The sequence below is a fragment of the Phalacrocorax aristotelis genome, chromosome 2 (genome assembly GCF_949628215.1).
Source record: "Phalacrocorax aristotelis chromosome 2, bGulAri2.1, whole genome shotgun sequence".
NCBI classification, from domain to species: Eukaryota; Metazoa; Chordata; class Aves; order Suliformes; family Phalacrocoracidae; genus Phalacrocorax; species Phalacrocorax aristotelis.
The window spans coordinates 71597823-71669911 of record NC_134277.1 but is presented as its reverse complement, the minus strand read 5'-3'; the positions used below and the strand labels follow the sequence as shown (position 1 = coordinate 71669911).

Sequence of the window (72089 nt, the reverse complement as noted above, 5' to 3'; positions counted from 1 at the left end):
GTACAAACCTTGAATAATGACAGCAATAAAGAAAAATGAACTAGAGCAAGTAAGAAACACAAATTACACTTCATGAGTGTCTGCATTTGCATTAGTGTGCATCAGTGAGCTCCTGGGGACAGCTTCCTTTGGTTTTCCTGAAAATCTTTTGTTTCAGACAGATCTGTGTTTCAGTGGTTTGGGTCTGACCCCACCAAACACTCCAAAAAGCCCTTTCCGTTTTCATCTGAACAAAAATCTACATTACAAGAGTCCCAAATGTAGAAATATTGAAAGCAGGTACAAACTCTCTGCCTTGAGTCTCCCTCTCACTTCCATGCACTGAGCTCATTTCTGTGCTGAGGGAATGAAGCAGTCTTGAAACATCAGCAGATACCAAAAAGTAAAGCCAGCTGCTGAGTTTCAACTGGGCTCCTGTCAAAATGATGTGAAATGGTAAGTCTCACCGGGCTTCCAAGCTAAGCTATAATAATTACTTCAAATTGTGTCAGGGCATTAGAGGTTTGCTGGAAGATTCATGGCCCAGAAGGAGCCTTTTACAGTAAATCTGGTCCCACATCTGGTTTGACATTGCAGTCTGAAAATGGGTGTGATTTAAAGAGTTTCGCATCGTGCCAGGAAGGCTGTAGCACAAAGCACTTCATACGTTTTTTCACCCCATGGAAACAGAATAGCTCAGACTTCTGTCGGTTTGGATGCTGACTAAAGTGGTAGCTCTGAGAGGAAAGACGACAGTGGCTTCTGGGTGTTTTTTACAATACTGAAAATACATGTCCAAGGGGCGTGTTCTGGGCATGGTCTAAGCAGTTGAATGACACGCTGCTGGGTTATAGAAGGTAAGCAGAGTCCTTCGTGATGCATATTGGTGCCAGGGTGAATTAAACACAGGAGCAGTTTGCATGAAACAGTGCAAAAAGTGCAGAGCAGTCTTAGCTTGATGGGGCTGCTGCTGTGCTTAGCAAACGACGCAGGACTGGGACCAGTAGGGAGGGAAGGTATAGCGCAAGCCAAGCAGTTGCAACTGGCCTGATAGATCCATTTCAGTTGTGCTCAGAGTTCTGATTCACCTCCCTGCCTTTGGGATGCTTGCAGTCAAAAGAAATGAGAGAAATAAGTTACTGTAAAATGGAGACTGGGATCAGTTTCATAATTTATAGTCGGCTGCGCTTTAAATTCCTTTTTTACTGCTTTCTAACTGAAAGCTTCTGAGGCACAACTTTCTCTCAGGACAGATAGATTATTGCCCTAAAATTTCTCAGGGATACTTTGTTTATCTGTGCTAAGGTTAGATTGCTCAACATGCACTTAAGTAAATACCATAAAACCCAAGGACTATCTTTAGCTACAGCAAAATGTTCTCCCTAAAATAATGAAGTGCATAACTGGCATTGCTTCTGCAAGAGTTTATTATATTGTTTCAGTATTTTTTAGTGTAGTAGGGAGAGGCAGAACAGTAGAGAATATCTGGGAGTAAAGCACTTGTCCTTTCTCTTGGTACTAGGAAAAGCAGTCAAGGCTGCTCCTGAGGCAGTAGCAAACCTGCCTCCACAGATGACGGAGCGCAGAGGCCAACATGTGTACGTTGTTCTGACAAGACAGGGGTGAGCACGGTGGGTGGGAGGCATCAGATGGTAGTGTGTGTGGAAGAGAAAATGGGAAAGATGTAGATGTGGCACGTGTTAAGGTCTGTGGGGTTTTGACAAATGGGAGGTGCTCGTAGGCAAAGATTTGTTTTGGGTGGAATATCCTACCTCCCTCCAGAGCTGCATTTCTGGGCTAAGGCTGGCGTAGTGGGTAAGGGGAGCTTTAGGGGAAGGAATTGGTGGGGCAGCCTGAACATGACTTGTGCGGTCTCTGTGCTTGGTTTGTTTTTTTTTCTTTACACAGGGAAAGGAAAGATGTGAGTATACTAGCTGCGTACCAGTTGATCACAAAATCACCCTGAGTCACCAGCATGATCTGCCCTTAAATAAAGGGAAATGTGATCTCAGCATGAATTGCTGGGGGGGAGCACAGAAATATCAGTGCTGTTTTTTAAAGAACAAAGAAGTCATCCAGAATGTAGTCACCTACTTCCAAGAAAAATTGATTCCTACTGGGATAGATGCAGAGACAGGTCATTAGATTCATTAATTAAATGATTAGGGATTGTTTTTTTGTTAGGGAAATGTATTAAAAAGCCCGCTGGTTTGTTTATCTTGGCAAAACAAAAGCTTCAAGGGGATACAATTGCTGCATATAGATACTTCAGCAAATACTAACCAGAAAAAAGAAGAGAGCTGTCAAGCTAAAGGAGAGCTCTTACACAAGAACAAATGAACCTCAAGTGCTCACACCAGCCCTAAAAGAAGACCTCTACCCTTGGGAGAAGCAAGAAGGGAGTATTAGTGTGATAAAAACAAACCTTATTTGAAGGTGCAGATGGAAAGGCATTTTACGACCGAGGACAGTGAAGTCCTTTCCAATCCTATGTCCCCATTTGCAGCAGGGTTTACAATATGTGGTGGTGAGGACAGAAACATTTTAGCTGGTGGACAGTGTAGTGTGGGGAGTATTTGAGATTGTCCCTCACATTTCTAGTGTCTTGTGCTTGCACGATTGGGGTTCCTGTGCAAAGAGCTGAGCGACATTGTTCTGACTTACCTTTGCTTTGGGTTTATTTGGACAAGGGTGAAAGTCTGCATCGAGACTGAGTTATTGGTTCATATGGAGACCAGCTGTGAAGAAATGGAGAGCTTTTGTGGAGGGCTGAAGTGTGTGCGAGAGCACTTGCAGCAGTTCTGTGGGTTGCGTGTCTTGTTAGTCTTTGCTGTTTATTACCCCTTTGTTTAAAATTAATGGGAGTTATATGTATCTTGTAAATGAATATATAGGGTCATTCCCAAAGTCTCTATCCATTTATTTCTCTTCTAAGTAGAAACTAATGAGATCTGCAGAAATTGTTCATTGACAAATATTTGAATGTTTTTGTTTAATAAGTTAGTTGTAAATACTTTTTTGTAGTTCAATTGTTACCAGAAATAACGCAGTCCTGGAATTCACTCCCTATAATATGTTACATCTTCCTGGAATAACTACATTCCAGAGGTCACATTCTGCGAATAGCTTTCCTAACTTAAATTACTAGCCAAATAGTCTGAAGGGTCCTATATGACTGCTGTTGTGAAACCCAGCTTCCCTGGTAGCCATCTGCATTTAATCACTTTCAGAGAAGTTACATGCAGTGCTTTTGGACCCGTGCTTTTTTTTTGAGAGTGCATACCTGCAAGTATCTTCATCCTTCACATTTTATGTTCATGTGAAGGATGTTCATACCTCCTGTTCCCAAAAAACACAGTGGGGTACCGCTAATAATGACCATTCTTCAGTGTCAAGTAATACTTTGGCAATAGCTTCAATATTATCACTGTGGTGCTATAAAGAAATGAGGAATATGTGATTGGGCTTTGTTTAGAACAGAGCACTGCAGTTTTCATATATGTTCTCATTTCTGTAATTTAAGAACTTCCAGGCTAGGCAAAAGTTAGAAATCAACTGAGAGTCTGGAAACAGCATGGCTAACAAACGGAACAGTTATTCCTTAAAACAACCTGAAGTTATTACTATCCTTGGGGCAGGACTCAGTGATAGGGAGAAGGATGGGGGGGAGAAAGAGATGGATGGGGAGCACAGATGGAGCGGTGTTCTTCAGGAGACATCATCTGAATTTAAGAGAACCATTTCACCTTAGCATTCCAGCATGAAAGATATTAAACTCACTAATAGAAACCTTTACAGGACTAAGGGCCAAACCCCCTTTCCCAGTTATGCCAGCTAATTCCTGCAGCTCTGCGAACTTATTGAGGAAGCTGGAAGGTAGGGCTTTGGCACAGGGGTGAATGGGGCATCAAGGAAAAGCATTGAGCAGAGTGGGGCATCTGTAGTGGAAAAATAGAGGAAATTCTTCCTGCACTCTCCAGGGAAAAAGGTTTATTTCGAGATCAGAAGAAAGCAATTATCTCTATTTTCTTCCAGGTAAAAATGCCCTAATTCCACAACTGTATATCTTCTTCCTTCTTCAAAGTATAATTTATCATGAATGTACAAGCAGAAGAAAGGCTGGTTCTGAATAGACTACATAACTTCCCCCCCCACCCCCCCAACAGTAAAGCTGTGATAAGATCCTGACCATCTGATGAGAAAATAGGAGGGTGGAGGGTCCCACTAGAACAGACACTACCTTTTTTTTTTAAACATTTTTTTCATGGAAAACACTGAGTTTGGCGGTGTATCAAAACCTGCACTGTTCTGGCTGACCTTTTTTGAGTTTGGGAGCATTTGGGTTGGGTTGATTTTTTTTGGCCCAAATGGTAGTATTTTACTCTCTATTAGGTGTACATGATGGATAATTTCATTTAACCAAAATGCTGATTTTTTCCATAAGAAACCATTTGCAGTGGAAAAAGGTTTTGTTTCAGCTCAAAGAGCAGGCGACAGGCCGCGCAGCAGGAGAACCAGGTACTTAACATAGCCTCAGTCCCAGCGGCAGGGCTTATGGGGGGGATATGTTTTCCTCGTAAGCTTTTATAACCTCGGTAGTGTTTCTAACAGCAAGCAAGTAGCTACCAGGACTCAAGCAGCTCTCTGGTGACCATCATGTTCCTGAGGCTCCGCTTGGCTGCAGGATGGCTTTATATAGCAATTTATTCCTTAATAGCTACAGGGGTTGACCACATGGAACAGCATCCTCGGAGCCAGCATTGCTCTGGCTCTGAGCCTGTGAGGCTCCCTAATTTCTCCTGTTACATCCTGAGGTTTCTCTCTTTGGAAAGCCCAGACCTGCCCCGCCGAGCTCGGTGGGATCAGTAACAGGGCAGCCGCTGCCAAACACCTTCGTGGGGCTGCTCAGGAAGTAGTCTCTGAACCGGCGAGGCGAGGCTTTTCTAGCAGAGGAGTGGTGAGGGGCTGGTGCTGGACTGTGCCCCTGGGAAGGCACGAGGGACTAAGACATAAGGAGGGGCTTCTTGGTTGTAAGCTGAGGTTTTGCATCGAGCACCAGTATTGCAGGGCAATACATGTCAGGAGCTCAGTACACCCTGCGGGGCTGTTGGGATTTAAACCTTCAAGTGGTGAGTGTCCTCAGGATCCCATTTACAGGGGTCTCCACCTGATGGGGGGCAGCTGGCTGAAACATCAAGCCATGGTTTGGTCTGAGGAAGGGTTTTCTGCTCGGTGGGCCAGCAAGCATCTGATGAGCGGGCATCACGCTTTCCCCTCCCATAACCCCTGTGCAGAGGTGCAGCATGCCATGGTGGACAGCACAGCTAAACCTGCTGAGGTCCTGGACTGCCCAACACCATGGTTTGTTGTTGCAAGACTATGTGGAGCGGTCACTCCTCAGTACGCACTTGACACCCACCAGGGAAGGACACATAGTGACATTTGGATGTGATGGGCGGGCCAGGCCCTGCTAAGTCAGCCAGAACCTGCAGTACAGGGTTTTCCTGATTTCATGCTTTTATGGTGGCTTTATACTGATGGCAGTCTGCTCTGGCATGAATCTTGCCAATTCAAGAGTAACCATAAATGCTTTTTAACCAACTTGAGCCAGCAGAATGAATTTATATCAGATCAGCTTTTGCATCACATGGTCGCGTGGTTTCACATGTGGGACTAGCAGTATCTGAATGCACTGTTTCTCCTAAACTATGCCCTGCCTGAAAAAAAAGCAGCTCTGCTGATCATCTCCACTTGCAGAAAGGGTGAGGAGGAGGATGGAGAGAACGAGAGGATGAGTGTGCCTGCTGGGGAGTGAGAACTCACACGCAGTGGTCCTAGGAGAGAGTTAACCTGGAGCTCAGCACTCTGTCCCTACAGGGCTCTGCTTTGCTTGCAGAGGGGCTAGTAACCCCTGGATGGAAGTGTCTCTGTAAAGGATGGGGGAGGGCAGGGAGAGCTTTTCTTTAATGAACCTTTCCAGAAGAAGCTGCCTGTGAGATTATTCTTTCACTGTTCAATAAAATACGTTGCAAGAGAGAGGGAGTATGATATTCTCCAGATTAGGGAAGAGGACTTTCTGTGTTTTCAACTGTTTCAGAGAGGCCCCTCACAAAGACTTCAGAACAAAACTAAAAATAGCTTACTCCACTAATACCAAGGAAACACTTTTTTTTTGCCAAGAAACTGCAATCCTATTTTTTATGCCCACTGATTTTAGAAAACAGATTTATAAGTCCCTTTGTGTTGGGCCCCTTTCTGAGTAAAGAGCATTAGGAAGATCAAGGTTGCTTTGTACTTTGTTTGAAGAGCTATCACATAGCAGCAGTATAATGTGGATTATCATCTTATAGCTCTCTACAGTTTTGTGCATTTTAATTACTTGTACAGAAGGAGTTCTGCAGGGCATCAGAGGCTTAGAAACAGGCACTAATTAAAGCGTGCTGAGGTCTGTTTTCCTGAACCGCAACAATAACAAAATTCTCTAACAGGTCAACACAAACTTCCTCCTCCCCCTCTGTGTAACAGCAGAACTCAAAACGCAGAAGTAAATTGGGCCAGGAAATCCACAGTGGCCATTCCAGTAGCTTTCCAGAATCCCTGACAAACCTCACATCAAATCCCCAGCTGCAGCTTTACATGAAGAAAGCCCATTTTTCCTTGTGGATCAACATCATTACAAAAAAAGTTATTAAATCAGGTAGAAAGGGTGATCTGTTCAGGGCAGTGTAGAAACATATCCAAGATCAGGCTGGTCCCACTTTGTCTTCCTTCCAGTAGGTAGGTGCTGGGAAGGAGCATTAGTGCAAGCTCAGCACACCTTAGAGACTTGAAGATCGACTACTTGCCTAAAATCTTCAGGAAGCCTCACAGCTGACCATGGAAGAGTAGAAAAGATACACTAAAACATGATCACGAATATGCCAAGATTACAGGAACATGGGTGAAGGGTTGGCAGTTTCTTCCAGCAACCTTGTTCTTTTGTCAAAATTATATTTTAGCTCCTGTCTGGACTGATGGCTCTGGGCTGGGGAACAGGGTTGTATTTATTGGCCATTTTCAGTTGAATTGTTAGCTGTACACTGATTGTAGAAACCCAGGTGCTAAACACAGTTGCTGAACCCTCTGAACCCTCAGCATCCCTTGTCTTATTCATTCCCTTCCTTAACAGAGCTGAGTCCTTGGGGTTGGTTGCATGCTATTGCAATGGGTATTTAACAACACTTGACATGACACAGAATACTGCAATATTTCCAGGAAGGACGTTCTGTTGGTTTCCAATGTGCATGTATATGCCTGTATTTGTGTGCGTGCTGGCTATACTGTTCTCCCAAGCAGGGAGATAAGAACAGGATTATCCCATATCTGCCAGCTACGGGCTTTTCAGACCTTTCTCTGAAGCATCTGGTGCTGGCTAGCATCAGAGACAGGATATTGACCCTTATGTCTAAGCAAGTCTGGCAATTCCCATATTTCCAGGCACTGGACAGAAGCAGACTGTTTTCTAGTAGAGGGTGGCTCATATTTCTTGCCAATGCTGACAATCAAATGAGGCTTTCACATTCTCTCTTACTCCTAACACACAACCTCAGGCTGAAGGTCAAAGGGTAGATGCTGGATGTTCCCCCTGCAAGGAGAATCAATTTAGATTCACAAAAGACAAAGCAGTCAGTGCAGAAGGTCACTGCATGGTCTCAGTTGCTCTTTGCGTTTAGAAATTTGAACAAGGAGGACAGAGGGGGATGAACAAGGATGTTTGATGGAGCAGGATTGCTTGTGGGCTGGCAGAACAAGAGCAGGAGAAAAGGCATAAGCATAAGGGCCATCTGCAGAAAAGGTTGGCCCATCCCACTGTATCAGGACCTGGACTATCCCAAAAATCTCACCTGTAGCTGTACTTTGGCCTCAGTTCATCCTGTTGTGAAGCAGGATGTTCACCAAGTTTGGATTTCAGATCCAACTGGAGACTTCTTACTTTATTTTACGGAGAAGTTTGATACTAGATAGTTTGCTTTGAATCAGTCAAAGGACCTGGACAAACAGTGAATGACTTGATTCTTTGCACAAGGATGAATAGAGATGCTTTTGAACTTAAAACACTGCTCTCCTGGTGTAGCAGGAAAACCTACTTGGCCTGTAACAGGCAATTTGACCCCATAGGAAATTAGAGCTGAGAAACACTGTCCAAGGGGGTTTGGGGAGACTCTTTGCCTTATGAAGACACTTCTTTTCCCCAAAATGATATTAGCAAGAGTCAGTGCTTTTTGGACAGGCCAAGGCAAAAGACTTGGAATGAAAGGCAATGGGGAAAGCAGTTCTCAGGGGAAGAAGGCAGTGCCCCCCAGCACACAGTGTGTGGAGGAGGTATTGGTCCTCTCCACCTCCACCCTCAGCTTGCCTTTCTGCTTTCAGGCTGGTGAGTGCATCAAATGGAGCAGCACTCCATAGGTCTCACCAGGAAGTGCTTAGAGCTTGTATTGGGGACATAGGCAAACTCGCGCTACTTGTTATTGCATCATGTTTAAACTAAGTTTCACAAAGGGAGGCAGACTATTGCTTCTCTGAGAAGCTGTCGTCATTTGGTAAAAAAACACCCAATGAGTGAATTCCCCCTTCTGCCTCGTTACAGTTTTAAGCGCTGCTCAGTAATAACACCATGCATGGCTTCAAATTTAAGCACCAAGATCCCTACAGACATAGACTGTTTTGCAGCTTTCATGTATACAACAGAGCACAACAGCTCCCCAGGGGCCAGACCGGTGCTGCTGTTCTCATCTGGAGACAAGATTCCTGCTGCAGAGTCCAATGCCCCATTGAATTCAGCAGGGTTACATCAGAAGTAGAATAGGAGTCAAGATCTTCATTTGTCATTTGGTGTTTAGTTCATATTTGGTGTTACTATAAATAGGTCATTTGGCTGCAATTCTTATTTCCAGATGTATTTATTTTTTAACCCCAGCTACGCCTGTTTAGGCTAAGAGTGGGTGATGGGTCTCAAAATGTTGGACTTGGAATTGGAAAGGGCAGGTAAATGAGGCGTGGCTCGCTCCTGTCCCAGGCTGCTCGCTGCCTTCCCACCGTGGGCAGAAAAGGGCTAAATGATCTGTCTTGGCGCAGTCACTGAGGGTTGTTTTGCGTTCCTAGGATTTTAACCCTATGACTTTGACCTTTGACAAGAACACCTAATTATTTCCAGCTCTCCAGCCAGGTCATAAACTGGCCCTTTAGAAAAGTTTCCTGCTTTCTGTAAAAAAGAGCTTTTGGATCCTGTCACAGCAGAGTTTACATTCTTTGAATGGAGGGGCTTCTTGAATCAGCGGGATACTATAGTTGGGTTAGAGAGTTCAGCATTTGCTTTCATTTTCAACAGTAGATGAATCTGTGTTCCAAAATGTCATCATGTTTCCAGATTTTGTATCCCCCAAAATTTTCCTTTTGTTTTTTGTTTCCCTAGATTCTGGAATCTGAGATTGTTCCATTACAAAAACCAGACTTTGTCTACAGAATCAGAAAAAACAAACCTATTCCATCTTTTTCTTATTTTCAGGGTCACACTTGGATAACTATCAATATTTTATTTATCCAAATACCCAGCAGTGACTGCCTTGTGCTTCTGATCCTTTAAGTTTTTGTGACAGCTTATGAGTGTATCTCTTCCATTGGCTGAGATATCAAGCTGCATACGGCACACTTTCTGTACGAGGCAAGAGAAACTTTTCTTTTTACCTTTTTTTCTAATGTGCTTGATGCATTCCAGTTTGTCGGGGGGCATTTCTCCTTCAGTCAAAAAATAATAAATGCAAAATGTTAGTTATGCCAGACCATCCGATATATTGGAAGGCAAGACCCCAGCTGCAGCACATCATGTCTTAATGAAGAAGCATTTCATCCCATGCTTTCTCTGATTTAGGTAAACACACAGACCCAAACAACTACTACACACCAGGGGGTAAAGAGACTGTGCCTGGCAGCCTTGCAAGGCTCCTGCTTTTTAGCAGCCCAAAGATGGGTGGGTGGGATTCGTGCTGACCCCTGTGCACGCATCACTCCTGGCAAGGAACTACTGAAACCATCGAAGCCTCACTTAAATGTCAGTAAGGTTTAAGGGAGAGTGTAATTCCGCCTTCCCACTGAACAGCTTTACCAGTAAGTTGCTGCTTTTTCCTTACATGGGGATGTGGTTGGTGGGGACATTCTTTTAAAATGAAAAGGCAGCTCTCGGTACCAAAAACCACTTGCCCACATTTCTAGCGTGATGTGCTGTAAGGCAGCAAAACAGAGCTGAAAAACAAACTTGTACTGAAACACCTATTTTTAGACTGATTTCCTAGCTTTTGCAGCCCCAGGCTCTGCCTGTCGGATCTGAGGCATAGCCCAGTTCCCCGCCAAGGGCACCGTAGCTAAAGCTGCCCTGAAGCAGGCAGCTCAGGTCCAAATCTGCATTCGCATCAGCCCAGGTGTGCAGCCTGGGGTCGGACGGGGGTGAGGAATCGCTTGGAACAGCTGCACCCCATGAAGCTTTGGCCAAGCCTGAGCTGCATCCAGAAACCTCCCTGGTGCCTCCACACCTTTGCCTCTGGGTTTGGGGTCACTGAGATGCCATAACCAGCTGCAGGACCATCATGCTGGTGAAGCCTGTGAGATGTCCGTGAGGAAAGAAAGGAAGAGCACCCCTTCCTTGCCTTGTTGGGAGGGGGATGGAACCGCATGCATTAAAGATCACCTGTGGTAGCAGTGATTGCATTTCTTGGTCTGCAGAGAATGTATTAATTTAGGCGGTGATGTCATTAAACTTGTCTCTGAGAGCAGAAAGCAGCTGTAAGCATCTTTCCGGCTCAGAGGTAGTGTCCTATGCCTTGCAGAAGTCTGGATTCCTGAGCGTGACCTGGGAAATTCCAGCCCTTCCCCTGCCTCTGGGGCCTGCCAGCTTCCACCTTCCTTACGTGTGGGAATGCAGCCATTGCCAGGCAAAGGGAAAAATAAATAAATAAATAAGGCGGAAAGCTTCACAGGCCACAAGCCCTCAGGAAAAGGGCTGCATTTCAAGATAAATCCATTTAGGTCTAAACACAAATAGCATGTTTGTAAAAGGGTGCAGAATCCCAGTTGCTGAAAACAAAACAGCGATTAGCGGCGACGCTGAAGTCTGTGTCTTGAAGATTCGTCTTTTTTTATACCCTTGTCCCTTCATGGTCTCCTGCCTATACACATTGTCCTGAAAATACCTTCTGCCTCTTTACCCGCACCAAGAGTATTTTGCAGCAGATGAATTGCATTTTTGTGTGTACTTTTGTATCGGTCTTTTCTTCAGTTCAAGCCTGCAAATGATTGACTTTTTAAATTGCAACTTCGTGCTGCCTGAATTGAATTCTCACTCAGAGGCTGCTTTATACCATTCCAGCAATGCCAAACTACTGGACTGCCAGCATGGTAAAAATGAGACCTGGACATGAAAAAAAAAAGTCCTTTTAGCTCTCTAGAATATTTTCCGTATTCTACAGAAGTACCAAGTACTTCTGTTTTCTCAAAAAAAAAGCAAGCAAACAAGAAAGCAGCAAAACTCACCCATTTAATGTTCCTACCCTCCGTATATACCATATGGTATTTTAAATACTATCTTTCCGGGCCCTTCTCTTTTCAAAGTTAAGAAGTGTTATGGCATATTTTCCCTGTGAGGTTAGGAAACCAATGTGTCGGACACTATATTTTTTAACAGTTATGGTATATTAGATCATGGTCTTTTGTGGTTAGGTATGACATCAGGCCACCGCAAAGCCATACCAGGAGAATCACATGGAGAACAACATGTCAACTTAATAGCTTTCAAGATTCAGGGGAATTCGGAAAAGCCAAAACCTGGGTATGTGGAATGATCTGTTGTTATTCTGACAAAGCTAACCTGAGGTGACTTGCAAGCATGCGTACTTCTAAGAAGTTTAGCGGAAGAGGTAAGGTGAAAAGAATTACTATTTGGATACTGCAACTTCAGCAACAAAATCTGCGAGGCGGGCAGGCCAGCCACTGCCCCCACTTGCCCTCAAGTAAATCTCTGCTAATTCACCTGCAGATCTGAAGCTCTTGGTACCAGCTTTCCTAAATGAGAAAAGCAGCCCAAACTGCTGACAGACCCAGCTCGTGATCTGGTGCACATGGCCTGCCCCTTTGGTAATATTTTCATTTATCCATTCCACTTGCCTAGTTTTTTTTTTTTTCTTAATATAGCACTGGCAATCCTTAGACCTTTTGGCCATCATCATGAGGAAACACACAAGAAAAATAACTTTTCCTGGAAGACAGATCTGCGAGAGCAAGTGCCAAAATGCTGAGCACAGCGATCCCTCAGGCTGGCTGAAGGTGATTTAGGAGGGGAGAGAGCTCAGGACCCAGCCCCAGGTGGAGATAACCTGCCTTGTGGGGTCTTCTATTTTTGGTCTGGGTGGTGGAGCTGTCCTGACTTGTCACCGGTGCAGAGGGATTAGTTCCTGCCTTATGCTGCCCCCATCCTCCTGTGGCTCACGCCATAACTGTTCTCTTACCCAGAGCAGCTGGGGAGCCTGGTTTTGCTCCCCTGCTACCTCTGCAGCTGCAGTCAGTGATTGCCACCGAGCAGGGGACTCTCTGAGACATGTAGCATAGCTCAGCGGGCAAAGTAGGTCTCAGCAAGGTCTGCCCCCACAGCAGGCGAGCAACCATCTACAGGGATTTACACCAGCTGCTGAAGAGTTGTTGCCTCCATGGTGCTCAGATCCCAGGGTTGTAGAGGGCTTTTTTTGTTTGGGTTTTGTTTGTTTGGTTGGTTGTTTTTTGGGTTTTTTGTTTGTTTGTTTGTTTGGTGATTTTTTTTCAGAGCAAATGCCTACAACTTTATTTGGGAATTTGCTATTTCTGTTTCTCACCCATAAAAGGACTTGTCTGCCTGGAAGGTTTTCTTCCTTTTCTAAATATAGTAATTGGGCTAATGAAAAACGTTTCTTCTACCTGTAAGCTTTATCTTGGCTAGGACTTACTCCATCTGTTTCCCAGCAGATACCAAAGTGTGTTTCTTACTGCTGGCCTTGAATGTTGGAAGATAGAGGCAACATGTGAGATATCCTGTATCTCCAATAAACCTTGGAGAACTTGAGTTACAAACAGTCTCATACTGATGTGTGTACATGCCTGCATACATAAGAGGAGCTATCACAGATTGCAAAGGTAGTCTTCCTATTGGCATTTCTTAACTTTAAGTCCTCAGATTTGTAAGTTAATAATGGCCTATTGGCATAGATTTACATTTAGACGTGCAATAAAATGCCTTGAAGTGCTGACACCACCAGTTATTTTTATATCATTCAGATTACAGATTTATTGATACAATGGGTGTGGAAAGGGTAAGAGGGACTTCAGATTCAGATGTACGTTGATGTTTTGAACCTCTGCTATTCCTGGTCCGTGGTCTGCTCTCACCACTGCTCCTGTCCCTGCCACAGCAGAGAAGCAACGTCAGACACAGTGGCAGAAGCTGTTTCACCCCCGGCAGCAGAGGCTGCAGTTGGTACCAAGTTTCTCTAATTTTGTTTTCTGGCGAGGGACACGTCTTCTACATCAGTGTGTCTTAGGCACTGGAAAATACCTTAGTTGCTGGAACTGGTGATGAGTGCAGGACTCTCCTGGGAGATAATCCATAGATACAGAATTCCATTATAGCATATATTGATTTCATATCTATAATCAGTCAAGTCAGCAGTATTTTTTAACTGAAAAAGTGTGCTATAACTATTTTATTATTTTTTTGCCCTTGTAATTTTCATCTAGCTATTATGACCTTCTATTCTTAATGGGGCTTTCCTTTGCCATATGCAGATGAGATGTGTAAGCAAAAATTATTCAGAAACAATTTCATGTGATCCATCAGACCATTCAGATTTAACCAGTCTGCCTCGTACGTTCAATACTGACTATTCATAGCAATGTGATTACAAAGGTTAACACAGCTCAAGCATTCCTGTTAGAAATTTTTAGGGAAATCATTCTGGATAAAGAAGTCACATTTTATTATTTTTTCAGCTGTTTACAGACAATCTACAAGCTCAGTGAGAGAATAAGTTTGTAGACTGTATTGCATGAAATTGTAGCAATTATTACATCAAATCCAAGCAAAGTGGACTGGATTTTGACTTCCTCCTCCTGTCATTGTCCTTGCTAAATGATTTGTACAAAAGCAGCAATAGCAAATTTCCCACAAAATGTTTCTTATCAGCCCTTACACAGGGAGATGAAGAGAAGATATTTCTGATAACATTTAAAGTTATTCTTTTTTTAGATTCCAACATGTTCATAGCAGCGTAGAAAGGGAAATCAATTCTGACTCTGCACGTGGGCCAAACCCCCAAAAGCCAATTCCTTCAGTTTGCTTACAGCAAGCCACTGCTCTCCACTTTTGATTTCATAGCAGCTTGACACTAACTTAGTTGTTATCCTTTTCAATTTGCTTTAATGTGTGCAGAGATTTTTTTGTTGTTGTTGTTACCTAGTTTTGTTTTGGATGGGGGTTTGGAGGACTTTTGTGGTCAAAGGCTTGGACACAGGTCTAAAACTGTGCATTGCTCCCTGTCCTTGCAGCCTGGGGGAGATCAGCTGAACCTCACCTGCCCTGCTGCTCTCCTGAGTGAATAGTCAGAGAGGGGAACTGGGGCTGTAGCAGGTGTGAGGCTTGAAAAAACAGAGAGATCCATTTCCTTTGCAAAATGAGAGAGAAATACAGCAGGCCGAGCTCCTAGGTATGTCCTTGGGTGCTGCACCAAACACTGGACTCCCATAGCTTGCCTCTAGATTTTTAAGGCACTTTCCTGAGTGGGGCTGGGGAGGGGGCTTCATAAACACCTCAAAGCCATGTCATGCTGCACCCTTGTCCTGCGTTAGCCTCATCCATAACAGCCGCAAGCTTGTGGAGAGGTGGGGGGAGCCTCGTCAGAAATGCATGTATCATTAGGCCCTCCAACATGGGCAAGACACTCACTCAGTGTTTGCTTAGTGCTGCATTGCGTTGGGCATGCCTGTACTTCTAAGCCGTTAACGGCCAGGAAATGCTACTTCCTTGCCCTGGGTTATTGCAAAACACAGTTATTAATGGTTGACAGGTATTTATCAGAGAGGAATAAGGAACTTCCTGACTTTTCAGGGAAACATTTAGTGTGCTTTTGCTAAACTGCGAAATAATGATTATGGCCATGATTATCAAGGAAAAAACCCTCTGCTAGGCACTGAAAAGAGAGACGTGGTTTCCACAGGCTGGCAGCGCCGCACAGCTCCTTTTGCAGCTGTGGGGAATTAGTGCAAGGAGCAGCAAAGCAAAGCAAAGCAGCTGGCAGGGAAGCAACTTTGTATGTTACCCACAGATGTTGAGAATAGAACTGCCCTGGGATGGCCTAAAGGAGGGATTTGTCCAAATCTCAACAGAAGCTTTGGAAATTAGTGGAGTGGTAAGGTTCCTTGTGAATATAGCAGCAAAATCCTCTCCCTCCTGTGCTCTGTGACAGATGGAGGATAAATATTCTGGATTGGGAATTGTAAAAAAGGAGCCCTTAGAAGTTTTGCTGTCCCTGGTTTCAGGCCCTTCACAAGGGATTGCTTCAAGCTGTAAAAAAGGAGTTTAAACATTCCCTAGTTACCCTCTTTTCTTTGTCCAGAGTCTTCTCATGTCTCTAGCTGCTATGTTTGTGTGCTTCCCCAGCTGAAAGGGAGTGAGGCACAAGGCAAGCAAGTCTGTAAGCTCAGAGGCTCCCTCTCTTACAGCGTTTGGAGAGCAGAGTGAAAGCATTAGAGAAAAGCAGTGCTGGCTCTTCCCTGGGCTGGTTTGCATCCTTTTGGTATGCTCTTGCCCCCAAAATTGATGATTGCTAGCGTAAGCTTTGCCGTGCTGGTGGTTTTCCATTCCTAGAGGACTGTTAAAGTTTCTACTTCTGACTGGTGTAGTTAAGTTACCACAACTATCAATAAAAGCAAATGATGAAGGTGAAGTCCTTGAACTTTACGTTGGCTAGGGTCTGAGTCTTGCATCTACTTATATTGGTGTTGCTGCAATATATTATAAACCTCTGATCATAAACAGAGGTTAGATAAATCCTGCTGAGAAAACCAATAATGGACAGGAGTAAAAAAACCCCACAGTTGTTTGTTGCTAGGGTGGTGCTTGCCTTTTAGAAGAGAAAGTGTTGTCTTTTGTCTGATGCTGACAACTTTGCCTGGCAGAACAGCAAGCCTTTCTAAGAGCGGAAATGTGACTGTCACTGTCTCTCCTACTTTGTACATTAAACCATGTATAAGACCACTTATTCATATACTAGACAAATGTGCTAACCCCTTGGAAGCTGGTTGAAGGAAGGATTTTACTTGTTACTTTGCAGGCAGTTCTTGTCTAGTTATGGGTGCACAAAACATACAGAGTCCACAAGACCCTTCCTCCCTTCCCTTGCTTGTGAGGAAGATGGACTTGACATTGTAGAAGAGCATGTTTTCACACTGTGGTGCAGTTCACACCAGCATGATTTAGAAAAGTGAGATTCATTTGCTCTTTTTAATGGCTTTTATTCAGAGGGAGTCATGGACTTCAATTTTCCATTAAAAAAAGACCAAAACCTGTTTCTGTTTTTATAATGGAAGGAATCACATAATGTAGCTAATGCTGGACTGGACATTGGTGATACTGCTTCTCAGGAAACTCAAAGTAAAACCATTCATAAGGCTGAGGGCCAAGTCAGAAGCTCTACTGGAGGCAGAACAGTTGTATTATCAATGCTTGATGGGCAATTTGTCTAATGTGGTAAGAACCTGGACTGGAAGAGATGGATACACTAAACTAAAATAGGCAACTTTGGGCATCACATGAAGTAACACCTGTTGCAGTATCAGCGAAGCTCCTGGGAAAGACTTACTTAAAAGGAACATGGAGAAATGGAGTATCTTGTGTACTACACTCCTCCGCCATCACCACCATGAGCTTCTGTAATATGTATTCAGTGAAACAAAGCAGTCACTGTTAAAAATTTTGCTGGCAGATTTCATGGAGTTACTTTATCTATTCTGTGTTCTTGCTCTCAGCAGCTGAAGACAACAAATACAGTAGACCCATCCTTCACCTCTTCACATCTCTCCATCACCTCTCAAGCATTTTGCCTGATTGCACTTTGCTCCCTTTTCCTTGGTGAGAGTGGTCTTGGAGGAGTCTGCCCCAGAGAAGAGGTCTGTGTGAGAGAAGAGGAGTCACTGTTATGATGCACTGCGTGGGGTGTTCTCTGAAGCCACGACTGTGATAATTTGCCCTCTTCGGCTCCTGCCTTCTCCCCTGTAGCTCTGCTGTACACAGTGGTACTGCTGTTGCCCTGTAAGCTCACAAACCACCCTTTCGCTGGGAAATGGTAACAGACGGACCCTTCCAGTGCCTACTCCAGCCTCTCCAAGGACTTTGTGTCCTACATCTGTTGTGGCATTCACCAGCAGGGTCATGTGAATGTGTTTATGGTCTGTTTTCATAATTCTGATAAGAAAGAGGGTGGGGCCATTTAAACATCATCTGTTGGCTACCTGCCTGATGGACCTTAGGACTAATTACAGCAGGTGTGATTAGTTTTGGTTTAAACAAACAGATTCTCTTATGAAATTTTTTAATATATATTTGATAAGAGAAAAAAAAACACTTTAAGATTTGAATAATTAAATTAATTCCAAAGCATATTAAACTCAAAGCACAAATCTGAAGTTGAAACAACGTCCTTGCCTCCCCACCCCAACAGAAGAGAGTATCTGGATTTTTAGACTTGAAGGTTACTGGTGGGCAACAAAGGAGACCTTTGTTCTGCTCTTGGTCACACTTCTTACTCACAGACTGACCTTCTTCAGGCCAGCCTCTCCCACCCCACTTACAACAGGAGTGTAAAGATATCGACCTATTTGGCAAAGTGCTTTGAGATCTATCTGTGAGAAAGTGCTGGGTGTGAGTTGTCTTTGCAGACTTTGAATGTCTCATGTTGGTATGCTACTTCAGCTTGGAAAATATTAGCTGCAAAATCTGGACAGGTTTTAGTGTTTGTGATTCATTCACAGGGAATTCATGATTTCTTTAAACTCTTCCCTTATTTGTAGGTATTTGCTGACTAGTGTACTTAAATGGGCTGTTCTGAGGCTGTTTGCTATACGTGACATCACTTACCCCTTCGTGGGACTGAGTCACACACCACCCACCCACCGAGTCTTACACTAGGGTGTGGCAATTAAGATAAGGTAGACGGAAGCAAAAAACCCAGCCTTGAGCACAACCTACAGCTTGGCGTGGTGGGGCAAGGTTGGTGGGGTGGGAGCTCCGCTTCCCTGTGCCTGGACTCTGTCGGTGTGTGACTCACAGCTGGCTGAGCAGGCAGCTGTGGGACTTCTGGCAGGTCAGAGGCTCGATAGCAGCTGAGGACAAAGAGGAGTTGTTATCTGGTGTGCACGCAGAAGTACTCTCAGTACAGACAGGGTACTTGGCACATAAAACCATGAGCTAAGTGCTGCATGCAAAAGGTAACTGTAATAGACGTATACTGAGCACATTTTGTTCGTGGTTAGTTCCTTGATAAAATAATCTGCAAACTGTGTCAGCTCTTTCCTGTAGCAACTTGCCTTTCTCCTGTAGCTCCTATTTTAAGAATATTCCCATTCCATATTCTGAAAAAAGTGTCTCGTTATTTTGAAGCCTCCTGCAGGGAACAAAGGTGCAGTCACAACCTGCTCCCGCTTTCTCATAAACTGATTTAAAACCTTGTACGTGGACACACTGTGATCAAAACTGGTGCTCAGACTGATGTCTTCCATGAAAACACACCGCTGTCCCTTAATGGGAAATTAGTGATTCAGTACGGTGTCTTTTTATTACTGTTCTTCTTTTCTCACTAATGAAACGGGCTTGTGCTGCGTGCTATCCATTACGTTGCAAGTCATGCAATGTAATGACTGGCTACTTTTTTTCTTTTTTTTTAAATAAAATGTAGCTCTAAGTTTTATTCAGTCTGGTTATTTCATGGCTTCAGAATTTATTGTCCAAGTCCCTGGTTACTGCAGTTGTAGGTAAAGACTTGAAAATCTGAATCTCTTAAAGCTCGGGATCATGACAGAAAATAGACCCTGAAAGGTCACGCACAGTTTGTTTCTGAGGGAGAGGAGAAGTTGAGGAGGAGAAAAAAAAGCTGGCAAGGGGTATTTGCAGCTAACATTGCTGTCAGTGGGACTGCTGGCACCGTGTGGCTTTTGGGGCTCCTTGGAAAGTTTTCTCTGTTTAGCCTCTGAGTCCGAATTCTTCCAGCCTTGTTTAGTCTTTCTGGGCTCCCTTAAAGGTCAGCTGAGAGAAAATGTGAATTGGCTCTTCCAGAGGGAGCTGCTGCTCCTCTCTCTCTGTTTGGCAATGCAGGGAAAGTGTCTAAAGCATGGTGGTGTGAGAGAAATTAGCTGCTTCTGCTTCTTCCCATCCCCTGTAGTAAATTTTGTTCCCTGAATGAATGAACCAGACTTAGTACCAATTTTATTCCCAGCAGTCCTTGATACGCAACCTAAAAAAAACCTCAAACCCCACACATATCCCTCATAGCTCCCAGCTTTTTCTGGAGCTGATGAAAAACAGAGCTGATGTCACAGGCAGTGATGTCTAAAATACTTGATTTTTGTAATAGCGAATGTCTGCACTATACTTGCAAGTAAATTATTCAGTTTTATTGTTTCCGTTTATGTAAGTTGACATATATCAGAGCTGAACTCACATAGAGCAAGTTTGTTGGTTTTTTGCGCTTTTTTTGATTACTTCCAAGTTCTTAAGCCCCACTTCCACCCCTATCTTCTTCCCCCAGGTCTCCTCCAACAACAAACACCAAGGTAACCCTGCCGGGGGTGGGCTGAGCTCTCAAGGCAGTGGCCTTTGGTCTCAAAATAAGAGCAGGTGAGTAACTGCACGTTCACCAGAGCAGTGAGTGCTGCAGCAGAGGCAGCACATTCATTCACAGTCCCTGGAGGCAGAAGCCGTGCTCCTGTTGGCCCTGCAGCCTCGTGCTGTCCTAGCACCTCTGATAAGCCACCAAAGCTTCACAGAGAAGTTCCTGTGTTGGTGGCAAAGAGAGCAAGAACCCAAATGTCCAGCTGCGATATACAATGAATAGCTGTCATTAGCCATGTCAGATGTAGGCCGGGTGTTCTTCCAGTTTCTGGTTTTCTTCTCCTTCAATGCTGCTGAAGCGTCTGGGCAGCCAGTCTGTTCCCTGTCAGCTCCCACTGTTACTTTTTGCCATAAAAGTAATATTAAAAGTGCTTGGGTTTTTTTTTTTTTTCCTTTGGTTTGGGTTTTCTTATATTTATTTTTTTAGTATCAAAGAGTAGCCCAGTGTGCAGAGTCTTGCCTGCTGGGTTTACATTTCTGCCAGCAAAGTCACTGTTCCTGTCATGCACTTGATACCCTCTTGCTGCTCACTGGCAACGCAGGTGGGCACAGCACAGCCGTCCATTGGGTAAAGTGCATTTTTTGGCAATTGAAGCAATTGCTAATCTGTAAAATTGAAAAATAGAAGTTCACTAGATGGAGCACAGGATGCTGCTGAATGCAGAAAGTTTTTAAAAAGAAACTGTTTAATGAAAACAGTACAGGTTCTCTCCATCTTTGCTTTCTAAAAATCAAATCAAGGAAATTAAAATGTTTCGGTTTTTATTCAGGCTCTGCTTCAGCAGCATCTGCCTTACCTGGGGGAAATAGGTGTGACAAACGTGGTAAAAAGGGCTTTTTTTCCAGAAGGATTCAGGTACCTACTGTTGGTTTGAGACGCTTCTGTCTAAACGCGGATCCCCAAAACCTCTTTGCTGTCCTATGGGACCTGAATATGTAACTCCAGGCCTCAGCAATTACACCAGAGCTCTGCATGAAATGGTGGTGGCTGCTTTTTATTTGCTCATTTTTGAAAGGGGAGATAAAAGTATTCATCTTTCTTTACCACCCAAATACATTTGAATTCATGTATCTCACTTCACCAGAGAATGTCCGAAGCAGCTAACTAGAGAGCATCCTGAAGTGGTGCTCTGTTACAACTCTTCCTGGCTTAAAGTAATTTACTTGTATATTTGTGAAGGTAAAGACACACACGAAAGACTCTGTCTGCCTGTGTGGTGGTTAAATACTCATTGTAGGCCCCAGTTCTTATTCCAAGGATGTTAAGGTTTATTTATATGTTTATTTATATAAGTCTAATATTCAGTGAATTGTTCAGTTCAGAAAGGAGCAGAGATTACTGAATCTTCATAAAAGCTTGTATTAATTCAGGTCCAACGTTTGGCTCCATCATACATACACAAATACATAGACTCTAAAGGCCAAACTCCATGATATTTAACTAAGCAAAACGTTTTGCAGACAGCTGTGCTCCACTGCAAGGCAAGCACTAGCCGTAAACACCAGCCTGCATAATAGAAAGGAAATACTCTCGTTGCCTGCCCGTAAGCAGGTGCGGCATCAGACTGGGATGTTTTCATAAACACAGTGTCAAACTTCTCTGTTACATCTGCGTCATTTAAAGAAAAATAAAAGGATGATCTCCTCATTGCCATCTTCTCTGCTTCCAGCTTTCTGAATTATTTTCACCGATTTCATGGCAGGAAATGCTGGTCCTGTGTTGCAATAGGTAGCCCAGGCCAGAATAGTAATTGCATCTTAAAAACTCAAGGTAGAAAACATATTCCATTAAATTCTTGCCACCTAAAGGGTCGTGTTAATCAACTTTTTATCAGTATCTTCTTCAAAGAAGAAGATTCTCAACTGGTATTATATAATATATGCTTTTCCACTGTTTTTTTCAGTATCATTTTGTCTGACCGCTATTATACCCTCTGGAGTACAAATTATTACCCCAAACCTGCACCGTTCTTGCGTATCTGTGGAAAAGGAGTCACCAAAAGCAGCTGCTGAAACCTTCAGCCACCAAGACAAGCATGTTGCACTTCCTTCAGACAACCCTGGGGAGACTGCCTGCATCCGCCACCTGCTGTGGGCCAGGGAAGGGGGAGTCCAGTCTGGGAGAAATAGAAACAACCTCAGAGAGTTTAAAGAGTTTTGTCCACTGAGGCTGAAGGAAGAAAAAGATGAATCAGTGACTGTCAAAGAGCATATCCATCTGCATCATCAGGGAACAAGAGGGGTCTGCAGACCCAGGGTTTGTGTGATTTGCACAATCTGTCACCTGTCCCATGGTGCATGGCAAAACGCTATTCAGAAGAAGCCATCTAAAGTTGCTGCTTTTTGATCTTGACCACATCTTGGCCCCTAGAGAGGTGGCTTTTGCACTTCTAGTTGGACCTGCTAAAAAAATAAAGTCCATCGGACAGGTGGTTGTAACCTGAAGATCCAGGACAAGCATAGGTTAAGCTGTGCAGTTTCAGCCCAGTGTAATTTCACTATGGATTTACTAAGACATTTTCTTCCCTCTTAGGGGTTTGTCCTTTCGAATGCCCAAATGCACCCTCAAAATCTCTGTCCTTCATGGGCACCTTGCAACTGAGATCTGCCTCCTCTGTCTGTGTTGTTTTGATGGAGCTGAACATAAACGTGCATGATATGGCTGCCTTTATTTCTCTCTCCCTTCAAGATTTAGCAGTTGTTTCTATAAAGAGCCAACCTTTCCTTTTTCCAAGTCTAGCCCTTCTGCCATGGAGAAGTGCTCTCTCCTCAGAGCCATGCCACCTTCCTCAGAGTGTTTATGTCCTCTCCCCAGGAAAGGATTACAAATTATGGCGTGAATGCATTTTTTAGAACACACAACCTCTTATTAGACAGTGTTTTTAAGTAAAACAGCAGGTGAGCTTGTTAACTCCATCTGTCACTCTTCTCACGGAGTATATGTTTTTTAAACAAACTTTAATATCCTCTACTAAATTAAAGAAACGTTGTTTTCAACAGGAATACCCTGAGTATGATCATGATATATATATGTGCTTTTTTTAAAAAAAAACCCAATAACTACCATCTGCCACTTTCTTAGTAAACATTGTGATATTATGTCATGAACTCAATTACGCAGATCACGGGGGTGTGGACAACTGGTTGCTCCTTTTTAAAAGCAAGTGTTGAAATAAAGCTTTGCTTTAGTTGCAGCAAATCCATTACTGAATGTTCCTCAAAGAGAACGGGCTCATTTCAGCCAGCTGTGTATGTTCCCTTACGTCAGTGGGAAACAGCCTGGGCACAACTAGCTTGTTTCTTATTGACTCATGTGATTACAGGCAGGGTTAATAAATGGCACCAGTTACTATGAAGGCTATTCCAAACCCTTATTCTGCATTCTGCTGTCTGTCCTTGGCCAAGCCTGTTGAGAAACGACAATATGTCTCACCAGATCCACTTTTTGGCCAAATGTTCTCTGTGGCAGGGGATGCATATCTCGGGCTTGGTTTTAGAAATAGATTAATTTATTTAGAAAAATGCCAGCCTAAAGGGCTGAGACAGTGCTAGTACAGGGGAGAAAGAGGAGGCAAAGAGAATTTTGTTCACATGAGGAGAATATTTGGTGGCCCCCTTGAAACCTGAGGTTGGAAGCATCTGGGGAAGATCAGAAGGAAAGTGGGACTCAGAATTGGTGGAAAAGTGCTTAAATACACTAAGCAAAGGTATTGGGCATAGATAGAGAGAGCACGTGAGAAGAGAAGCAGAAAATGGCAAAAAAACTCAACGAGCATTTAAGGAGTAGGGTGGGGGTGCCTCCTCCCTCTCCCTCAGCTGCTAAGACATGACAATTTATTCTTTAAAGAAATGGTGGAAGCTTGAAAGATAAGAGCTCCAAGGTTGAGGGAGGCCTGTTTTAATTTGAGCCTTTTTAGAGATAAACAATCAGAAATGGTTCTTAATTGTACACTAGGCATAATCATGCATCGAGCAACATCTGCTAATTGAACGAGGAAAGTATCTTTTAGGAAGGGCAACAAGTTACAAGTATAGAGGCGATTTATACTGTAAACCTAAGAGGACAGTCATGGTTATGATTCCTAATTTATTGCTCATAAGGTATTGAATCATCTTCTCTGGAAAACCTACATAATTGTACTGTATTACAGCAGGTATTATTCAGAAACATATTTCATCCTTTTTCAAATTATGAGTGGTACCAGTTTCAGCCTGACACTTCAGGAATCTTTAAATATCTATGTACCTGGCTTATTTTATGCTCACAGAACTTATGAGTCAGAATCCTCTCATCCTGCTTCAATATTAGTTGTAAATTGATGTTAGGTTGATACACCTGAAATAACTCCTGGGAAGTTTTCTCCTTCTCTCTTTTCATTTTGGCCTGTCGTCTTTCCCTTCCCCTCCCCAAACTGACCTGCTGTCTCTTATGATATTTTAGAGCAGCTGATGTGGGGTTAAGGGAACCCCTCTGTGATAGTAAGGGCCAAACTGCTTTGATGCACACAGTAAAACTCCTGTTGACTTTAATGGAAGAAGGATCAGTCCAGAGCCTTCTTTTGGCAGGTTTGTTTTTTTTTGTGTGTGTGTGTTTTGGGTTTTTTTGTTTGGTTGGTTTGTGGGGTTGTTTTTTTTTTTGGTCAGTTGTGGGTTTCTTTTTGGCCAAAATGCAATAACATGATGTGGCTATGTATCTATTGCATTCAGTAAGACACAAATAGAGAGCTTTATAAGTTTCCCATGCCCTGTTCATTATTCAGGAGTTCTCTGTGTTTGATGTGGTGGGCATGTTGTGCCTGATTTGTTACACCTGTTTGGTTCTCAGCTGAAATCCACTGATGCAAAACTGCAGCCCATTGTACTAAGCAGACTGGTCTCTTGGCAGGTTCATTGTGAGTAAATGATATGTATCCCTCTGGCAGAGTAAAACCTGGATGAACTTGTATCAAAGGATTTTTCTGAACTCATTTTAGGAGCATGATGTGAATTATATGGAGCAGGTGTGAGTGCCAGAGGAAGGCGGAGGTTGGTGTCACACTTCACAGCTGAAAGCCACCCACCATCAAGGCTGCTTTTCATGTGCTCTGCCAATATGAACCCTGCTGGAAACAGAAGGCTCTCTGAGGCTGTATGGTAAGCCTGAAGGGGCAGGGCAGACTTTTGAGGGAGGAAATATAAAACATTGGAAAAATTCCTGCTTCAAATCAAGGTAACTTTTAATGACTTGTAAGTCAAGACTAGACTGAAGAAAAAACACCACAGTTTACAGATATCCTCTCCCTTGCCTTCAAAGTAGGACACTTTCCAGGTCAAATGTGTTGCATCAGTCACCCCAGCAAAACAAGACAACTTTGTAGAGGGAGCCGGTTACAAGGTAGCATTGTGGCGCTACCTTCTGTGAGGAGTGGGTATGTGGTTTCCTGTCGGATTGTGCCATGTTATAGGCAGTGAGAGAGAGTCCTTTAGGGTGGCAAATGGTTGCCTTGGTGAGGAAACAGGACCATGCTGCGTGTCCTCTTTTTCCCTGCAATGAAACAGCAATACTTGTATTTGACCCTTTTGTGCTATAGGTGTTGGGTTAGAGCTACCCAACACCTGGACTCTTTCCTCCTGAGGATATAATATTTGATGATGCCCTAAGGCTACAGGTAGAATGCCTTAAAAGGGACAACCTGTGGCTTTGCTTCCAGCCACTACAACTGACAGAGCTTTTGTAGCTGTGGTGAAAGAAGCGTGTAGGGGTTGATGAAACTTTCTTTTAACAAAGCAGTTTTGGATGGTTCCTAGCAGTTAGGAACGCTGATATTGTACCATCCAGTAATATCCACTGGCAAGCTATTCTTGTCGCTGTGTTTCCTGAGGCACTGATTTCTTAATTGTTTTTTCTGGTAATGTCCCTGTGTATCCAGCATTAGATGCTGCAGAGGACACCCAAGCCTACGGTAAAAATTCCAGTGCAGCTGATGGAGACAGTATCTCTGGTCCAGTGTGGGATAAACCTGAATCATGAAGTAACAGAGCTTTGGGTATCCATGCTCTATAAGCTGCTCTGGTTAAATACTTGCATTTTGTATTGATTTGTTTATTTGTTTGTGGGGGTTTTTTTGTTTGTTTTGTTTCTTTTTTTTTTTTTTTTAAATTGAGTTGGCTTTTCTGTATTGATTCTCCCTTGAGGAAAGGAAGTCCCAGGAAAATACTGCCATGGAAGGTTTTCTGCGGTAGTCCCACTAAATTAAAATGGAGGCCTATCACCTCTAAAATTTTGTGCCTCCAGGAAGAAGTTTCAGTAGTTAAATCTGACCAGTTCCAGCATGTTTTGGTGTACAGGTCTTTACCCTCTGCCTTGAAGGGAGTTAGGAATGGGGGATGCCTACAGTGGTTCTGACATAATGTTTTGTTTTCAGCAACTGGAATGGGTGTGGGGAAAACAAACATAAAAATAGCAGTAGTGGGACTATAAGAAGTTACCAAGCATGGCAAAAGGGGTCTGAAAGACTGTCATACAAAGCAGACTTCCTGAAAAGCTAGATAATTTCTTTGCTGTGCTGGCACATATCTGAAAAATTTTGTAAGCTTTCCTATATATTTCTGATTACTTAAACAAATAGTTGGGGAAGATGGATTACAGTGTTACCCAATATCAGCATGCCTTCTGTAATTCTAAGGCAGTAAGGTTAAAAAATTCAGAGGCAGTTTCATTTTCTTTTTTTTTAGAAGATTTTAAACGGTACAATGTGTAATAACAGTTGATGCTTATAAAGGGGGAAGAACGTTTTCTGCCAGTTCTTAAATCAAGGGTTATGTTTGCAAGAAGTGTCCTTGGTTAAGGCTTTGCATTTCAAAGATGTAATCTTCCGAAGTCGTGTTCCTAGTAGATTTGAGTTCTGTTGGTGTAAACTGTGACGCCTACATGCATAGCCTCACATGCAACAGTTAATGTTTGAACAAAGCCTTCTGGCTGGATTGAAACCTCTTACGTTTAGCAAGTAATTAAAAAAAAAAAATCCCCCCTCCCTATTTCTCAACACCAGCATAAAAACCCCCAAACCTTATTGCTTAAATAATGCAAGAGAAGATCTCAAATAATGCATTGACATCTGTAAACCAAAGTTAATTAAACTTTACAGCGTGCTTTTCAGAAATTATCTCCTTTACCACTTCTCAGTGAGTGGGACTAGCAGCAGATCCCAGTGGAAAGAGCAGGGCTAGCCCGCAATCAAGTACTACACTGGCAGCAGAATAGGACAAGAAGTCGAGCTGGATTAACCAAAACTATTCTTTCACTTCTCTGTAGTCTTGATTTGGCAACTTGCTTTACCATTTGATCAGAGTCCATCATGCTGTGCATCATCCTCTTATCCTTTGCAGTCTGGAAATTTAATAAAGAATATGCTTGCTTCTCTGACTGAAATCCTCCCAGCAGGGCTGACACTGTGTTCTTTCAGGTGTGTGACTCTGTGTCCTTTCAAGAGCACAGTGTCCCAATGGAGTCCAGTCAACAAACTAGCAAAAAAGGGGTAACAGAATAGCAAAGTTATAGCCATGAACTAGGTAATTACTTGGCACCAGTAACAGTCTTGGGATGGTAAGAATGATGGCTCCAGTTCTCCTGGTATTTTATTAAGGAGTTAATTATGGGGCAGCAGAAAGGACTTTAGACTGCTATAAGAAAGAGGTGAGAGCTAGTGTTTTTCCAGGCTAGCATTTGCCAGCCAAATGATCTGCACAGGACTTGTAAGACTGTAGGTTAGTGCAAAGGACACTCTGAAAGTAAATGCCTGAGGGAGGGTTAGATGTAACAAAGCAGAGACAACACGCTCTTCTTCATTTTTCCTTCCTCTTCCTGAGAAGAGTACGAGTGATGTGCCACCTCTACCATCAAATGGGCTTTATATTTGTTTGCATTATTTTCTACTAGCCCCATCTCTTCCACCAATCTCCTCCTATGTGAATGTTTTTGGCTGCACATTTCTATTTTGATGGCAGGAGTAAGAACAGGGAGTGAGGACAGAGGAGAAGACTTTTCTTAGCCAGTCTGCTGCATTCTGAAGTTCATTTAGTCTCATGGTGGCCTGGTAATGTCTCTGCTTTCTTTTACCTTTAAGCGTTGAGTGTCGTTGTCTATGATGGAAAGCACACATGCAGGCTGGTTTAACACCCACTCACTCCCACCTCCACCCATGGTTTATGGTTACTTTAGTTAGATTGTTTTGCCTCTTTTAATATAACAGGTGGCAGGTGCTGATGGCCTAGACTAAGGAAGTGCAATGTAGCTTTAAACATGATTTAGGTCTTCTAGCTATTCCTTAGGTTAGCAAAGGGTATTCCCTCTTGCATCAACCTAAAAAAATAGCTGAACACTGCAGCTATAAATATCCGTCCATCACAAGCAAAACCTGGGAAAACTAAAAACAGTAGTTTGATGCTCTTTTGCTTTATCCTAAAATAAATTTTTTTTTTGGTTGGATATTTTAGATGTAATTCCTTAGATTCCTCCTCTGGACCAGATACCATGGGATTTACTCACCCTAAATCCTGTGTTAAAGTAGCTCCAGTGCAGTTTAAGGCATTAATTGACAGTGGGCACATAGTAAGGTACTGTGTGGAACAAATGTGTATGATAGAAGCAAGGTCTTCTGTATCTGAGGTAAGTGCGTCAACACGCATCATGTTGATATTTTAACAGTGACTAAGTAAAACTGTTGGGGATGTGGGGGTGTGTGACAACAAGCCAGTAAACCATTACAGAGCTTTCTTCTCCTCCGCATATAATGGATTCCCTGTCACTCTTTCAATGTCCTTTGAATTCAGCTGATTAAAGCAGTGAACAAATATTGCATAATTGTTTGCCATGAGTATGATGATCTGTGACAATTACAGTGTAAGAGAAACGTGCCTAAATGCCCAATAACCTCCTCAACATCCAGCAGCTATGCTGGTACAGCACAGAGCGTAACCGAAATGCTGGTTAATAAAACTGTTAGTAACGTAATGCTAAAACTTTTTTCCTACCTTTCTGCTGGGCAATATGCGAGGTTCCTAAGATCAGTGGCATTGAGGGGGCTTTACAGGAACAGAGGAGAGGGAGGAGGAATTCTAGACAAAAGAGTCAGCTAGACATCAGAGCATGGGGTCTTCCCTTGAACCTAAACAAAGAGATTTGTTTTCCTTTTCTTTCCTAGAAATGTGAAAGTTTTAGGATGTAGTTACCTGAAGCATTTTCGCTATTGGCAGATCTCACCTAAGGAGCCTACTGTCCTCGTGCTCCTATGACTGTGCTGCCATATGCCAGCCTCTTGCTCGTCAATGCAACCATCTCTGGTGCTGCATGCTGAATAGTTTCTCCTGCCAAAGGACATGGAAGGCCACTGACCACCCCCGTGTGCAGCAGCAGATGCTGTATTGAAGAGCTTGACAGGTTTTTCTGGATACAGTCACACAAAACCAGCAGCTGAAAATGCAGTGATAAGGCATTCAAAAAAACTGAAAGCACCGCTTGGAACTTGGAGTAGAAGCCCTCAGGAGGACATAGACCTCTGATTTCTGCTTACAGCTAGGTTTTGAATTTTGGAAAGATCACTTTACTTCCCAAAACACATTCCACGAGACTATTCTGGTCTTTCTTACCACACTTTCAGAAGTGCAGAATAGCACATTAGAATATTTAATGTGAATATCCAATTCCTGAGCCGTCCCAATAAGATCCCTATGAATAGTGCTTGTCCCTTCTATTCCCCCTTTTCGAGAGGTGTAAGCTGTAGATGTGAATGAAAGTTTAGACATGTAAATATTCAGCAGAAATTAATTGCCCTGCAGGAAGGAAACCTGCCTGACTGTCATTAAATCCTAGCTCTGTGCACAGACCAGTCTTTTATAACTTCAGTGTGTTTGTCATAGTTACTGCGCTGATTAAACAACACCTGTTTGCTAATAAATATTCTAATTGTTCTGAAGTATAAATCAGGGAGGGGGAAGGATTGCAGATCATAACCTACAGAACTGTCAAAGGATATGCAGAGTCTTTGATGGCCTCCTGAATAATGTAAGGCATACTTGCATTTTCATTAGAGTAACAGTCTGCTTCTGAGCAAGACAGAAAGCAATCTGTGCCCGAAGGAAAGGTATGTGACAGAACTCTATGTTCTTAGAAAGCAACAATAAGCAGTGCCAGCAATATCCGGTAGATCAAATATTTCTAGGATCTCATGTTACTTGTCTGTGAAATCAGATTGAACTGCTGGCTCCCAAGAAACTTATAACTTGAGTAATGTTCCGAGCTAAAATACTGCTTTGTAAACCAAACAGCACTAAATGCATATTACATCTCCTTCACCTCTACCGCTAGGCATCCCAGCATGCAGTTGTTAATTCCAGCTGCATTTATTAGCAGGCTCTCAGGCAATGAAACATCAATTCTCCAGTATTATCTGCTATGCCAGCTGCAAAGTCAATGCAGAATTAGTCACATTTCTGTCAATGTTTCGTTAGTCTGCCCAAAGAGATTCTTTTGAGCTCAATACCCTTGTCATTACTACCTAAATCAAAAAGCACAATGAAATTGTCTGTCAGGCAGTCTACACTAGCATACAGATGAACTGACTAGTCATACAGGATGCATAAAGAAGAGCATGCATGTTTCTGGACCTGCTGTACACCTCCAATTCAAGATGTTTATATAGTACGCCTTGAAATTTGACCTTTGCTTCCAGTTCATTTGTGGTATGTGGTTGGGTCAGCAGAGGAGTCAAAATTAATTGCAGCTGGACAATATGGAGGCTAGAGTAAAGGGAGCAAATGGTTGTGCCCAGTGATATAGCACGAGAAACAGAAATTAATTCAGAGTTAATTCAGGAGATTGGCATTAAAACATTGAAGGTTGTAGGTTATAGGCACTTACTAGAACAAGGACTTTTGCTAGACATGCAGTATTATTATGCTAGTAGTATGAAAACACGTTTTGAACTATGGACAATGTATTAGTGGCAATTGTAATGTCAATTCTGCAAATAGCTCATTATTCACATTCGATGCACATTTGGCATCATCTTAAAGGTAACTTTGTGACTTGCCACAGAGATCTGCATGATCCTGAGCTTATTGAAAGCAAGGCTGATTGATGTAAAACCCAGTAGGCTCTGCAACAGGAAGACATGGGATCAATATGATAAATGGAGCAATTTCAGAAATGTACTTTTTTTGTTGTTGTTTCTGTTTTCCTGAGGGATGACATTTCACCCTTATGTGGAGAACCTGACTAAAGCCTAGGCAATGCTTATGGCCCATTTCAGCTCTAGCCCTTTGACTTATTTGGAAGACTATATGTGTTTTTGGACTCCTCGCTCTGGTGTGGAATTTCACTCTTTGGGTTTATATTATCATACTTTGTTGCAAAACCTGGTGAAAACTGAGTCTGAATATGACTACACTCTCCAAATATGCCTCCCTGAAGCTGACCTCTCTGCATTTCTTATCTGGCTAAATTTAAAGCTGCTGACACTTTTTTGTAAAATTTATTCCCATCTACCTGAAAGACAAGACCAAATCTAGCTGTGTTCTGCAGAAAACAAGCACAGCTACCATTGCTTATTTGCCCAGGTGGTCATACAACAGCCCATGATATTATAATAGTTGTTCTTGCTGTTGATCTTTTCCAATTAGCTTCCAACAAGTTCATATCGAAATATATGTTTAAGCACTGAGGATCAGCATCTCCTATTTAATGCCTTGGCAGGGGAAACTCTGTTGAGCAATTTTGTATTTCACAGGTAGCATCAATGTCAATACTGGATCCTGTAACACAGTGAAATAATTAGGGTGTCAGAGACTGGCCTTCCACCACACAGTTTCTGTATTTCTTTTGAATTCTTACTGTGTTTAAGGTTCAGCCTGTGAAGATCAGAGTGAGCAGAGGTAATGGTGACTTTGCATACCATCGGATCAAACATCAGTGAAACTTCCTGCTTAGCAAAAAGAGCATAGGGAATCACCCTTGTGGAGTGTAGAACTGAAGGGATTATCTGCTGTGCTAAATCCCCTCCCTGCGATCACCTGACCAAACCAAGTTCATCTCATGCACCAGAGCCTACGAAACATCTCTCCGCACCTTGTAAGGTCTGCAGTGGAAGGTGAAACATAACATAACATAACATAGACCAGCTGAGAACCTGCCCCTTTCCCTCTGCCTCCCTCTCTTTTCTGGGTCTTTAGAGACCTAGCTAACATTTTGTTCTTACTGAGTCTGGATAGGATGTGGCACCAGTGCCCAAAGAAGCAATAGTCTGTGCTGCGCAGTGAAAAACAATGTAAAGGGGACTAAGCTGAAATATCTCTAAATAAACTTCTAATGCAAAGTAATAGTCTTAATCTTCTATAAAGTACTGAAGGTAAATAGGGTGATATTGGCCTTGATCCAAAAGTCACAAGGTACTTTAATTACACTGCTTCATGTTCCTGCTGAATTTTCTACACCAGACATCTGTATGGCAGTGTTAGGTCAACCAAGATAAGGTTGTTTTTCCAGGTACAGGGCAAAAAAACTAACCATGACCTGGATTATAAGTCACTGACATTAAAGGTTTGCCACTCCTTGTAAAGTGCATGGTTTTGTAATTTAAAGAAATCTGATCTTCCAGAAGTGCCCTGCTGGGCCTGTGGCTGACATCATGTTTGTCTGAGCTTTAACAGATTCAACAGGACTAGTACGATTAAAGCAACTTTCAGCTCCCTGTATTTTTGGAACAGAGCTGTGGAAAAGACACTTGGAGTTAAAGATGACAGCCCCCTGGAGATCTTGACTTCACCAGCATCATTAGAAATTAAATTACAAAACTTAAAGCTATAGCTGAAAAGGATCCAGGGTTTATTTGTGATTCCTTGGTTACCTGTGAAAAATCAGTTATTTTTCAGCTGGGGTCATTTAGGATCGGTGTAAAAGGTATGTGCCCAGGAGAAAGTTACCAAGAGCAAGTAAACTAAGATTGCCTTCATAGCCTCTAACTGGCTCTGCATGCGTTCTTGCCCAGCTATACACGCATGGCAGCTACCTCTCAGCAACAAATTCATGGCAAGGCAGGGTACTGATTAAATAAAGAGCAGACTTTCAACTCTGCAACAGCACTGTTGACATTTTATCACAGCCCTCATCAAGGAGACTATCTTGGAAGGTCCAGAGGGAAACAAGTGCGTGTTATTACCACATATGGAAATAGAACAATTGTATGTATCAATGAGATAATTCTTATCTACAAAGGTCAGCAGGTAGGTGCCAGCTGCACTACATTTGTACACAGAATATTATCTATAATGTAAACAGGTATATTTCTCCACACAGACCTTGTGTCCTGCTTTAAAGCAATTTCCTTTTTTTTCTTCATTCTTTTAACAACATTGTTTTTCAATTATGTTAGGGGATTTCTGTATCTGCCTTTCACTGCAACAGCTTATCTTGATCTGCTTGAACTCCTTATCTTGATCATCACAGTTCCCATCACTACCATTGCATTTTGTCAGGAAACTGTTCTGGAAAACTACTCCATTACCTTACAAAAGATCATTGGATGTAATTCACTACTGTAAGGCATCCAGTCTCACCTGTGTTATTCACTTATGAGATCTCAGCTCGGTCTGAAAATTTGAGTGATGTTCTAACTTTGCACTGATCTCTTAATTTAGCAGTGAATTTGTCTTAGAAATCCCTTCAAAACTGTAAAATATAAATTATAATATAATCAGCAAGCCCCTGGCATAAAAACCATACTACTTGCAGAAGTTAAAATAGAAGTAATATGGCCAAAAAGACACGATGGCCAAAGCACTGTACACTATAAATCTTTAGGAAAAGACTAAATTTCCAACTAAAAGATGCTTGACCTTACTCTAGACTTTAAGATCCTCTGCATGATTTCAGATGCAGGAGGAGGGAATGGGTTGCCACTCAACACTTAGAAGCAGAAGAGCTGAAAGTGATAGGTTCAATAAGTGTTCTGCATGGCTATGGAGACCTGCAGGGAGGACTCCATCCAAAAGGAAGGCAGGTAGCAACATTAAGGTACATCTTGAGCGTGCACCTTAGCCTGGGCAAGCCTTGCAGTTAGCAAGTTTCCAGTACTGTGCCATGCAGACTGGAAGGGAGGGTGGGTGAAGGCAGGGCAGCTCTAAGCCTTGGGCAGCCCTCCAGAAGAGGTCTGGCAGAAGTGGCTGCTGGTGGACAGCATTGAATGATTGCACCCGGGCAGCCCAGCTCTCTTTAGCTAACACCATCCGGTTTCTGAGCAGCGCTGGTTTCCTTTGGTAGCTCTGGCTGCAGAAGGGTTGCAGCCACTTACTCCAACTTCCTCCCCAGACAGACAGTCTGTCTGGAAGGCTCCGCGCCAGGGTTCATGCTGGCAGAGGGGTTCAGCCCCTTGTTAGGAGGATTTTATTACTAACGCATTTGTAATACTGATGATATTAGTACTTACAGTACCATCGTGCTTTTTACAGAAGCTGTATTTGTTTGCTCCTACATGAGCAAGTAGCAACAGAAAGGGTGGTTTTCTTCACGTTATGTAGCGAGAAGTGGAAACCAATGCTTAAAACCTTTTCCCTAACATCCTGACCCACTGTGCTGCTTTACCTATAGAGGCTGACAGAAACAGAGAAATTGCACCAACGTGCATTTCTCCTCATTTTGCAAACTGACCAAGTTCCTCTTTCCCATGCAAGGTAGTATGTGTATACACGCTGTAAGACCAAACTCTCAACTAATCCTCTCTTCTAGAATCCATCTGACAAAAGGTAGAGTAGTGAGACATTTTCCTTTTGTAATCTGCTTAAGTGAAATTAAATCTCTTCTTGGCCAGTTTTAAAGATCAAGTCATAAAGCCCAGAACAGTTCGGTTGTATACATTTCCCTTGGAAAGTATCTGCTTCAGCTTTTCTCTTTGGTAATCAGGTCTGAGACCTCCATTAGAGAATAGTTTATTCTCAACTTTAGTTAATATTTTTCAAATGTGCTTTATTTGTATACATTAATTCCTGCTCTCTCAGCTCTCAAAGATTATCTGAGGACAGGACAGCTAATGTCTACCTGAAACCTGTCAGATTTTTTTCCATTGTCAGAGTAGGGACAGGAAAATTAGCTGTAGAAAATAAATCATTAAGTTAGTTGTGGTCCTTTCCCTTTTGTAAGACTATTCTTGATTTTGTGGTTTGGTTGGTTTTTTTTTTCCTCCTGAATAGTGGATCATTTAACAGCAGGTTCATTATTCCGTGTACATTGCAAGCAAACCTGTTTAAATTCTCATGTCTTCAGGAAGTTTTTTCACCTTATGTGTTCATTATGTGTTATCATTTCTGTGATGACCTCCATCTGTGTGCACTAATTCTACTGCACTGTTTCTGTTCCTTACCAAGCAAGCAGAAGGAAAGGAAAATGCTTGTGAGATGGTCTTTGTTGTCTTATCAGGACTTGCATTATTTTTAGGTCAGGGCCATAACAACTGGTGCAGTTAAAAGCTAATATCGTGTAAGCTGGGAGCATTGCCACTGCGTTCTTGGCCGCTTTGGGTCAGATCCCGCTCTTCCTAGCAGGGATAAGAATCACAGAATCACAGGTTGGAAGGGACCTCAGGGATCATCTAGTCCAACCTTTCTAGGAAGAGCAGAGTCTAGACAAGATGGCCCAGCACCCTGTCCAGAGGACTCTTGAGCATCCACTGTGGCAGTCAACCGCTTCCCTGGGGAGATTATTCCAATGGTGACTGTCCTCACTGTGAAAAATTTCCCTCTCATGTCCAATCGGAATCTCCCCAAGAGCAACTTGTGTCCATTCCCCCTTGTCCTTGTATTACCTTCTTTTTCTTCCGCTATTGCCACACAAAGCAAGGACTTAGGACATACTTGTGTACAGATCTGTCTACAAATGTCTTAAAGGAATGCTGCCACCTTAACGACTCGCTCCCTCCCTCTCCTACAGATAAATTACTTTTCAGACCACTCAGCTTACTACTCTGGTCTTAGTGCACAGCTTTGCCAGCACTGGCTCAGAGCGGGGACCTGAAGGAAGAGTGTGAGGCTGTTATTTTCAGTGTCAGTGCAGCCTTAGGCATACTTAAACCGATCGTGAAACTGCACCTCTAATTAGGACTTTGGACAGAGAGCCTGGCCGTGAATGAGTACATTTGTGTGCAGAATACCCCTGGCCTAAGGCATTTCCATGCAAGCAGGCACAGATTACATTTGTGCAGTTCAGCCTGCGCTAATCCTTGAACTGGGAGTTCAGGAGAATGAAATGCAGAGGGCAGAGCTCCTTCTCTCAGGCACAGCCACACACAAATGTGGCCACACTGCTTCCAGACCCAGGATGGCTAGTGTGTTGCATTGTGTGGCCTTCTCAGTTGAAGTACAGAGCTAGGTGCTCTGTACAACCAAATGGCAAGATTTTCTCCTTGTCAAAGAGGGAGGAGATTTCTTAGAGCAGACCACAGAGGGAGGCTGAGCTCAGACAGTGGGACTAAGGCCATTCTTTGCGTGGGAAAGCACACTTCCCGTCCTCACCAGACTCTGTTTCCCTGTTCTTAAGATCTTCGAGTATCATGACAGCCCCTGGACAGCATGTTAAGTACTGGCTTGATCAGGTACTTCTTTCCCCCTGCCCCCCCCTTAGGTTTTTTAATCAGCTAGATCTTAGAAATCTAGTAAATCAAATATTTCTCCTACCGGTGGTATTAAATTGCATGCAAAGCGCTGTGGGCAGGTAGCCAGAACAATAACAAAGCCGCCTTGGAAGTATTTATCTTTCACAATACCTCATGCTTCTCACTGCTCTCTATTTGAATCTTTCAGTGTATTTTAAACTGTCAGTGGATTAAACCTTGCAGGTGAGGTTATCGCTCTTTCCAATTGGAGAAACCAAAAACCAAATGGGTTACAAATAGGATTTGGAGACCCCTTTGTGTTTTGAGTACTCCCCAAGCCCTGGGACCCGCTGACGACAAGAGGGCTATTCACGGAGTGTGATACTGTCTAATGTAAATCTGGCCGTGTGACTTACCTGTCAACATGAGGTTAGTCTAGAAAGAGATGCCCTGCCTCCTGATTCTTGGTCGTGCACCTCAGTTACACTGCTGGGTTTTTTTCCTCTCTTTAGAAGTCGTGTAACTGAAAAGTCAGGCGGTAGTAGGATTGAAGACGGTACAAATAAGCCCTCAGAAGAAACACTTTGGGGTGTGATTGGATCATATACACAGAATTTCCCAAAGTATCAAGGCCTGATCCAAAAGAAATTAAAGACTCAGCGTATTTACTGCTTTAACAGTTACAACTCCCTGCAGTTCCATACGACTTTGGTTTTCTTTTCCTCAGAACAGTGGGATCCCCTTGCTGTAGGCATGAGCTGATTTCTTTTTTTTAACTTTTTATCTGCCGTGAGTCATTGTGCTCAGCAATGCAAAGGTGGATACTTCTGGAAAGCATAGTTGTGTGGCATATTTATATGATCTGCCTGAACTATGAACTAGGAGAGGAAAATCTAAAGGGGATGACAGGAATTCAAAGACTTGTTAAAACAGCTTGAAAATTCCAGGAACTCAGATGGGAACTTCACAGTGCTCTGAACTCACACAGACTTGTGGTGGTGCCAAAAATTTCAAATTAACCAGTAAATTAAAACCAAGACAGGAGTCAGATTTTTAATTTTATGGGATTGTGGTAAGGCTGGAAGAACCAGGGGAGTTAAAAAGATGACAGCAACACAGTTGCACTTTTTTAAAAAAAGTTATCTGAAGTAGACTGTATCGATAAATTGGACAATTAGGTTACATAAATCAGCACTGCAAACATGTTGGCGTAATCAAGAACTGTGTAAGACTAGATAAAACTGGCCTATACTTTAGAGGAATAAAAATACATACCCGTGGCCCGTACTGACAGAAGGGAACTGTTTGTTCCCCGAGGCAAACACCTGTGACAGTTCTACTAAACATAATTATAGTTGTCAGGTGAAAAGAAGATGCAATAAGATCAGATAAGTCTGCCATTCAGAACTGAACGTGAGGTCCACTGAAATCAATCAGACATTTCCAGGTTACTTCAACAGATGCCGGGTCAGTGGGGGAAGAACCTGCTCGGGAACCGAGCGGGGTACTTACTGCAAAGCACAGAGATGATTTGTGCCTAGCGCAGCTGCCTTGCAGGGAAAGCTGAGGGTGCTGAGGAAACGTCCTGCTTTGTGATGCTGATGTGTCGCCTCCTGTCTGCTCAAGGGCGCGCTGACTGAGGAGCGAACGAGGGGAGATGGAGCTCAGTGTACAGGCGCTACAGGTCATAAATACACCCATGCAGACCTTGCTTTCACTGCACAGGTTGAAGTTACAGATACTTCGACAAAATCTAGATATTTTGAAGCTAAGTTTTCCTGAATTCTAAATCAGAAATAAATGCAAATACGTATTGCAAATCAGACATCCTGGTGCTTTGGACTGTATATACAAGCTATGCATATATACTGTCTGGACAGTAACATGCATGTGTGAGGGTTAAATAAAAACTAGTTTAATGAAGGAACAGATTTCTCTACTAAACCTCCAGTGACTTCAAAAGAAAAACTTTAAAAAGAGGATGTTTCAAAACTAGAAACTTGACATTGTCCTTGCTAGCTAATGACCTAAGTGTACAAGACACATGACGTGGCTATCCTGCATCAAGTTGTTGACATGGATCTTGAGAGTCTGCTACATAATTTAAAAAATAATGGGGGGGCGGGGGGGAAGGAGGGGGGAAAAGAAGGGACTCTTCTGAAAGAAATATGTCTTGCAGCAATTAAGCTTTTTGCATTTTAGCCAAACAACGTTTTGGAACGTGGCACTGATGAGGACAAAGGAGCAAGGGTTGTTACCCACTTTTACTTTATTCTTAACTCCTGAGAGAAATGTGAAATTAATTTCATCCACGGTTTGAAAGATGGTTATTTCTGCTAGCCTATTACAAATGTCTTCTAATGACAGTCTTGACAGGTAAATTGCCTGCTTTCGACCAGCTTAAAAAGGGAAGCATAAACGATAATTTAGGCTTCATGTGAACCCCAAAAATATTCTTAATAATAGGAAAAGAATCCTTGAGGTGTGTTCATGCAGAGTAAAAAAATCCTTTTGTAAATAGCAGCAGAGCTGATATTAACAGCAGTCCTGACTTAAAACTGGTGCATATGTATGTGTGCACACCCGTGTGTGTGCACAAAGAGGGTAGGAGAAAGCCTTATTTTCCTGAGTGGCGATCTTTGTTTAAAACACGTATGTGGATTGGTCTTCTAAGCAGTGCAGACTTAAATGCTAAAACACAAATTTAGATCCCAGTTTAGGCAAGAGTTTATTTATGACAAGTCTTTTTAGAGTAGTCAGTGGGACTTTTATACATATTCCATTATGGGTCCAATCTTTAAGGCTTTGTAAGATGTAAAGGCTTTTGGCTGAAAGTCAGTGACTTTTACCGAGGGGTGTTCGGACATAAGCATACTAGCTTTAATTAAAACAAACGAGATTCTAACTGCGGATTCTTACGTATCCACAGGTATTGTGTTGAAATAACGTTGCAAATAAAGCCATGGCAGCATGCGGGAGATGCTGCCCGCCCGCCGCTGCCGAAGTCCTGTTTCCAGGGTGCAGCCGGCTGTGCGGAGATGATCTTCGGTGCCGCAGCGCTCCATCTACCGGTGCGTGGGAGAAGTCTCCTGTGCACCTCTGCCTCCCCCTGCAGCCTTGGAAGTCGGCTCTGAGTGATTTTTGGCGGCTTAGATCAACCTGTGAGGCTGCTCTCGTGGTGGGGAGAGTTGTGATATTTAGCCCATGATATCACATTACTTCCTTCCTCTCCGACATCGCTGTCAAGGCGTCTTCATCCATCATCGAGGCTAGGGGCTGAGATCGCGTTTCAGCCTTTTAAGAGCTGGGATTACGAGGCCAAGGATCTCTGAATGACCCAGTTCTCAAACCACAACTAGCTGTGGCTGCCAATTCTTCTGACTGAGTAGTAACTGCTGTGCGTAAAATGGTGGTCTAGAAGGGGGCACGTACGCAAACATCTATCGCTGATGTCTGAGGTATTCATTTACTGTCTGCACTTGGCAATGTCTTGTCAGCAACTTGAATCATAGGCTAAAAAAAACCCTTTGAAGTGAGGGGAAGAAATGTCTGGATATCTAAACACTGCTTGGGTTATCCATTCAGTATAAACAGGTCTCGAATGGATCTTTAACTGCAGTGACAGTCAATCTGCATGGCTAGCGCTAGTTAGAAAAACTCAAGTGGCAATTTTTTATTCAGGGGGACCAGAGGATGCAGGACACATGCTGCAGGGCTGCCCCCCTTCCTTCAGGGGGGATCCTCGCTCTCATGGCCTGCTGCCCCCCAGCTCTCGTGGCCTGCTGCCCCCTTCTGTGACCTATGCTCAGGACCCTGAAATACTGCACTGGAGGGGAAATACCAGTTTTATCTGTACACAAATGGTAGAGATTTCTTTGTGGGGTTGTTTCCCCTTGCCCATTTTTCTTGCAGTTACAAACCTTCCACTAATTCCTACTCCTGCTAATTCCTACTTCTGCAGAGTGTTTATTGATGCCAGTCATACCCCCCAGCCTGGCAGCCCTCCTTCTGCCATGCTGCCACCGCCAGCAGCCCTCTGAGCACTCTCTCACGCAGCCATCTTCCCTGATCTGTCCCCATGTCCTCCCACGCTGCCCCCACCCGCGTCACAAGGTACCACAAGGCTATGAAGTGGTCTCATCAGGCCCTTACAAAAAGGGTTACTTCTCTTTTTTTACCTTCTAGTACTTTAAGGAACTACCTTATCTGATTAAATACTAAGATCACATTCCTTTTTATTTTTCCTGCTTTATCTACCAGAGCAGCGCTGGGCCTCATGATTTCTCCTCCTTGAGGTCTTTCCAGCCATTGCCGCCTTTCCTCACCTTGCCCAATAAGACAAGCACCCCAGGCTTATTCCCCCACCAGGGTCACAGCGTCAGCAGCAACATAAGCCAAGCTGCCCCAGCCCTGCTGTGGAACCCTTGATGTTGTCGCTGTTGCTCTGTACGTTGCTGCCTACTGAGCTCATAATAATCCCCAACGGGGAGCTAATGCTCTTCTGTGGCAACACCTCCCAGGTGAGAAGTCTTGCTGAGAACAAAACACTGGCCACAAGTCCCTGCTCGTATGAAGTTACAGTTTGGAGGAGTGAATGTTGGTTGTTTCTGCTGCTTCATTCAAGGTGCTCCATTCCTCTGGTGTGGTCCTCCCAGCGATGTGCTACTGGGAAACATCACTGCCATGCGCCACTTTTTTTTTTTTTGCTTTAAAGTCAGTACTTCAACAATATTTTCCTTGATGATCCAGTTAGCCTTGTTTTCACATGACAAAAAGTGCATTTCAAATTTGTATCCAGCTCACCTGCTGGATGACAGACTGAGGACCAAGTTGAATAAATGAGACAAACTCCAGCCCCTTGTCAGATGAGTGCCTGCCCCTTTATCACTTCTCCACTGTCAACAGAGCTTCTCCAAGGGCGTCAGCAGTGTTTGATCATGAAATGTTCAATTTATTAAGATGTTGCATGCCTGAGGTTTGACAACTGCTTTTAGCACATAAGGCAGCGTTTCAGCAGAAGTATTTTTGGTGTATGGCTCTGGGGAGGGAAGCCGTTCAGTTCTCCCAGGATCTGGAGAGGCGGCACTGTGCTCCAGCAGCCCCTGCGCTGCAGCAGAGTGGTGAGCCCTCCCTGGGGGAGGCCCAACAGGCTTCCAAAGCCTCTGTCTCTAGGGAGAGAGCATCTGCGCAACCTTAAAGGACACTCCCCAGCAATTACTTCAAGAGTCTGCAGGCTGCAGCAATGCTCCTCAGAACGATACTCACTGGGCCTCTACACGAACAAGTTCTCTGTACTTCTGTCATTAAACAAAAGCCTTGTGGAAGGTGTTTTAGCAAGCTCTGGACACAAGGGATTCAAAGCCAACACTCCCAATACAGCCTTCCTAGTATAGAACAGAAAAAATCATCAATGGGTATGCCGAAAAGTCACTGTCCACCAATGCAGCATTACATATACAGATGTATGCATGTTGCCATACATGTCTCTGGCCTATCAGATGGTCTCGCTGACATCTTTCAGTAGGTTCCAATAAGGTTTATAGGCTAACATGTTCACCAAACGTTACTTTTCTTTTTATCTGGGAGTTTCTGTGATTACACCAGTGTCATGTGGAATACACTTGTTCTGGGGGCATGGGTTTACAATACTCACAGATTTAGGGTTGGGGATTTTTTAAGCACATTGAAAAATGTTTGCATTCTCAAAACTCAGCCTGCAGAAGTTAAAAAGAACAAACTGGAGTAACTGTTTCTAAACACTTTGTCATATGGTTTGCATTCAGACGTAAATAATACACTATTTTCTCACTGAGCCCTACTCAAAGTATGGAATAATTCTGCCCTAAGAATGAATCACTGCTGTGTAACGATGGGGACTTTTTTCTGTGAGGCCTGAATTACACAACTGTGAGCTGCTGTGGCGGTGGGATTGCAGGAAGAGGGAGGGAACAACTTCCCCCCAGTCATGGAAGTGGGGACCTGGCCTGGCAGCTGGGTCTTTCTCCACCACAGTGATCCCGTGCTTAATCAGCAAACCCAGAGCTCTCTATGGAGCCGTTCACTGTGAGTTTCTCATTGCCTGGCTTGATACCTATTTGCAGGAATGCCAGACATTGTCAGCTGCGAACAAAAGGGTTTGGGAGCCGTCTGCTGAACCAAACATCCCACAATAGTCTACCTGAAAAAAAACCTGGTCATTGGCATCAAGCAGAATACTGGTTGATTTGTCTGTTGTGGCTCTTCATCTATAAATTGCAAATTATGTTGTGAATTACTTTACCTCTCTAACCCCTTACATCAAATGATGCTGACATAAAATGATGTTTATGAAGCGCTATAGCAAGCACTGTTGAAGATAGGCCAGTGAAGAAATGTGTGCACTAAATATGGCCTAGGGTCACGTATTTAGGAATGGGGAGGGGGAAATTGCTCACATCTAATTCAGTATGTACTATGCATCCTGTGCTTTGAAAGAGGCATTGTTCAGCTTAAAGGCTGTGGCATTTTTTTATTATATATACATAGAATCATAGAATCATTACGGTTGGAAAAGGCGTCTAAGAACATCAAGCCCAACCGTCAACCCAGCACCCCCATGCTTCTTAAACCATGCCCTGAAGTGCCACGTCGACACATTTGTTGAACACCTCCAGGGATGGTGACTCCACCACCTCTCCGGGCAGCCTGTTCCAGTGCCCGACCACTCTTTCAGTAAAGAAGTTTTTCCTAATATCCAATCTAAACCTCCCCTGATGCAGCTCGAGGCCATTTTCTCCCGTCCTATCACTTGTTACTTGGGGAAAGAGACCAACCCCCACCTCACTACAACCTCCTTTCAGGTAGTTGCAGCGAGCGATAAGGTCTCCCCTCAGCCTCCTCTTCTCCAGGCTAAACAACATAACGCGAAGGAGCTAGGGACTGAAGAAGTATGGTTACATTATTAAGATCTGCTCAAGCTTTCCCACGTTTTCTAACTTTTGAGGGCCTTAATTTGCACAGCACCGCCTGTAGAGCTCTTAGGCTCAGAGGAGCGGACAGGACCGTTCCGCAGCACTGCCCGGGTGCTGCCTCGGGACGACAGCTCCTCTGCCGCACACCCCACTGCCGCCTGAGCCCAAGCAAAATCCACCTTGCGCGCGGAACCTGCCTGTCCCGCCCGGCCCCGCCCCACCCCCCCGGCGCTCACGGCTCGGTGCTGCCTCCTCAGCTCGCCGCCACCACTGTCCTTTCTGTTCCCGGACACGGCACGCCGTGCGCCGGTCGCTCCCGCCCGCCGGCGGCTGAGGGGACACCGTGGGGGCAGCACAGCCACGCAACGGCGGGAACGGCACGAGCCGCCGGGTGGATGGGGGGGGGGGGAGGGGGGCGGTGCCACCGGCACGTGGGGTGAGCCCGTCCCTATAGCGAGGGCCAATCGGGGGAGAGGTGCGCGCCTCGTGCGCTACTTAACGGTCACCAGGACCCTGCCCCTTCCACGCGCGCCCCTCCTACGCGTTCCCCACGCCCGCCCACCCACCCCGGCGACAGCCGGTGTCTCGCGGCGCGCGGGCGGGTGTGGCCGCCCCGCCCCTGCTCCCGGTGGCGCCGGTGACCGGAGTGACGATGCCGTTGGCGAGGTGGCGGCGGCTGCGACCGTTACTGTTGGAGAAGGAGGCGGCGACGGGGTCGGCGTGGGCCTTGTCGTCGGTCACCGCCACAGGCTCGTACCTCCGGGCTGCCCCGCCCTGCCCCTGAGCCGCGGGGAAGCGCCGGTGGCCGGGCCCGGCCGCCATCTCCCCCCGCCCCGTGGCCGCCATCTCCCCCTCTCCGTCCTCGATGTCTCCCCCGCGGCGCGGAGGCCCCTTCGCCGCCTCCTCGCCCTCTTGCTCCTCGCCGCCGCCGCAGCCCTCTCGCCCCGCCGTCCGGCGGCGAGAGGCGTCCGGCCTCCCAGCCGTCAGGCCGCCGCTGCCGCCCGTCCCCCCGCCCGGCTGAGGAGAGGCCGCCGGACCACCCGCCAGGATGAAGGTGGAAGCGGGAGATAACTCCATGATCAACCTGTCGGTGCAGCAAGTGCTGAGCCTGTGGGCGCACGGCACCGTCCTCCGCAACCTCACCGGTAACCGGGTGGCGGGGCGTGGGCGTGGGGGCGGCTATGGCACACGCGTGGGGGCGAGCTGCGGGCCGATGGCGTGGCTGGGGTGCGGAGTGGTGTGGGGTTGCGTGTGGCACTCCCGCGTGTAGGTGGGCGAGTGTGGGAGCCGGGGGAAGCCGCTCCGTGGCGGGGGAGCCAGCCCCCGCGGCGCACAATGGAGGACGTGGGTGTCGGACCAGCGTGTAAGGCTGAGGGTGGTCTCCCTGCGTGTTGCATACACGCGGGGAGAGCTGGCGTTCGTGGTCCTGAGTGTGCGTGTAATGTGTGCGTGGAGGGTTTGGGTGTGGGGTTGGCGTGTCCGGGGAAACGCGCAGGGAGGACTGGTGTGTGCGCCTGAGAGCTGGTACGACTGCTTGAGTAAAGGAGCTGATGATGTGAATGTGTTCGCTCGCTTCTGTAAGCATATAATAAAAGGCTAATGGCATAGGGTATGTGTACCGGAGCAAAGCGATAGGTACCTGTGTGTGAGTAAGGGGGTTGTAGAAAGTGCGTGTGAATGTGTGTGTGTAAGGCTAGAGTATGAGGGAGTGGGGTGGGGTTTTTTGTGGATTATGCTCATTGGCATTTGACAGAAAGCTATAAAAACCAACCAAACAAAAAAACCACCCAGAGAAATGAATGTGAGAAGCAGGGATTTTCTTCTCCATCCACCCACAGTGTGCCCCTGTACAATGAGTGGCAGGTGTTTGCTGACAAGTAGACATCATCTTAAGCTTCAGGGATTCTTAAAGACTGAGCTGTTCTGAAAAAGTTCTGTGAGCCAAGGTGGAGACAGGTCTCCCCCCTCTGTTAGAGGGGAGCTTTAGCTACCTTTGGCAAGAACTGTCTTTTTTATGCTCAATCTCATGCTGAAAAATAGGTGTGGACTGCTGTGAGACCCAAAGTGTGGAGCGGAGAGGTGTATCTTCTGATTTCCTATTCTGTCCGAGTCTAAAGAAAAGTGTAAGCTTCTAGCTCTGAATAAGGAGGGATTTGGTGTCTAGCAGAAATGTTACTGAGTAAATTCTGCCTGCTTTGTGTAGGGTTATATCAGGTGGTGACATATTAGCGGGCAATCTTGAGTAAAAAGGATGTGTTTCTAATGTTTATGAGCCTTATGCCATCTTTTTCCCCTTCTGTAGGAATGATTGATTATTTTTTTTCTAAATCTATTCAAGGTGGAAGAATTATGATGGAAATAGAGGTGTAACTGAAGCTGTAGCAAACAGAAGTGATCAGCTTAGGTGTTATTATCTATCATGTTCTTTTTAACTTCCAGGATACTTTTTAATGTAATAAAAAGCTTATGCAGATTTTAAAAATTTGATTTATGAACTTTAAAAGATGTGTTTCTGATTATTAAATTTTACAGGTATTAGTGTGGTATTGTATAAAAATACAATTTGTACTCTTAAAGGAAAAAGTTAACTATGGATTTAACTTTTCTTCATGCCAGACATCCTCTATAAAGTTTTTCTTATTAAAGTGTTCTGCAACATAAACTTTTTTACGAAATTCAGTGCTGAGTGTTAAGTAAGTGAAAGAGTTTGTTTCTCAGTGCTTTTGCAATATACTGAGGGGTTGCGCAAGGTGTTTTTAATGTGGAATAGTTTTTCTTAATATGAAAAACAACTATCTGTCGTAGTGTTGTTGGAGAATGTCAGTGTCAGTTGCGCTACAGTTTCTGAATTAGTGCTTTTATGTAGGGTGTCCTTAGAGCTATAACCTGTTGCACTGAACGTTCTTATGGACTGTCAACAGTTAATAACTTTCACTGGATTTAAAATCTTCTGTATAAGATACACTGTTACTCATTATATTTTAGGAGATTGTTTTTAATACCTGATATTATCAAATAGCTGTTACTAAACTTACATAAACCCTTCCTAAAATATTTACCAAATGTAGATGTAAACAAGACTGCTTTGTGTTTATTTTTGGACTTAAAATTGTGATCTGGGCTAGGCTTTGAAGTTGCACAGTAAAAACTTATCTTCTTTATATAAATATTGATTATATTTGCACAAAGTTGTAGAGTTTTATCAGCAGTCTCATCTCCTTCTTAAAAAAACAAACATTAATTTTCCAAAACTTTCATGAGGGACCTGATATGAACTCCAGCCTAAACTAGTAAGTGCTTCGAACCTTAATGGTTTAATTTGGGTGGTTTTTCCCCCCTTAATGAGAAGATGAACCATTATTTTTATACCATATATCTGATTCAGGTTCAATATTAAAAGAAAAAAATCACGTCTTTCATATATGGTCCAAAATACCCAGGAGACCACAGACAGTTTCATTCCTGCCACATCCACATCACACCCTGTGACAGCCAAAGCTGCAAGCACTGTTCTTTGTAGCTGAACCTTGGCCCACCAATGTCATGTACTTTGCTTTGTATCTTCCTGCCTTCACTTGGGGGAAGGGGAGTGTTACTGTAAATGGTGGAAGTTAAGGGTCTAGTAACCATGGGAGGGGAGGCTTTTACCTCTCCCTGTTTTACCTCCTACAGCAAATCCCAAGAACAGTGCCTTTACATGGACTGGTTGTGTTTTAGAGTTAGTGGTAGGTCAGGGTTTAATAGAACAAGTCAGATATCAGCTGAATGTGAACTGAAAAAAAAAAAAATCCCAGTCTGAGTGCCATTTAAAGTAAATATTTATGTTTGAAAGCTACCTCCACAACAAATAATGTAGCAATATTTCTATTCTTCTGTGACCAATGTCTATGGTTTTTTTTGTTTATGTCTGGTTATTGCATGTTCCAAAGATTTAAGCTTAAGGTCCAAGTTATTGCGTCTTCCAAAGGTGTAAGCTTCTGCTCTGAATGCATTTTGTATTTGTCACAGAGGAGGTAGGGGGATAATGTTGTCTTCTCTGTGCTGCTGCATGCAGGGAGTTTACAAAAAAAAAACCCAACACCAAAACCAAACAGAAAAAAAACCAAAAGCTGAAACCAAACCCCACAAACTTGTGTTGTACTGTATGACTTCTAAAGTCAATCATCTTCCTTCTCTGCACACCCCCAGTGCCCCTAAGTGATAAGCTCAAGACTCCGCAACTGGTTTTATATACTTTGAAAAAAGTCTATCATTTTGAAGTGCCAGACAGTAATATCTCCTGCTTTTTTGAAAATGAACATGTATTAGAGATTATGGGTGTTGCATAGAAGCTCCTTGTCTGTTACATTTTTTTTCCTAAGCTTCATCCTGTAATCATCAGTCCCTGATTGTCTGGATTATATCTTCATCCCCTGTCCTGTAACTTGAGAGGACTAGTTCTTAATTTGATTTAAATGCTCTTCAGCAAGTGCTTCTCTTCCACTTAATGCAGCAAAAATGTTAGCATCTCCAAACAACAGTTTGACTGTATAGTTCTGATAACTTCAAGAACACCAGTTAATAAAATAATTAAGGAAAGGACCCAGTGGTGAAGGAAAATACTGTAACATATAAGGAGCTGAGTCACATTTGCAGGTATAATATACTGGCATTTCTTAATTTGAGTGCTTAGAGTTTCTAAGTCTGCAGGAGTATAACATTATACAGTTTCTTAATTCAAATTTCAACACATGCTACCTTGTTGACTTAAATTTGTATTTTTGTATTCACAGCACAGATACTGCTTGACTCAACTCTGTAGCTGATAGCAGTAGGCTGGGTACATAGATTAGAATCTCAAGAGATACTTTCTTTCGGAGTAATCAGTCTTGATTTATGAAATTGTAGGCAATCATTATTCATCGTGCAAAACAAGCTAAGGACTAGTGGAAAAGAAAACTGCTGAAGATGAAGGACTAAGGAAGTACTCCATATTTACTGAAGCTGAGTGGCAGTAGGACAGCATGTTCATATACATAGATAATATCTGAAAACGTTAGCATTTATATACTTGCGTGCTGACTTTGAATTTTTTTATTTGCCTAAGATAACGCTGTTGATGGAATGCAACTTCAAGTTTTGATAAGTTGGAAGTGATATGAAGGTTATTCTGAAGTGTAGCACACTTCAAAAACTCTTTTTCTAATCTCAAGTTTAATCTTTAAGGCTGTGTATGCCTACACCAATATGATATGTATAATGTGTATATATATGTAGTACATAAGAATAGTGTATCTATGGTATGTATAAATAACTAAATTAACAAAGAAGTGCTCTAAAACTGGAGTGATAGGACATGAATTACAAGTTATTTGAGCCCAAGTAAAACCAGTGGAAAGGAACATAATCACTATCTTAAATCTTGTCTTCAGTTTAAGCGCCAAGAATTTTAAATAAACCTGAGAAGTGGATCTTGGTTGTCCTTATTAGAAGAGCTGTGGCTTCTGTGCTACAGACTGGATGTCGCTGTGCTTGTAAGCTAGTAAGTGCTGGATCTATCCTTGTTCCTTGTCAGTGCATTCCTTCAGCAACTATGGAGTTTTGATACAAATAGTGTTTTGGCTACTTAAAGTAATTTGGATGCACTGAAAGTAAACTCTGAAACTTTCTTGGGGTCAAATAAAGGAAGCTGGGAGGTTTTTCTAAAGTTTTATTTCATTCATGGCTCTTTAGGTTAGTGTTATGAATACATGACTAAATAAACTGAGGCTAGGTTAGCATTTGGAGCTCTCTGTCAGATAAAACTAAATCATTATTACCATACCAGCAAAGTACTCCATATGTGCAGCTCATCATCAAAAGGGAGAGCTCATTAGTATAGCTACACAGACTGAGGTTTTTTGATAGCATGCTTTTTTGAGGTAGCAACGATTATCATGTAGGTAAGTTTATAACTCAAAGTATGAATCAGCATATAGAACATAAACAGTTTCTGTACCAGCATGTTCTTAAGACACTTCAGTCTCACTTCCTCCTCCTTACAGGTACTGCAGATCTTTCAACTACTTGGTTATTTTTGAACAAGCAGTCTTGACAGTTTGCTCAGAGGTCTGTGTTCTCTTTCTCTATTTTCTAGTGGCATCTCTCAGTATTATCCTCAACAAATTCTTTGCTTCCTTCATTGTTATTCTAGCGCGCTTCTTTCTGAGGGTCATCTCTCATCATGATTCTGTAGTTGAGTGATGCTGAATTTTAGTGAACCTTGAACTCTTCCACTCAGAAGTTCCTGTGTATTAAGTGCTTTGCCCTCAACCTGTCAGGATAAGAATGACAAAGTTGTTTTCTAGGTTTACGCAGCTTGAAGTCTCTTCCAGTTTGCTTAAAAGGTTGGCTATCCTCCTTACCCTGTCCATCCATGTTAAACAGCTTAACTGTCTTCATCACTGGCCTAATTAAGGAGCAGGGGTAAATAAGTGAGTGTGTTGAACTACCAGGCATGAAAAGGAAAAATAAAGGAGGATAAGAAAGGATGACTTCCTGCCTTTCCTATGGAATGTGCTTGAAAGAGACTCGTCCTGTTTCAGCTTCTAGGACTGAGGTGGTGATTTAACAAAGTGGATGATGCCTACTCAGGAATCTAATATTTTTGTATTCAGAAGAATTGCTAATAAATATGCAGTCTCTTACTAAATGTGTAGTCTGTAGCTGAAGGACAGAAAACATTATGTGAAATAGTCAATTGATAGAGTCCTCTGAATTAGATCTTTCAATTTTTTTAACTACTTTAACATGACAAAGATGACTGTGATGAAAGGTTCATAAATTATGATTATAAATGGCTCCAATTTTGTATGTTGTGTAACTTTTTACAGGAAATGCTGTGTTTCATTGAGTCCCTCACTAGAAAAGCCACCTTTGCAAGAGAAAGATATGATTGAAATCAATGTTTAAAAAGCTTTGTGTGAACAAATTCTTTCTTTGATATTAGATTTTAAAATGCTACTGTCATATGACAATTAGGTAAGATATTGTCCCAGAATATTTGTTGAGGAGTATGATTATTCCTTTTTCTTTTTATCAGGGTGAAACAATATGAATTATTGCCTAGTCTTTGCTAATACAAAACATTCAAAAAAAAAAAAAAGGCAAAAGCAAATAACGGATCTCTAGGAAATTAGAAGTACCTTGGTATTGAGGGGAGATGCTAGAAGAGTTCGAATCACAAGACAAAGTGGCAGAACTATACTTTGTTTTCAGTTCAGGGAAACTTTTTCTCTTCCTACCCTTTTAAAATATTGTTCTTGCTGCACCAAGTGAGAATCTTTAGCAAGAATATGTGTGAGGGGAGGGGGAGGACAAGACAAAAATCCTGTAGTCTCTGCTTATAACTGTCTAGTAACTTGGTAAATAAAAGCTTTTCAGCTGCTTTCATTTAACAAATTTAGACATGTAACTTGGTGGAGAGTGGATAATCTAGGACACATGTACATGATGGAGTTACCCAAATAAAAAGCAACTCTGAATAGAAAATGATCTCTAAGTAAGTTGCCTGCTTACAGGATACAGACAATTAACCAGTTCTCAACTGCTTCCTATGTCCCTCACCGTGCTGCCTGCCTTCTGCAAATCAGAGTGTCACAGGCCCATGTCCCTAACCTGTTCACACCTGTCACTTCCCCCTCCTGCCTTCTTCCCAAATAAACAAAGTTTTGGTCCTTTGGTCCTCTTATCTTTAGCTGGACATGAAGGTGTTCCCTCCCTCTACCCCCTTCTGCTCCAACCCTTCTGAAGTGAACACCTACAAGTTTTAGTGTCTACAGTCAGTTTGGCAAAATTATATGCTATTATGAATAATCTATAACAGGATACTGGATTATTGCAGGTAGGTGTAACACTACCTGTATTTCTTGTGTCACTGACTTTACAATGCTGTTGACTTAAACACCGAAGCCTCTGTGAAGTGGTGGTTTATAACTGGTTTCTTTAAATGCTACAGCTGTATTTGTGTGGAACCAGGAATATTTCTGGTTGTTCTCTAATTTCCTTTTGAATGCATTCAACATGCATGTTGCTTTTAAAGAGCAGGAGAAGAAAGTGTGTACCAAAGAACTCAAATTTATATTTCTTTATCCAACAGGGCATTTGGGGCTGATTCTATTCTCATGTCTCCTGCCCTAAATATAAAGTGAGGGGTGGTGCTCATTTTCCTTGAACATATATTGGAATGTAAATAAGACCTAAGATAGTTGTTCACCATGCTGCTATTTTGTTGTGTAATGGTTTGTAAGTATTTTTGGTTTCTTAGTTACAGGGGAGTAGTTAGCCTTCCCACAATCTTTCCTTTTCTTTTAAAAACACTGTGATCCTAATAAGTCTGGAAATCAGGTGCCTTTTCTACCTGGTGAGGGTTGACAATGACCACAAACACAGATTTTTCCTAAAAGGTGATGCAGTGCCTAGTAAACCCTTTGGGAATTACCGGGAATGCTGTGTCTAACAGAGTCAGATTCCAACAAGCTTTCCTGGTCCAGTTTCAAGCTTTTCAGCTGCATTGGATTTTTAGGAGAGAATGACTGAAAGTGCCGATTTCTGTGTCCTGGGACTGTCCCTCAGATACATTTGCAAAGAGACAGTATCAGGAGCTTTGCATTTCCTCCCCATTGCGTATCTACATATTGGCCGTTCGCTTCAGAAAAACTGGCTGCTGAATAGGCAGCTGTAAATGCAGGTTCCCTCTCACCTAAAATAGAGTCTTCTGTTCTTGGGCTTCAGGTTAAATGGAGACAAGTTTGTCTCATTCTGATGCAGTTTTATGAAATTGTTTGATACCTGCCTGAATTCAGTATCCACAACAGCCAGCACACCTTCCAGAATTTTGTTGTTAGACTGTGGAAGAACTGATGGGAAGAACTAATCAATACACCATTGGTGTAGTTGTGGAGTGTTTAGCAACCTTGGAAACCTGCAGTGGTCACATAGCCTTACATAAGAACGAAGCGTTTTCTTCAACTGCAAATTTGAAATATGTATTCTCAGAGCCTGATACTGGGGTATCAGGTTAACTTCAGTAATATTCCAAAAAAAGTGAGGGCCTCTGCTAGTTGATGTTTCATCTCTTGCATCCATCTTAGTCAATAGAAATGAAAGTTTGGGTCAAGAACATTGTCAGCACTCTGTCCTGATGATCCAGGCATCTCTTTTACTGAGTATTTTGCATATCATTATAATCTGGGTGGTATGAAAATTGTGTGAGACTTAATTGCAGGAAAGGGTGCTGTGTCCAGAAAATAAGTAGCATCTCCACTATAGTATTTAATGGCAAACAAGGCAAAACATTCTCTTCTGTGTAAGAACATTATCTTTTGAAATGGTGTGTTTGGCATCACATTCACCTGCCACCAGTTTATTCAGAGAAGCGTGAAACTGTGGGAGGTTGGCTCAACCACGTTACTGTGGAGAACTAAAAGATATACACATAATATCCTCTAGAAGTGAAGGTCTTCAGAGATAAGCATCTGCAAACAAGGAAATGCTTGCTCTTGCTACTACATTTTAATTCCCATATTAGAGGTCTTTTCTCTAACTTTTGTTCTTTGTAGTTGTTCATATAGTAAAGTGGAATATAGAACTTATGTTTTTTCACTGCCAGTGTTGCCAAAGCAGTTTAGACTTGAGGACCTGTTCAGTCTATTGCTGAACTATAGTCTGCTCAGTTCATACCTAAAGTATATTAAGTATCTGCTAACAGTCTACTTGGTGCTCAAGGAGGTGATCCCCCAGATAATCCCAGGAGCTTAGTTGTTATCATTTTGACAGAATAGTGTTTTGAGCTGTTAGGAGTCTGGTTTTGTGACATCTTTCAGTGAAAGGGTCTTCCCTGGTACCTTTACTAATGTATGCTAGAATGACATTGTTTTTTTCTGACAGGGTTTTCCTGCTGAAAGATGTATGTGATTTATGTTTGCAGGGAAGTAAACTTTTTTCCATCCCCTAAGGCTTATTCCCCTATAGTCAAACCATAGGTCTAGCAGGGCTGCTGGGTTCTTTATTGATATGTCTTTTGGCTAATCTCCTTGCTTATTTGCTTCCACTAGAAAAAACTCAATGGGAACACCTAAGATGTGTTAGTAACAGATAAGGCCTGTTAGGACTGTAGGAGAGGTTCCCTTCCCAAACTATACATGACCATGGCAGATTAGATCAGCAATCAGTCTTTCTTCACTATTAGGGGGTTTGTCAGGTATTTGTAGAGTGACTACTTGGCACTCTTGCCACTGTTATGTCAGCATAGCTTCTGAGAAAGATGAGACATTTAGTGGAACACTACTATGGTCATTATCCTTTTGCAAAGAATTTGAGACCCAACTTTGGGCTGGGGTGAAGGGATGGAGGATCTGAGGAGAGCGCTTGGAGTCACCCTTGGTGTATGTATGCATATATCCAAGTATTCAGAAAGAAAAGTTACATCTTGAACTACAGCTGAAGCATTAATTGAATGTAGATTTACCACCCACCTTCCCTGCTGCTCTCTTAAGAGAGCCTTTTGGTTACCAAAATTTAGAGGAGTTGTAAGTCCTATGATATAGTTTTGCCTTTTATGCCCTTGAGAAAGGTGAGGGGTTGAGTCTACTCTCAAAGTACTGCTAAAGGAAAAAGCTTAAACTCTGTGCCGTGGGTACATATAAAATATTGACATTGGACTCAAAGGACTGTGGTGGTTGTGTAACAACCATTCTTTCTCAGCATCCTTTCACAGTATGTTTTGTTTGAACTGCTAAGTATTTTTAAGTTACCTAATTGGGTCATATTTCTGCTCAAATGGCTGATGTGTGTCGAACTGCAATAATACAGGCTCACCTTAAACAGTAAGCATTCTGCTGTTGTAAGGAAGCTGTTTGGGTTTTTTTGTTTGGGTTTTTTTAGGGGGAACTGCAGCAAAACCTCTGAATTAATGACAGTTTTGTGGAATTATGTCAATCAGGAAAATGTGCCCCAGTTTGAATATATATTCATATATTATGTATAAGTAAATGAGCATGTATACCTGCTGTAGTGGATGTAGAAAATATTTTTCCTTTTGTATTTCCCCACCCTTTGCCTGCTCTTTTCTTTGAAGGTAGTGACCATGTCTGCCATTCTTCAGAGAAATGCTTATACTCCACACATTCTCATGATCTCTTGTCCTTGCTTAGTAATTTAAATAATAGTGACTACCTGTCTCTATGATGTTCTGTGCTAACCAATTAGAAGCAAATTAAAAAATAATTATTAATTAAAATTTCATGTTAAAATTTTAGTGTTTCTATTTGTGCCTTTGAAGCTAATTCAATGGAATACTCTTATTACAGCTCCTAGGTAGATAAACTGAAGTCTTTAATCTCAGCTTTCCCATTTGATGTTACCTGATGCTGTCTCTTGTACACAAAACAAACACAAAAAACCCCAAACCATACAAAATCCCTCCAAACAAACGAAAAAAAAAAAAAAAATCTTGACTTTTTCCTGGTTCAGTGTTTCAGAGAATATTTTGTTCTGCAAGAGTAGTTACAATACCTGGTAAGAAATTGCAATTAATGTTTCAAGAAACCATTAAAAGAATGATGGGCTACTTGTAATAATTAATCTGAATTAAGAATTGTGTCAGAATTGTTTTTATAATTCTTTTATCATAATTGGGTTATTCCTTTATGATAGACTGCTAAAAGGGGAAAGTGTCTTGAGCATATGCTGATGTTGTCACATTGATTCCTTTTAAGATGGAAATCAGTATTGCTTTTCTCTTACTGTTGATCGTATGCAATGTTTTAAAGTTTCTTACTTAAAGTTCTTGTCTCAGAAATATTAATGCTTTATTTGACTGCTTTCTTTCAGAGATGTGGTACTGGGTTTTCCTCTGGGCTCTCTTCTCCTCTCTCTTTGTCCATGGTGCTGTGGGAGTATTAATGTTTGTGATGCTGCAGAGGCATAGGCAGGGGAGGCTGATCTCTGTCATTGTGGTCAGCGTTGGATTTCTGGGCTCTGTAACTGGAGCAATGATAACCAGTAAGTCTGTCTCTTTTTTTTTTTTTTTTTTCTTTCTTACTTCACATCTATCTTCTAAAAAGAAAAAACTTTTTTTTCTTGGTGATTTGTTATTTGTTAAGGATTTTGCCTTAGTTACATAGCTATCCTAATAATAATGACCGCTGAGTTGCTCTCCTATTATGTAAAGATAAAACTACTAAAAATTCTCAGAGTGCAGAAATCATCCTACTCTTTCATTTTGGAAACATTGGGTATCAAGCTATTCAAAAGGTGTATGCTCAGCAGGTAATATCTCTTCGGGATCAGGAAGAGCAGTCCCATCCTACTTGTTGCAGATCTTTTTTTGTCAGAGGTCTCTGATCAAGATCACCTCTTAGTACCCTTAAAGCCACAAGTTTCTCTTGGAAATGAGGTCCTGGTTCCATTGGTTGCAAGGCTGACTTCCTGCTCATTTCCTTGGACCTGCTGGAGGCTTTTAAATTGTGCCTGGATAGGATGTTGCTCTTAAAAGAGATAAAAGTGCAATGTAGGTAGTGATTTACAGCTAAGAAAATCCATTCTGTTTGTTTGGAGAAGTTATGCTTGCCTCATGGATTTAAAAACTTGCCAGTCTTGGCTTGGCCATGATGCTACTTTCTAATTTATTTGGGGTAGGGAAGAAAGAGAAAAAGGGCTTTAGACTTCACCCACACACACACACACCCCCCATTTGGAGGAACTGTGCTGTTCTAGGTAAAATGCTCTCTGTCAAGGGCACCTGTTGCAGAGTTTGTTATGGTGTTAGTCTAATGCCTCAACTCAAGATAAGTGTTACTTTTTTCATTTCTTGGTGTTTTATCCACAGGTAAGATGCTAACCATTTTTCTGTTAAAGCAGCATGCTGAAAGGATTACAGCTACACTTAAAACCTATACCTGTCATTAAACCATTGCAGCAAGCAAGAGTGTTTTGTGCACTTTACTACATAAGTGTTACACCTGACCAAATATGGCACACGAGTGATGTTGCTAAGATCATTTTGAGGAAATGCTGCTTAGATGTTTTTATCTGGATTTATTGCTATCATATACTGTTTTTTCCATCTTCCATAAGAAACTGTTACCTGTGTCAATACTGAAATATATACCATAAGATCAGTCGGACACTTTATTCAATCTTTGGCTTTATCATATCCAGCTACTTTAACTTATAAATAGACTACAATAGCTATGCTAAGCAAACAGGAGCATGGTGAGTTTTCTATTTGGGGGAGGGAGGGGAGAAATAATAGTAAATATTATTTTCCACAAGAAAGAAGCTTGTGTTCCATTGTCTGAAACAGTGCTGGTAAAGAGTTCCCAACATTAAAATTAATGGATTGAATGGAGCCTACATAACCTGAGCAGTGGTTTCTGCCCAGATATCCTCAGTGTTGTTGACAAGGTGATCTAACTTGAAAGGTCTTTGAGGGTAAGGAACTGTAAATCTAACGACCATCATACAGTCCTAACGTGTAGGCAAGCCTTGCTGCCTTTCATTCCCATTTTTCTATGAACTGCCCAGATTGTCAGAATAGTGGTATCACTTCAGCTTGGAACACATCCATGGATGATTTGTGCCATATTATTTCTTGTTGCTACTGGATTTCTTGCCTGTTGGTTTTCAAGGTTAAATAAAAATGCAGATTTCATTAAAAGTTCCGTTAAGACTTTCCTCAAGAGGTTTTTAATTGCTATATATTTTTCAGTCTAGAATTTCCTAGAATTTAACACAGTATAGTTTGGTCTAATTTTACTTTTTTTTTTCTTTTGCTAAGGTGAGGTGGAACCAGCTGAGTGCCTTATGTTACATGTTATGCTGATTTTTGTCCTATGATTACAATGGCACTGGCCGTGTTACAGGTCAATCATTCATGAGCATTTCTGAAGGACAGAATATAGGAAATGTGATGCTGGGCTATCCAAGCAGAGACTTTTACAGTACTCTGTGGTGTGGAATGTTCAGGTTCAGTGTTTTTCAAATGAAAGTACTTTGTCTTTTATCTATACATAAAAAGAGGAGCAACACAGTTGTATCTTTGGCATCCAATTTTACAGGTCAAAACTTTTAACAAGTAAGCAGTACTGTTTATGTGTAAATTGACCTGAGAATTTCTCCAAGCTTAGACTGTAGACTTGTTATACTGCTCCCAAAGGTATTGAGCAGAGCATTGCAGTTTGGTTAACTAAATACTTTTACTTTCAGGTATTTTTGTTTCTAGATAGCACTGGGTTGTTTCATACTGAAAGATTCTGTGGGGAGCTTCTGAAGACTAATTACAGTGATAAACATTAAAGAGAAGATTTTTAATAGCTATTGTGCTGTAAACTAGGATGCAAGTGGAAGTATTTAATTGTTTGGCTATGCCTGGTCCAATGCTTAAGCAATTGAAATAGTAAAATGACTTCAGTTTCCAAGTTTCCATTTTGTAATTCTAGTCCTCTGCATCACTTGTGTAGGTGAATGAATGCAGTATAGATCATTAAATAATGTAAGTTTAATTTTGCTCAGGTAGATCTTTCAGACTTTCTGTCCTTTTGGGATATTTTTACCAGCATATAGAAAAGCAGGAAACCCCTCACTTTCTCGGCTTTGAAATATCACAGACCTTAATGGTTATAAAAAAAGGTATAAGCAACTTACTAAACAGCAGTGGATACTTACTGGTGTTGTGTCCGTCCCGTTGTGTCCCCCATCCCTGTCCTGTGTCCTTCCCCCCCCCCCCCAAAAAAAAAAACCAACCAAACAAACAACACAAACCCACCCCAAACAAAAACCCCAAACCCAAGCCAACCAATCCCAAAATCCAAACCAACTGAACCCACCCAAACCAAGACCAGATAAATGACAGGCAGTTTGAGGCAAGGATTTTAGCTATATTTCATGCAGAGAGGTCTGTTCTTCCTCCTCTCCCCAAGTACACTCCTTTTTCGTGACATAGTCTCATTTCCCTCATTGGCAGCCTATTGTAGTATACTTTGGCTTTATACCAATTGTGCTATGTATTACAGGTTGTGTTGCACACTGTCATTTGAGTATAAATACATAATTATCAAACTACCAAATTTTTATGGTTCTGTTACTGACATTTTCCAGAATATCTCAGTGTTTTTTAAGAAGCCAACAATTTCTGTTATTGATCAACTAATAGCGTCAAATTCTGGTATCCCAATTTGGCTGATTCGAATTCACTTTGAGAGTTCAATCACCAAAATAATTTTAATGTTAGTACTGGGTTCAGTCTAAAGGACCTCTTCCAGTTTTTGACGGCAGATAGTCCAGGAACAAATAGAATAGCTTATGCAAGGTAGCTGAGTGAAATGCCATAAGGCTAGCTTTCTGGTGAGATATTTCTGACAAAATATGCTTTCCAGAATATTTCTCGTGGGGGGGGAAAAAAAAAAAAACCAAAACACCACACCACCACAAAAAACACCACCAATAAAATAACCCCCAAAACTTACTCACATAACAGTCTGATTAATAGTGTTTATAAATACTGTTATGGCTACAATTACTAGTGCATTCTACTCTCCCTAATTTATTTTTGTAAAAATGAGGTATTACTTTTTCAAGATATCCGATTATATTCAGATACAGATTGTACTTTCAGAAAATCTATTGGGACTTAATGTATTTCTGTGTCAGTAATGGGTTTTTGATCACTTCAGCAGATTGTTCCTGTTAGTGGCTGTGCACAACCAAGAAAATTCCAAATTTTTTAACTCTTGCCTATTACTTAAAAATGGTGATGGCTTGTCAGATTTCTTTGCCTTGAAAAAGCCTCTGTTATCCCTGAAAGCATTTAATTAAAACTAGATAGCATCTGAGACCATACATACTGAAAGTCTATAAGTTTTGGGTTTTGGTCTTCAGGAAAAATGCATTAATTCTGAAATAAAGGGCAATATACCTAATGTTTGTTCTTTAGGCAAAGAAATATAGAAAATATTAGTTCAGAAAGCATTAGAAAAAAACTTTGTTCTAGGTGAACTTTTGAAGGTTGGGTTGAGTAAAAGTTTTACATATGGACACAGCTGTATAAAAGCCTGTATTTTTTTTGAATGAACATTTCTGTATCCTTAAAAGCCTCAGAATTTTTTGAGCAGAAAATATTATTCCTCATTTGCTCCAAGACATCACAGCTATCCGTTTGCTCTGACTTTCGTTCTTCAAATACACGTGATAAATTCAGCATGTGAAAGACAGTAGAAGGGAGTTAGTAGCACCTGGCTTTGTTTACAGTGCAGTGTTTTGCTTCTGATTTAGGCTGGCCATTTGATGATACACTTTAAATGGAAATTTGCACACAACTGTTCAGGAAAGATATGGTCTCTTTTTAAAATGTTATACCTCAAAATCTAATCATATTGGCTAGAAGTTTCCTCTATACGCATTCATGGATAATAACGCAGTACTTGGATCTTTCTCATGTTTTTGATTTACTAACAACTGTTAACAATTCAGTAGTTTGTCAAAACTAAACTGACAAAATATGACCAGGTTTTTCAATTGAAATATTAAAGGAAACTGCTAGATGTGTAAGTGTTTACAGTTACTTTGTAGACGCTAGCAGTTTTAATCTTGTTCTCTTCTCCCTGCCTATACAAGCACTATTAAACCACACTTTGGACTCGGTCAATCTCTAAAGGATTTCTTGCTACCTTTTAAAATTAGCAGAAGGCAAAAATGTAAAAAAAATTGAGGATGTCTACAGCAAGATCCAATTTTCTTAAATCAAACTGATATTGAAAAAGTTAATCTGGTTCATCTGGGAAAACCATTCCTGAAGGACTTTCATAACTCGGAAAATACAAGTAAGACTAGTGATTCTGTAATGCCATGAAGTAATACAGTGTTTGGTAATGTTCTATAAATAGTTGATGTGTAGATATGGTAAACAATTTGTCATATTTCAGCCTTGGCTTTATTTCTGTGATTTGATCATTGTTTTTCTTGTGATTCTTAGGTGCTGCAGTAGCTGGAATTTACAGAGTAGCAGGAAAGAATATGGCTCCCTTAGAAGCTCTTGTCTTTGGTGTTGGACAGACAGTACTGACATTAATTATCTCATTTTCAAGAATTCTTGCAACACTTTGAGACTTATGTAAAGGGGAAAAAAATCAACTGGTGTAAAGAAATCTGAAAAGAAGCTTCCTGAAAGTGGATTCACCAGCTTAAGAACCTGAATTCTAGCGCAAGAGGAAGGAAGCTATGTGGAACCTGCACTAGAAATCTAGAGGTTCAGTCAAATGAACAGACTGTCCTCTAGTGTCTGAACTGTTGTACTTCTGCACTGCGCCTTCTGTGCCTCAGTCACAGGCAAGGTGCAACCCATGTGTGTGAAGTTGAGATAAAGCACCTTGAACAGCGCCAGTCAGGTTAATGCTTGGCATTGTTCTAACAGTGTTGTCATAAAATAAAGGGACACTCCTGAAAATTGCTGTACCTGCCAAATTTGGAGTTTAATTCTTAACTGTTGGTTGGGTAAGCTTTGAAATTCTAATTACAGAAGAATGCTGTGAGCATACATTCTACTTGAATTCAGGTAAAATAGCAAGATAATTGACTCTTGTGTTAGCAGAATCTCTCTTGAATACTGACTATTGTTATTCACCATTAAAACAGACCTAATAGGTGTTTTTGAAGTGTCGATGAATATTGATGAGGTTTAAGAACACAGCTTTAGCAACCCTGATGTAATTAGCACTATGTGTGGAGTGGCTTGTGGTGGTTTTCTGATGCTCAGCACATTGTTTTTTCATGGTTTTAGCTTGTCAGAAATCAGTAGTTTAAGGAGACGGTATGAGGGCTACTAAGTACAATCTGTTGCGTATGCACAAACAAATCTTTAATTGATTCTTTCCTTGACATTATTTTGTCTTAAACATACAGATGGTTACCAACCCTTCTGAAAGCCTCAGAAAGGCTACTTGTTGCAGATAAGCTCCCTATATTTATTTAAGCACTGATAGGTTTCTTAACCCTACATGTATTTTTTTTAAAGAACACACAAATATAGCAGACTTTAAGAGAATACAGCTATGACAAAAATGGAATGGGATAAAAAAATATGGCTTTCTACTGAAGAAAGATGTTGAGTTTAAAATAGTTACTATACTCTAGTGCTGCCCCACTTCCAAACTTTTAATGTATTTACTACCTTGTTTCTGAACACTTTGTATCTTGGAAAGATTAAGATAGCTGGAACTTTCAAATGCTTAGCTTTCAGTAGAGTTTGTGCTTTTCTAGTTTAAAAGGGACAGTAGTGTTGTGCATGTGAAATGTCTTAAATGTGAATGTTTTGGAGTGAATAGAAATTTTAAGCCTAATTATTTATGAAATGCAAAATTTAAAGGGCACAAAGTTCTGTGTGAGGAATAAGGAATCTTTTTACCTCTTTTCTCAACTGAATGCTTTTCAGCGGTCAGCTTTTGATGCTGACAGGAAGAATAAATTGCTCAAAGGTTTTGCTATTAAGATGTCAAAAAGACTTTCAGGACTGTTGAAACCATTGGCACGTACTGCACAGATAAACAGATATGGTTAAAACATAACTTACAATCCAGCCGTATTGCTTAGTGCTTCAAAATATTATAATTAACCTGTCTGCCTTTTTATTTTACTCCACAAACGTTTTTAAAGTGCTAAAGATGCTAATTTTTTTCTTTTAAAGTATTTAGGTCTTGGAAAATGTACAAAGTTAGGGGCTTTGCAGGGACCAAGGTAAAATATAGGTTTGTAAACCTTTTCAGTGTTATGTTTTGGCTTTGAATCATTTTAAAATGTGGCTGAATACTTATTTCGAATGTATTCAAAAACATTTATTTTTCGTGGTTTGGATTTTGTCTTGTGGGTTTACTTTCTGTCGATACTTTTTGGCATAACAATTGTTGCACTTTAGACAGTGAAATTATTGCATCCATAAAAGGCAATTTAAACTTCTCCCCATTGTCTTAAATTATGACAAAACTGGTTTCAGGTATTTAAGTCAAATTGATTAATAAAATAATTGAAGATATTTTTTCTAATGTGCCTTGTTACATATATTTTTAGGGGAAAGGATTTAAAAACAAAACACAACCATATCTTCATTCTTGTTCTGGTTTTGCTCTTTCTAATTAATTTGGTTATCTGATATAATGTCTTACTCAACAGACACTAAAACATTTCCGTTTGACAACCTGGAAATTCTTGTCTGTATCCAAACAGTTTCAAGAAGCACTGTATTCAGTAATTGGGATTGTCTCATGACTTTATCTCACACTTGAACTTTTTCCCGGTTTCCAAATTTGTTGAGCACCTCGATTCTTGTTTATTGTATGGGGCTATTACACTACCACTGATCAGTGGCTTGCTGTCTTTCACTAAGTTAAACTATAACAGACTGCTGTGAACTTATGAAATGCATATACAAAACTTCTGTCAATGAGCTTCACTCTTCATTTTAATTGCAGTGCCAATGAAATTGTTGCCATTGTAACTTTCCTCCCTTGCCAAGGCATCTTTGCAGATGTTAAGTTACCTTCCTCCAAATAATTTTTATTGCATAGATCACTGTAATCACTTCTAAAATGTTAAGTGCTTAGTTGTCTCTACTTTATATGGCATTATTGCCTGGCAACAATGAATAGGCAGATAATGTAATGCCTAAGTGGCTTAGCAGAAACCAAGTTACGTATTTGATAGAAAATTGTTTAACTATTTCCTGTGAGGGATATATGAGGACAGATAGCTTGTCTATGAAATATTCTTTGATCATAGCATGAACTTACTGTGTAGTAATTCCAGCAATGAAAGAAAGTGTTAAGTGGCCTTATGTCTGTGAAACTTTGAAGTTTCATTCCACATTCTTAGGAGCAGCATTGTTAAACATAAGGTGCTCTAGTCATAATGCAGTGAATGCATATATGTGTGTGCGTGTGTGTATATATATGTATAAGTGATGGTTTTGGGTGTGTCCTATACCTTACATACATTAACAGTTGAAATAACTTGTCCAAGAAAAAGTACTTCAGATACTTCCCTCCCCCCGCCCCTTGCTATTAGGCTACTAAGATATCTTGTGTGAGTGGCACTGTTGGCGCTCTAGTTCCCTTTGGACAATACAGTGTTGTTCAGAAGTCCACACAGGATCTTCTAGCGCTATCTTCAAATAGCTCCACCTGTCTCTGCATTATATCACTAGGCACATTCTGTGCATTGTTAATGAATAATTTCTAGTAAAGAACAAATAATGCATCAACACAATTTCATCTTTAGAGGAGGGAGGAATAATGAATATAGTATTTAATGTGAAGAAGCTTCTGCTGCTTTGTTAAAAGCTGCTGCTGTTAAAGGTTCCACACACTTCCAATTTGCCAATATGATCAAAAAACTTTCTTTTGACTCAAAAAACCCAGTTATATTGAAGGAAAAAAAAATCTTAAAAATAATTATTTGCTTTAATTTTGTGGGTTATTCTGAGGTTATGAAACTAATCTATGAACCATGACTAGCGATACCATTTGTAGTTTGCTATTGACAGGTGTTTTTCTTTTAAAGAAGTCAATAATTTAACTAGTTTTTGAACATTCAACATGGACCAAAGAGAGTAGTCCTGATTTTGTGTAATGTAGCTTTATATTTCTGAGGTACACTTTTTTTATTAGGAAATAGTACTCCCTCTTCAATGTACTGCACATTGGTTTATTGGTTTGTTTGTGTTTTTTTTTTTGTTATAATTTCTATTTTATTCTATTGGGGAGGCATATATAGTGCCACTTGAGCTGAAGCTGTAATGGAGTCTAAGCTCTAATAACTTGTAAGAACTGATTTAATTGTTATTTTGTTTAAACTTATGCATCTAATGCACTAAATGTACTTTAATAACGCCTTTCCTGCATGAAATCTGAATCATCAGACTATCCGAATCATCTGAATATCATGAGTATATTAAGCTGCATCGTTTTGTATGTAGCCATTCAACATCACACATGTATAATTCCACATAAGAGATTAATTGTCTTCTTCAGAGACATAATAGTATTCCTAGGCATAACAAAGTGTGGATGAATTGGTTAGGGAAGTAAAAAAAAAAAATATGTGACTCTAAGGCTTAGAAAAAGAGCTGTGAACATGAGAATGTTCTCAGTTACACTTCTGTTTTGGGAAATAATTTTTTTTCATCATGTGTATTTAAGTTAAGGGGAAAAATGTGGAGATTGGTTTTTAGTATGACAACTGCAACCTAATCTAATTCCAAGCAATTTGAGATCAAATGAAATTCTCAATTTTGTCATAAATTATAATGCCATGCCTCATACATATAAATGCTAGAACATAACTTTATTTGAGTGTTATGAGAATTTAACATACAACTATCAGCATATTGACAGAATACCTTTTGAAGTGTGTGGTTTGGTTTGTCTTTTTTTTTAAAAAAAAACCTCTAGATTGGGAGCAGCTCAAGGTGAAATGACTGTTTAAATCCTCAGCTGTTACTTCAGAAGGCCTAAGTGTTTGTTATGTAGAGATGAATTTGACACAGCTGAAAATCTGTGTTGGGTTAAAAGTCAAATTTTTGGTCACACCTTGGTCATACCACCATAACCTTTAAGGTCAGTGGGAGAAGTATTCTCTCTGTTACAGCAATGAAATCTTCAGCGGGGCTGCATTAGTTTGTGTACTTAACTGCACAGCCTTTGAAAATGGAGGTATTGTAGAAGGTAGACTTTAACCTGAGTACATACCATCTGATACCTTTCAAGTTAGAAGGATCGTGTCCTGACAGCAGCTGTTTCACACAGTTGTGCCTAGAGTTATACTTTAAATCAGTTTCTGCATTAAGTTGAGATGTAATCACAAAGATATCTCAAAGTCTGCAAAGACCTGTTACTGCTTGGGGTATTCTCCCAGGTATGAAAACAATTATACTCTAAAGTAATGACCTAGAGAAGTAGTTTCTTTCAGGAACACACATTTTCTTCCACTTCTAGTTGTTCATCTTGTAGTTACTGAATGCTTTAAGAGGTTACTGCATGAATACTAGTAAGATTTGTCAGATGGTAAAGGGAATGGATAGTATGTCCTTTTATGCTGCTTTTGTGAATTGAAAAAAAACAACCCCAACCCTATAAGGCGAAGTAAATACTGAAGAGATATTTTCAGTAAAATAATGCTTGACTGATAAAAATGGCATTCATTTTGATTCGAGATCTAACTTCTGAAGTTTAATTCAGGTATTTAATATCACTATTGTAAAATCTGTTTCTGGATTCTCCATCAGTATAAGGTATATTGATGAGATCATTGGAGCTAAAAACATAAAACTTTTTTAAGATTACTTGGCTGGAGGTTTTTACTGTTTGAAGTGTGCTTAACTTTTATACAGATAATGAAGTTTTGAAGGTCCTTAAATTTTTTGGTTTTAGAGGATAGTCAGGTATTTATGTAACTAAACTTTTGACTGTGGCAATATATTGAATAGCACACAATTCTTCAGAAATGCTTACAGAAGCTGCTAAAGAACAGATACCTATTTTACACTTAAAAAAAGGCTACAGTATTTGACATCTATATTGATAACTAGAACAGTTGTACTATAAGCTTCACAAATACAATCAGTATTATAACCATTTGGATTTGGCTGAGCAAATGAGGAGAGGGAAAAGGGAACTTGAAAAATCTTTAAATAAGAAAAAGGCAAAAAGTATCCATGAGTCAGCTGACAAAATTGTGCCCTCAATACTGTTTTTCATCAAGCATGACTTGAACAACAGATCATACAAAATGCAGCATAATTTCTCTCCATAAAGTGTCTTGTGGGTAGAATGTATTCTGCAAATTTGTATTAGAAATAAATGTTCATATTTTCATTTGATGAAGTTACCTAAGCTAAAGGATCTTGACCTAGGCATTGTTACGAAGCTCAAAGGTAACAAGAAGAGTGATAGAGAAGAGTGATTTTAGCATATCGTTGCTTTATGCTTTGTACAGGACTGTGTTATACTGCAAAAAAGGTATTCATTTTGAGTTGTGGATGTACTGCATGTTCATGTAACAGTTTAGCTCCAATTAAAAAAAAATAGTACTTTAATGGGTGACATTTAAGCTGTAAATACTGTATACTATTATCTTTCATATTTTAAGCAACTTTTTTATTTCCCTGTTTGTGTACAGTTCTGTATGTACATATAAAAAAAAAAAAACCCACAACATTTTGAGAAACTTTTATAGTTAACTTTTGCATTTTAATTACAGTAATGATCTTAATATGTCCATTTGGCTGTTTGTTTATTTCTAAGTTTTCATTGTATGCTTTCAGGTTCCTTGAAAAAGCAGCAATAACAGTTGGACAATTATTTAAAGTAAAACCTTTTTCTGCACAATTTCCGCTTCCATGATTTAGAATGGAGGCTCAGTGGAACACTTGTCCAATTGTAAGATTTCAAGAGCCTTTAAGTAGATTTTACCTTTTTTTGCGATAGGAAAAGTTTCATAGTTGCATATAGACAGAATTTACAAGCCAAATACGATTTCTCATGCTCACTTGATTAGAAGTTTCCATTAAAATATTTTCATAAACTTTCAATAGTTTATTGCATGTGCTTATAGAGAAGTAATCATAAAGCTATGCATTGATCTCTGTATGAAATACTCTGATAGCAAAAGTTTTACATTTTGTGAACCTTATTGAAATGTACAAATGTACACACAAAATAAAGCTAAAATTAATACTTAAGTAATGCCCTTCCTTCTAGACTGTAGTGGTGTGTTCCTGCGAGTGTTTTATTTCTGCTTTATAGGTAGAAAAAAACCTCAGTGGGCCCTGTGTTGGCACAAGAGTAAAGTGTGTTGTGTGTGAGGCTAATTTCTGCATTCTTTTCATGCATTATTTTAATACCTATGGCCTCTGTTTCTGATAGTTAAATTCTAGCATGTGGGAAAAAATGCCTGGGCAAATGAAACCTATGTAAATGGCTAGTTACAACACAAACTGAGGCACCTGCTTTTGTGGTTATAAGAAGGATTTGTTTATGCAACTGGATATGCATAGTTTAGAAAATAAATGGGTTGCAGAAATAAAAACCAGATTGATGTAGTTCATCAGATTAAGTCCGCTCAGAATGGAATACTCTTTGGGGAAAAATGCACAGAGTCAACATGATGTAAGAGTTTCTTTTTGTTGTTGTTGACCTGCTGAGGTATACAGATGCTACTTTGTCCTGCTTTGTCACATGTGCTTTCTCTTTAAGGAAGTCTAATTCACTATGAGCGTATTAGTCATTACCTCTTGGAGATGCTGTTTTGACAAAGTAAAATCCAAGCTTTGTGTTGCTTATTTTAAATAAAAGGTACAGTTTTATTTGCTTCATATATTATTAAATCAGTCTGAGAACTTTCACCAGTAAATCTGTATCCCTTCCATGCAGACTGAAAGTACTGCTTTTAGAGGTAGCATCACAACTGCTAACATCTCATGAAGAGCTTAAGGGCCTTTAAAGAGTACAAAAATCAGGTTGCTGTGTCTTGACGTAGTGGTGGGGTTTTTGTTGGGTGTTTGGGAGTTTTGTTTGTTTTTTAAATTTGTAAGTTAAAGTTGTTTTCAAGATGAGCTCTTACTGCAAGTGGGGGAAGCATAAGAAGGGAAATTGGTCTGGAGGAAAAGATTGAAAATACCTGAATCTTCTGATTATAGACTCTAAAGGGACTTGTATAAGGTACAATGCAATACTGCACAAAGTACAAGCCTTCAGAGTAACTGCCAGAAGCAAGTGGAGCAGCTTAAATTTTGTACCATGTGTAGGCTAACCGCCTCTGCAGAACAGCCAGGTACCTTTGGGGTCCACCTCTGACCGCAGCAGGGATGCCTCACCGCCGCAGTGCTTGCTGGCTGCCTGCCCTGTACCGCTGCAGGGGACATCTGTGAAACTGAGCTGTGTCCGCATCAGGAGCCAGAGGTGGGGGGCAGCGGGAGCTGAAAGCGCTAGAGCTGCTCCGAGGTAAGCCATCTCCACTCCCGAACTGGAGCCCTGTCTCTGGGGAGAACGATGTCCAAATACCACTTCTAGTATGCCAAAATATCTCATTCAGAACTAGTTTGGGCACTTGTTTTCTTTCTTGAAAAATTACATTTGTTTGGTTTTTTTAAGAGATATTTTTTCCTGAAGAACAGATTTTCTTGTGTTCTGGAAATTTTTTTTTGGGGGAAAGGTGTTAAGCCATTGCATCTTGCATTGCTTCACAGAAAGTTTTTTTTAAATCAGTTTCACTTTCTGACATGCAAGAGTTTAGTCTTTTCAATACCAAAACTAATTAGCCTGAGGAGGTGGATGTTACCAGAATAAAACTCCGTATTAATATGTTTTATATACTATAAAATATAACAAGTCTGCATACATATATGTAGATATAAATATAGATTAATAATATGGAATTTTATATGTATGTCCATGTTGAACTAATACTGGCTATAACTAACTTGTGTAAATAATGGGGGGTTTTACCCTTTCCTTCAAAAATAATGCCTGTTATTTCTTGCTCTTTTTAAGTATTTCTAGTAAGCTTGTGCACAGAAGTATAGTGTAGGTGGAGCTTGTTCAACTGTAAAAGAGGTTACATGTTTAAATTATTCAGAGAGCAGGAAGACCTGATTTTTTTTCAAATATGGTCCTTTAATTGAAATTCAATATGGTACGTATCAGCCCAACTGCGTTGACAGACTATAGAACAACATTGATTACTGACATTCCAGGCATGACAGATATTGGCAGTAGCATGGTGGTTTGTTAAATGCTTAATGAAAATATTGTTGTAGAGTAGCAGCTTAAAATTTTATCAGTAGAAAGGGAGCCAGAGTAATCTGTTGTCTGAGCATGTAGTTTCCTATTTAACATGCAGTGTATTCCAGCACAACTATTCCAAAACCAGACGAAGCTATCCCGTTGCACAGCACCTGTCAGCTGAGCAGTACCTTTGTACAGTGGTTGTGCTCTACCTTAAAAGCTGTCTAAACTGTCCCTGGTGCTATTAAAAAAACAACAAAAAAAGCTACCTTAAAGAATGTTTCTAGTGCCTGCACTGTTTATTCTTTCTTCAGTGCTGTAGCAGTTGCAGCCAATGCATGCCTTACTGGGCGTAGCTTCTGCTTTTAGTACAATTCCTAGTACCCTCCCTCATTGTAGGAATTAAATGTGTTGTTGCCCACTAACTATTCAGCATGAGCTATTGCTGCTCTTTGTTGTTCTTGTTCAGCCACTACCGGGGAGAGGTGTGCAGCCCTGTTCCTAGGACTGGGCAACCTAGAGCTTTTGTCTCTGATTGTTCCTGTTGTGCTAGCATGCACACGCAGGACTCACCCCGGATAGGCTGTAACTAAGTGTAAGACAACAGAAAAGTCATCTAAAGTCAGGATGCAAAGTACAAGGTAATAGACAGCATTGTTCGGTGTGCTAAAATAGTAGGGTTTAAATAATTATTTGTTTAAAGCCACAATTAATCCTGTTACTGCAAAGCTAAGCAACTTGAGTGATTAGGGATAAAGCATAATAGTGACAGAGAAATTAATGCTGGGTAGTGACATGACAGGCCCATTGGATGTAGGTGAAAATACCTTTGTAGCATATAAGGTGGCTTGAGTGGCACAAGCTATGGAGTATCTTGAAAACAGAAGCATGGAACTTGGATGGAATGGAGAAGCAGGGCAAGGACTGGGGTGGCCAAAGCTAAGATGCACTGGGTTATGGCAAGGATCTTTGTAGCTTGTGAGAGGGAGCAAGGAAGAGTGCATTTCTCAGGGCTGGGGAAAAATGGTACTACAATAACAAGAGGGTAGATGGCACAAGCTTCATCTGACAGGCTGGTTTTCAAATCGCTTGTCCTCTCTGTAGGGGAGATTTAGTCTGAACATCAAAATGTAGACACACCAATGATCGCACCTCAAGTTTACCATTTTGAATTATGGTAGTGCTGTCTGGGGTGGGAAAGAAAGTAGTGAGATACAGAAGAAAAGAAGTAGTCTGCTGGAAAAATTAAAGACAGATCCTAGGGAAACTTCATGCATCACCCAGTACCCCTTCAGAGTCAGGTGCTGCATGAATGCACACAGTCAGGGTTGCTGTCCTCATGTAGGAGGAGAGTTTCCTCTTCCATAGAGTTCTTACTTTGTGTTTTTCAGGGTCCCACCAGTTCAGAAAACTCCTGCCTCTGTCGAGTAATGCCAAAATAATTCATTTAGAACTGTTCAGGTTCCAATAATATTTAACTTGTTTGTTAGTTTAGGGAATATAAGAACAGGTGCTTTGCCAAATAAAGTATTTTTTCTTGATTGTTTTAAAAATAAGAAAATAAGAAGAACCAGCAAAGTATTAAGTACGTCACTGCACTAGATCATATGCTCTGAATTTTTTCCTAATACTGAAGGAAAATACAATCCTTATACTGGAGGATTTTTATTGTAAAAGGATTGGATGGCTTGTTTCTGTGGGCACAGTACTTCTCTAATGTGCAAGTAAACCACCTGCAGAGCCAAAGTTCTGTCACTAGGTGGTGATCTTGGCCTGTGCATGCTTTCTCTTCCTCCTCCCTTCTCTCCCACTTCCCTCCCACACTGCACTTCTAGATAATGACCAAAGCAATAATCCTGTTTTAATGCTGCTTCTGAATATGATGTCTACAAAGGTAAAAAGTCTTAGCATTTAAAAGCTTAACGCAGACTGAAAGTATTCATCCTCATCTTTTTTCCTCTCAACTTTATCTTTGCTTATGATGTCTGGTACTCAAGGCATTATTTATTATTTATGGCTGGTAGTGTGCTTAACATGAATGCTCCTAAAAGTCAAAATACAAACTACAGGAGCAGATGAGAAAATCCATAGCTGGAACACTTAAAAGTTAAATTATTCTTTAAGTGACTAGCAGAAGAAATGGACTTTTTTGTTTGTTTAATAAAGGAATAGAGTAAGAGTGTGTTGGTTTGGAATCCAGGGCAAAAACTTTTGTCTGGTAACAGGTAGTAAGGAAACAGTAAAAGTGAGAGAGGGCAGCAAACTGGAACAGAAGGGGGAATCTCTCCTTGAGACTTCTATTTGACTTGCTACAAGGGGTGCTTTCTTTGGTACACCTTCTTTCTTTCCATGTAGTGCAGCTCTGACTTGGCACCTTTTATAGGCACCCAGTGACAAACCAGGAATTTTTCAGGAATTTATTGAAGATGGTTTTGTCTTCTGTATTTGCTAATGCAAGTCAGGACTCAGACTTGCACAGCCAAACTCTAGACTCACCTCTGTCAGTGCATGTCCACTGCATTAAAGCTTGTTATCATTCCACTGTGTTTTGGAAAGTGAAGTCCTCTTTGCGTTTCTAATTGGTCAGGTTCTGTTCCGTGATATGAAACATGTTTCCAAGGCAGAGATTTTGGAGGTATTAAAATGTGATCCTGATCAGCTAATGCCTTGACTGGCACGACTAAGAAAGAGCAGCCTTAAAGCAACCAGATCAGTCAAAATTACATTAAAATCCTGAAGTCAAGTGTGAGAGAAACTTACCAGTTCCCACTGGAAGTAGGGCTATTCTGCAAGACCTCATCTCCCATGGGAAAGATTCCAAACA

The 72089-nt window shown here is 41.4% G+C and overlaps 1 protein-coding gene across 1 annotated transcript; it reads left to right on the top strand.

The window, feature by feature from the left end:
* Positions 1-44009: 44009 nt before the first annotated feature.
* On the top strand, positions 44010-67221 carry TMEM170B (transmembrane protein 170B). The gene is made up of 3 exons (XM_075084058.1): positions 44010-44623; positions 55329-55499; positions 60469-67221. The coding sequence occupies exons 1-3, from the start codon at positions 44527-44529 to the stop codon at positions 60597-60599; spliced, it is 399 nt and encodes a 132-aa protein (XP_074940159.1). The 5' UTR covers positions 44010-44526; the 3' UTR covers positions 60600-67221.
* The last annotated feature ends 4868 nt before the right edge of the window (positions 67222-72089 follow it).

Excerpts from the sequence above, each read along its gene's own strand:
- TMEM170B (XM_075084058.1), top strand. The coding sequence starts at position 44,527 with ATGAAGGTGGAAGCGGGAGATAACTCCATGATCAACCTGTCGGTGCAG. Across the intron at positions 44,624-55,328 it reads CGTCCTCCGCAACCTCACCG|AGATGTGGTACTGGGTTTTC; the intron begins GTAACCGGGTGG and ends GCTTTCTTTCAG. Across the intron at positions 55,500-60,468 it reads AACTGGAGCAATGATAACCA|GTGCTGCAGTAGCTGGAATT; the intron begins GTAAGTCTGTCT and ends TGTGATTCTTAG.